Below are 72,089 nucleotides of genomic sequence, written 5' to 3'. Positions count from 1 at the left end.
GGCCTGTAGATGGCCTGTAGATGGGAACACTTTTTAAAACATTTTTCCAGGGGCGCCTGGGTGGTTCAGCCACTTCAGTGTCTGACATCAGCTCAGGTCATGCACGATCTTGGGGTCCTGGCATTAAGCCCTGCATCAGGTTCCCTGATTAGCAGGGAGTCTGCATCTGCTTTGGCCTCCCACTTGTGCTCTCTCTCTCTCTCTTTCTCTCAATCTTTCAAATAAATACATAAATAAATCTTTAAAAATATTTTTCTTGCTTTACTGATATGTAATTGACATATAATATTGCAGAAGTTTAAAGTGTATAACATGGTGATTTGATATATGTATACAATGTGAAATAATTACCACAAAAAGGTTGGTTAACACCTCCGTTAGCTTGTGTAATTACCTATGGCATGTGGTAAGGACACACAGCAACTTCAAGAATATAACATAATATTAATTATAACTATAGTCACCATGCTGTACCTAGAACTTATTCATTTTATAACTGGAAGTTTGTATCCTTTGATCAACTGACTCTTGAACTATATGTGTACAGAACTGACTTAGAGCAGTTCAGCTGAAGATGAAAGATGAAAGATCTGACCTAAGATCAGACTAGCAAAGAGTTTGCTGTTGAAGCTCACCCAAGAAAAATATTTGCTAAAACAAACAAAACAATATTTGTCACAGAAAAGACACAGAATCCAGAATGTCTATAACCTGACTTTCATAGAGTTCAGGATGCAATAAAAAATTTAGCCAATAAACCAAGAACCAAGAAAATGGATTACACTTTCAAGAGAAAAGAAAATCAATTGAGTTTGATCAAGAGATAAATCAGATGTTGAAACTGATTTTTAAAATGTTAAAGTGGATATTATATCTGTCCTCAAAAAGTAAAATGAAATGTGTTTCCTATGCATAAAACTTTAGCAGAGTGATTGGGAAGTGTCACCAGAAATAAAAACAATAAAAGAAGAACCAAATAGAAATTCTAAGATTGAAAAAACAATGTTAAAAAAAACCCACAAAACCTGAATGGATTTAACAGCTTGATGGACATGACTGAGGCAAGATTAAGTAAAGTTGAAGTCAGAAGAAGAGAAATTATTTTGTGTAAACAATGAACAGAGCCCCAGGCTCTGTTAAATAATATTGAATGAGAGAGGAAAAGACATTTTAAGAACACTGGGGAATGCCATATATGAGATGATATATGAACATCAAGCAGAATAAACACAAAGACACTCATGCTGAGGCACATCAGAATCAACACAAAGACACTCATGCTGAGGCACATCAGAATCAAACCAAGATCTAAGATAAGAAGATAAGAAAATATTGGAAGCTGAAAGAGAAAAATGACACATTACACATAAAGAAACAAGGTTATGATCAGAGACTGGCCTTTCATCAGATACCGAAGAAGTCAGATGAGGGTGGAACATTTTAAAAATGATAGAGACAAACAAACAACAAGGGAGAAAAGGTTAACTCAGATTCTATCTCCAGCAAAAATATAATTCAAGATGAAAGATGAAAAATAGTATTTTTAGGAAACAGAAAGTAGGAGAATTTGCAGCAAGCAGACCTGTATTATACAAAATGCTAAATAAATTATTTCAGGCTAAAGGGAAATTATATCAAATAGAAATGCAGATATCCTCAGAAAAAAATACAAAAGCATTGGAAATAGTATCTGGGGAAAAAAACCCAAAAGATTACATATTTTGTCCTTGTCCCTCTAATTCATTTGTAAAACTGTTTCAAATCATGACATTGTCTTATGGGATCTGTGATATATTTAGATATAATGCATTTAATTATAACCTAAGGGATGCATGAGTATATAGAACTATACATTTATTAGATGTCTATACTTTACATGAAGTATGACTTTATTTCTTTTGAGTGTGGAAATCTATAAACATTTGAGTTTTAATTCCTATGGCAAAATTTATAGCACCAAAAGAAAAATCAAAATGGAGTTCTAAAGCTCTCAAATGAAGTGTAAAGACAAAAATAGGAGGGACAAAAAAAAAAGATGCACAAAAGTAAAGCTTCAAAATCTATAAAACAATAATTGACAGAATTAAAAAGAAAGAGAAATAGACAATACCATAACCTTCATTCAGATGAAAACACTTTCATCAGCAATTGATAAAACAACAGGACAAAAAAATGAGCAAGGACACAGATCTTAAGGACAGTAAGAACTACCTTGATTTAACTGATATTTATAGAACACTACCTCAAAAATAACAGAATACATTATTTTTATATGCATATATAAAAATTCATATCCTCTGAGATCCTAATTAATGAAATTTACAACTTTATTTTTCCACTAACAATTCTGACCACTGAAAGTGACCACTGTTCATTGTTAAATTTCCAAATATTTGTGTATGTATTGATTATCTTATTTGAAGATTTCCACTGTTCACCCAACTTACATGTACATCCTAATCCTCTCAAAGCAGTAATGAGTGCACAGTAAAATGGGACAATTAGTGAAAAGTCTAATATTTTCTCAAGTTGAGAGAGAATCTAATTATAATGATATCCATGAAATAGAAAAACTATTTCATAGCTTCTGAATAAGCTGCATCATTGTAATGGACATGCAAAATGGCCCCCACATTTTCCACAGGAAGTTGAGACTTCCTGTGGCCAAGGATGTCTTGGTTCCAAGTACACTCTATTGCAAGCTCAGTTTGCACAGTTTTGGAGTGGATAGAACTGTGTATGACAACTGTTGCAAACCCACACATTCACTGCTGGTCCGTTAGAATTCTTTTCTATATTATATTGTGTTTACTTTCCAAGATCTAAAACACACACAGAGCCATTGGATGCACTGGTATCCACTCTGCCCCCTCGGACATTCCAGCACATCTTGAAGATGCTGCCAGTACCATGGTAGCTGTGGACAAGACTTCCACTCTATTTGGATATGCCCACACTTGTCAAAGGAGCCACTGGACAAATATCTCCAGTCAGGGCTAAAAGCTACACTGTAGACAAGTTCCTGGTGTTGGTTAGCAGGCGGATACAAATGCCTCCCTCCACAACTCACAATTGAACCATAGAATCAAACAACACACTTGCTAGCATGATATTGGAATTTGGGTTGCTGGTGGCTGGCCCGGTGGGACTCCACTTTATGATATATGCCTCTTTGCTGAGAGCCTGAAGGTCAAGCATACAGTAATATCAAAGGGGAAAAGAATGGTTTCCATCCAGAACATTCAGACTGGGAAGCTAGAAACTACTGGGTAGATGGTGCATGGTTTGGTTTCATTCCAGAACAGGCTCTGATGGCTGAGAAGAGAAAAGAAGGAAAATTAAAAAAAAAAAAGGGGGGGGGGGAGCTGTGTCAAAAAAGAAAAAAAAAATGCTGAGATAAACCAAAAGAGAGGAGAGGACTCTTCTCCAGGTGGTGGGTTTGTCTTTACCCTTAACACTGTGGACACTAGAGTTGCTCTCACAAAGGATGTTCAAAGAAAAAAAAAAAATCAGTAAAAAAAGTACAAGACACGTGTAACAGTTAAGATTTTTTTTAATGTCTCCAAAGATATACAAGGCAAATTTGAATGGATTAAACCAAAAAAGAATTCATTGACATTCAGAATGAAAATTCAGATGCAGGATCATCATTAGACACAGCTTTATCTGGTAGTTTAAATAATACCATCAGGAGCCAAGGACTTCTTTTTCTCTTATCTCTGCTTTCCTAGGATAGACTTACTTTTTGTAATACATATGGTACCTACCTACCTACCTACCCCCCCTCCACTACACACTAGCATATCCAAACTAAAAGGTGACTTCAAGGTGTTGCCTTATTGTAGAAAAATCATCACAAACTGATGGTTACCAGAGAGGAAGTGGGTGGGGGTAATGGATGAAAGAGATGATGGGGATTAAAGAGTACACTTATGATGAGCACTGAGTAGTGTATAGAATTGTTGAGTCACTATATTTTACACTTGAAACTAATATAATACTATATGTTAACTATATTGGAATTAAAATTTTAAAAGACCCTAAATGAATGATTGCAGCTCTCAAACGATCATAGCATGATACTGAGAGTAAGAGACTCAGATCCTCTTTCATAGACATAGGAGTAAATGTCACCTAGCTTGTTTTTTACCCTGAATGGCCTACTTCACTTCTGGGGACATTTATTATGGCTAGGGAAATGGGCTGGACTGATTGATTAGAGTAAGTAGGCACTGCTCTGGACCTAACATTGGGATAAATCTCACACAAAATTTAGTAAATTCATTAATTCATTTCTTTTATTTCCATTACTCTTTTGAAAGCGCTCTCGTCAAGGTTACCAAGTACTCCTATATACTCCTATATAACTCCTTGCAGAAGAAAAAGGTTACTGTAAGTATTGTTTAAAATAACATTTAAATTAATCTGGAATATAGTAAAAAATATCATATATTCAATTGAGAAATGTGATTTGATGCCTATTATGTGGCATCACATAAATACATATAAGATAGAGAAGATAGAGAATTACACAAAAGAGACAAAGTTCCTTCCCTCTTGTCCTGAGTTTTACTCAACGAGTCTATAATCAAAAGAACAATACCTCTGCAAATATAAGGACAGGCAATGAAAGGTGTGGTGGAGCATAATAAAACAGGATACCATTTAAAACTATTAGGGGGGCACCTGGGTGGCTCAGTGGTTGAGCGTCCACCTTTGCCTCAGTTCTTGATCCCGGGGTCCTGGGATCAAGTCCTGCATCGGGCTCCCTGCATGCAGCCTGCTTCTCCCTCTGCCTATGTCTCTGCCTCTCTCTGTCTGTCTCTCATGAATAAATAAATAAAATCTGAAAAAAAAAAACTATTAGGGAAGGTGTTTCTGAGGTGGTACAGAAATTGGAACTGGAGGGTATTATGCTGAGTGAAGTAAATCAATCGGAGAAGGACAAACAGTGTATGTTCTCATTCATTTGGGGAATATAAACAATAGTGAAAGGGAATATAAGGGAAGGGAGAAGAAATGTGTAGGAAATATCAGAAAGGGAGACAGAACATAAAGACTCCTAACTCTGGGAAACGAACTAGGGGTGGTGGAAGGGGAGGAGGGCGGGGAGTGGGGGGGAATGGGTGACGGGCACAGAGGGGATAGCACTGGGTGTTATTCTGTATGTTGGTAAATTGAACACCAATAGAAAATAAATTTATTTAAAAAAAAAACCTTTTAATTCTGGGGTGCACAAATTTTTTAAGGAAAAAAGAATAGTAATTGCAGAGCCTTATGGTAGGAGTAAGTTGGGTATTTTAAAGAAACGGCAAAGGAGGTCAGTATGATTAGAGCACAGGAAATAAGGGATAATACTAGAAAAGGGTGCAGATCATTTAATTGCATGGAGGTGATAGTAATTACTTTGGATTTATTCTAAAATTGATTAGGAAGCCACTGGAAATTTGGAACAGAAAAATGACATCATGTGACACACAATTTTTAATTGTTAGTCCAGCTACTCTCTGTAGAATATGCTCTACAAAGTTGTTCAGGAGGGATCAGTTGACATCATCCAAGTAAATGATGATGACCAAACAGAGTGAATTCTGGGCAAGCAATGACTTTCAGTAGGTCTTCGAATATATTTTGATTATACAGTCAATAGGATTTACAAATTAGAATTTCGGTTCTTCCCATAAGCAAATGAGTGAATGTTGATGACATTTATTGAATGAAGTACAACTGAAGATGGAAGCCTATTTTAGATGGTAAAAACAAAGAATTAAATTTTTTGTTCTATTGAGCTTAAAACATGATTATTTTCCAAGTGAATTCATCATGCCATTTATTGGCTATATAAATCTGCAGTTCAAGAGTGAGGTCAGGGATGGTTATGTGCAATTGGGATTCATTAGTGCTGAGATAGTATTTCATGATATCTCATGAAGGCACCTGTAGAATAAGCATAAATGGATGGCAGAGAGGATCACAGACCTAACCTTTATGCTCTCCAAACAATCATCATTTAGAAAAATGTGCAAAAGTTGTCATTGTGACATCTTTTTCTGAAAAACAAAACAAAACAAAACAAAACAAAAAACACCTTTCTTTGAGTATGAGGAGAAGCATCCAGTATGATAGGGAGAAAACTAGGAGAGTGTTTTGTCTTGAAAATTTAATGAAAAAGTATTTGTAGAAGGAGGGAGTAATAAATTTTGAAGAATTATGCTGACTATTCAAATCAAATGAGGACTATCAATTGACAACAAGGTAACTGGTTATATAGGAGTACTTGGTAACCTTGACGAGAGCGCTTTCAAAAGAGTAATGGAAATAAAAGAAATGAATTAATGAATTTACTAAATTTTGTGTGAGATTTATCCCAATGTTAGTTCCAGAGCAGTACCTACTTGCTTTAATCAATCAGTCCAGCCCATTTCCCTAGCCATAATAAATGTCCCCAGAAGTGAAGTAGGCCATTCAGGGTAAAAAATAAGCTAGGTGACATTTACTCCTATGTCTATGAAAGAGGATCTGAGTCTCCTACTCTCAGTATCATGCTATGATCGTTTGAGAGCTGCAATCATTCATTTAGGGTCTTTTAAAATTTTAATTCCAATATAGTTAACATACAGTATTATATTAGTTTCAAGTGTAAAATATAGTGACTCAACAATTCTATACACTACTCAGTGCTCATCATAAGTGTACTCTTTAATCCCCATCATCTCTTTCATCCATTACCCCCACCCACTTCCTCTCTGGTAACCATCAGTTTGTGATGATTTTTCTACAATAAGGCAACACCTTGAAGTCACCTTTTAGTTTGGATATGCTAGTGTGTAGTGGAGGGGGGGTAGGTAGGTAGGTAGGTACCATATGTATTACAAAAAGTTAAGTCTATCCTAGGAAAGCAGAGATAAGAGAAAAAGAAGTCCTTGGCTCCTGATGGTATTATTTAAACTACCAGATAAAGCTGTGTCTAATGATGATCCTGCATCTGAATTTTCATTCTGAATGTCAATGAATTCTTTTTTGGTTTAATCCATTCAAATTTGCCTTGTATATCTTTGGAGACATTAAAAAAAATCTTAACTGTTACACGTGTCTTGTACTTTTTTATTGATTTTTTTTAAGTGTTTTGACACATGATGCTATATTACTTTCAGGTGTACAACATAGTGATTCAACTTCTCTATATGTTATACTGTGCTCACCACAGGTGAGCTACCGTCTGTCCCACAAAACACAAATACAATATCATTGACTATATTCCCTTATGTTGTGCCTTTTGTACCTATGACTTATTCATCTCATAACTGGAAGCTTGTATGTCCCACTCCCCTTTATCCATTTTGCCCATTTTCTCACTGTCCTCCCCTGGAAACCATCAGTTTCTGTATTTACAAGTCTGATTCTATCTTGTTCTGTGTTTTATTGAATCAAACCTATATTAATTTGTTTTTTAAATATTTTGTTAGAGGATAATAATATATTTTTCCATAAAAATAAATGAGAAATGCGAGTTGGCTAGCAGACACCTTAAACATCACACCATGTAAAATTAATCCTAATTCCTGAGGTCTTAAAATGTAAAAAATGTATGTCCTAAAGTCAATCAAATATGTTATATAGTCAACACTTGTCATATACTGTATACTTAAATCATAACATCATTTAAAGAGATCTATTTTTATCCTCATTTAATACATAAGAATACTTCCCTAAGCTTATATAGCTCATACGCAGTAAAGATAATCAAGGATTCCATGAGTTGTGGAGAACATTTTGTGCCTCTTTCTTGTTAGCAAACTAGGTAGGGAATTGGAGAAGGGAAATTGAAAAGGCAGCAAGGAGAACCAAGAGACTGCTTAAATTAATTTAGGCAAATGTGCTCCTTTTGAAATCTATAACTACTTAATGAGATAGGTAAGCTTCAATTATACCTTACTATAAAATGCACTAGTATAAACTGGGGCAGATATTATCAGAGAACAAAAATTTGAAAGAGCATAGTTCAGATGTGGAAGTTTTATTAGCAGAAAATGTGTAGAAAAATCAGGAGCGAAAGGAGGATATAGCAAATTTAGAAAGTTAAAGTGTGAAAAGAAAGGACTGCTGAGATAGTTAAAGTTAGGAACTTTTGATATTCAAAGATGTTTTGTTTGACTAGCTTTTAACCAAATCAATGGTTAGAAACTAGATGACGTTTGCTTCCATTGGGATGAGAAAGATGTTAAAGGACCTTCACACTTGTAATAACTAGAAAAAGTTGATGAGGTAAAATTTATATGGGAAAGGAGAATATTCAAGCATTTTAAGGATTTTGAACACAAGATCTGAGTTGACATTGATACGCGGGTACCTGAAACATCATAGCTCTTCAGTTTATAGTGGGAACAGATGGAGAGAGAGGTAAATGTGAATTTAGTAAAATTATTTTTATAGTGAGTTTCAGTGACTCCACAGAACTACCAACTTATCATTCCCTGTTGTATACATATACAGTTGGGAGTGACATAATTGGCTGTTGGAGGAACCCCTATGTAGAGACATTGGCCAAGAGTGTCATCCACCTCCTCATGTTTCATCATCCCCAAAAGTTCTCTGTGTCTTTTGGAGTCAACGTTCTTACTGCTGCACAAGGCAAATAGTAATAAGCTATGCTTTTAAAAATGTTCCAAATGTTGATATCATTTTAGAATCATATAATGTAATCATAATACTGAGTTTTTGCATATTCTCTCATCCACCTTCCCCTAATGTTAACATATTAAATAGTGATAGGAAATGACCAAAACTAGGAGATTGGCCTTGGTATAATACTACTAAGTAAACAACGAAATTAATTGGAACTTCAACAATTTTCCACTAGTGTCCCCCTTTTATTCCAGGATTGAATTTCCAATCTTACTTTGCATTTAGTCATCTTGCCTCATGGGAACAATCTTTGAGGCACAGATCTTTAAGACAAGCATCCGGCTTCTGCTCAAACTTCTTCACACTAATTTTAGCAACCAACAGTAAATCGAGTTCATGGCAATATCACCTGTGTATTCTGATGATGATTTTCTGTTTTCCTTATTCTTTCCCTGCCCTCAGAGTTTCAGTGAGAATAATATATATTTCAATTTCATTAGCTTTACCAAACTAAGAAATACCTCATTTTGTATACTTACATAATTTCTCATTTAACTTTATAATGCATGCAGGTGATCAGAGTATAAAACTCCAATAAATTCAAAGCTCTAAATTCAGAACAGCTCAACCTTTTGCAAATAGGTGAGCAGAATAATCTGCCATGTTGTTGTCAATACTGTCAATCTTCCATGCTTCCAAAGGAGGTGGGGATTGATGTCTTGCAAGCTCTAATTTTTGCTAATCACTTATAAAAATAAAAATGTTTCCCACTCACTGAATGTATATTAAATACCAAACATTGAATGTGGCATAAGGACATTTTTCCATTTTATTCTCATAAGTAACAACTGTGAGTAAAAAAATATAAGGCTTATACAAAATATAAGGATTATAGCATATCTTCCAAGTAAAATTTATAATTAAAATAATGGCTCACAGACTGTAATACTACAATGCCATTCTAATATCAATCACCTAGATTTAATACAGAGTATACAAATTAAGTGAGTCCCCAACCGTTTGCCCTCTCTTCAGATGCAAGCCACAAATTTGAGAGTTCCCAGGTGACCCACAAGTGACTAATTGGCTATAATAATTAGTTCCCACAATCTACTCAGGTTTAATAATTGCTAGAGTATCTCATAGAACTAAAAAAAGTGCTATATGTACAATTAGTTATATTTTTAAGGATATAAATCAGGACTAGCCAAATGAAGAGATGCATGGGCAAGGTCTGGGATGGTCCAGAAGTCAGAACTTCTGTGTTCTTGCCCCATCAAATCAGTATTAGTCACCCTCTCAGCCATTGTCATGTTTACTAACCAAGAAGTTCACCCAAACTCCAGTGTCCAGAGCTTTGACTGGAGTCTTATTATGTTTGTATGATTGTTTGAATCACTGACCATGTGACTGAACTGAATTTCCAATCTTCCTCCTCTCCTTGAAGAGTTTAGCTCGATATCACCTGGTTCATACCTGATTGGTCTTTCTGGCCTGTTACCATCCTGAGTGAACTCATTAGCCTACACTCAGATGTGTTAGGCCAGTCTTCCAGATGTCTTCCTGATGACATAAGAGTCAGAAATTTCCAAGGCTCTACAGGTTATCTCCAAAGAACTTGAGAAAATGATGAGACAACCTCTTTAATATACAACAAGATTAACAGACATTAGTATCTGAGACAGGATCTGAGAAGCAGGCTTAAGAAATAACATTGCATGAATTACTATGAAGATCAGGAGCTACTACCCAACGGGTAATTTACCACCATACATTGTGGGTAGAGGGGGAAGAGAGTAGGGGAACCATAAAAATTACAGATCATCTTTAGATGAAGGAATTACAAGACTGAGCTAGTCTCCTAGAGTATAAATGCCATAATTTTCTCTTACCTTAAAATTACATAGACCAGATATAAAATCTAAGTCTTTCTGATGAAATAAAAGAAAGGTATCTCTAACTCACCAACACTGAGAGGTTTTAACAAAATTTTAAGTAGCTTTAGAAAAAATGAAAAATTGATAAATTAATTCAAGTTTTTAAAAAAGAAGAAAAAATTATATAGAGTGTGGTGTCTCTCACGATTGGACAGGGGCCCCCAAATGTGGGGCTATGATCAAGTGGAAGCCAGTGACACAGATGGCGATAGGATCCACCCAAGGCAGAATAAAGGAGATAGAAGTTGATTGAATGCACCACAAGGGAGCAGCTGCAGGACAACAAAGCAAATACGGTTGGCCTCAAGGCAGTGGGTATTGAATACACACCAGGGGAGAGGTGGGCAGGACAGCAGAGGAGAGGCTGTCTGCCAGGAGGCAGTAGGGGGAGGCTGTTTGTAAAATGGAGAGGGGAGGAAGTATAGCGATGTGTAGAATTTTCCCTTTTTTGGTAACTGTGTCTGGTTGTAAGTAGCCCATTGGTTAGTTAGGGCTTGTGGATATTTTGAGGTGGTTCGCCTGCCTAGCCTGTCTCTATTCAGCCTGGTGGTCTTGCTCTGGGCCCTTTCTGCATTCCATTGCTCAAGGCTGTTTGTCTCAAAGTGACCTCTACAAAGAGGACTCAGACTAGAGTTTGATGTTGAAAGTGTATGAAGCTGGAAAATAAAAAGTGATTTGTAATATGATACCAGAATGAGAACCTTATCTTGGTTATAAACATTCTACCTTTTGAAAAAACAGCAGTCATTAATAAGCATCAAGAAAATACTTGGTATCAGCAAATTAGTCAGCCTCTAAGAAAGAAAATATATATTATGCTGTTCAACCTTTCCGTGCAAAGATTGAGGAGAACCAGAAAAAGTCTGTGAACTTGAATTTAGATCAATAAAAATGATCCAATTTGAAGAAGAAAGAAAAAAATAGATTTTAAAAAACCCCAAAAACAGCTTCAGAGGCCTGTGGGACAATAAGAAAATGTCATATGAGTAATCCATAAATACATGTTTGTTGTGAAAAATTCAAGCCTCCTGAAATACACGTAATAAAATGTTATGATCTCTTCTCACATTACCTTCCCAAAGGTTACCGGTGTTTGCATTGGATAATATATATCCTTTTATGCTTTTTGTCTGTGCATTTACCCAAGTGTGAATATGTAAAAGGTTTGTTTTGTACATAAATGGGATTATACTAAAATAAGTAGTGCTTATTTTTAAGGATAGGTTAACTTTGTGGATGATTACTCCAAGTATATTGAATAAAATAAGACAAAAGCTGAAGAAAAAAATAACAGAAGTTTTTGCGGGAAAGAAAAAAAAATTTCCTTCTATCCATCTAGGTTTTTTTTTTTTTTTTTTTTGAGACCTCCCTATAATAAAAAGATTAATAGGAGAAAAACACAAATTCAACAACTGTGTAACTCCTGTATACATGAGAAATATCCAGGAAAACTGAATAACTCCTTGAAATGGCCTGAACCATCACCTTATATACCATCTCCGGCTAAAGACAAAAGAAGGCAGGGTTGGGGGACAGTTGTGGGAGGTTACTAAGAAAAGCAGTGTAAAAAAGGATAAGTGTGGGTTTTTTTTTTAAAGCATTTATTTGTATATTTCAGAGAGAGAAAGAGAGAACACGAGAGCAAGGGGGTGCAGAGGGAGAGAGAGAGAGAATCTCCAGTAGACTCCCCACTTGGTGTGATCCCAGGACCCTGAGGTGATGACCTGAACAGAAACTAGGAGTCAGACAATAAATGGACTGAGCCACCCAGGCTGTGCAGCTGTAAGCTTGTCCATTGGTAAGGCTATCTAGAGATTTTAAAGACATCCTTTCCTATCTGGGACAAGGGGGGAGACACCCTTACAAATGGAGATTTCCCTATAAATGTATGTGTCTTTAAAACTTCTACTCACTTTCCAGAGCTTTTTCTCTATCTGTTGTTTCTTAAAAATAAACATCCTAAAAGAATTCTTTTTTCTCAGCTATGGAGGTCTCATAGATTTGAGACCTAAGAAGTGGCCAAGGCAGGCTGTCTTCATACTTTTTAGAAAAAGTAGAGTAAATCTGTGAGGAATTGACAAGACGAAGAAAATTAATGTTTGGGAGCTTCAATTTGTAAGATATTCTAAGCACAATTTGACCTGGGGTAGTAAATTAACAAAAACAACAAAGTTTGTTTATATAGGCTACTTTGGTCCTGAATTCCCATATTTGGTGATAAGGATGGCTTCTCTAGTGTCCAGATGAAGGGGAAGCACCCTTCACATGAGAAATTTATTACCTGAATGGAGGGAGATGAGGGATCAAGATGCCCTTCTTGCACTGGCTGCTTTTTGTGTAACTGTAAATCAAAATAATCTATATACCAGTGTGGCATATCTTGGGAGCAGGCTGTCCTGAGCCTCAAGAGATATCACAAATGATATCTGGGTTTTGTTTCTGTAATACTATTTTTAAAACTGTGTATTTAACCTATCTTGTGGTCATGATAACATAGTAACAATACAGGTTTTAATAGCAAAGAGTTTTAAGTATATTGTATCAAGTGACAAAAATAACATAATTTAGTAACGAGTTTGATGTCCTTTATTTAGGGAAAAACAATCCATGGATTGGAGAAGTACAGTGCCTCACAAGCACTGAAACACTCTGGAGAGATTTGGGGCAAGATCAGGGGTCTATTAAGCATTAGATGTGCAGATGATTGGCTAAGATGTTGAGGTTTCCTGGTAAGGCTAGCAGGTCCTGGTTTTTGTTTTTGTTTTTCTCTTACTTTCATTTATTTGAGAAAGAGAGTGAGAGAGCACATGGGTGGGTAGGAGGGGCAGAGGGAAAGGGAGAAGCAGGCTCCCTGCTGAGCAGGGAGCCCAACATGGGCTCAATCCCAGGAAACTGGGGTGGACTCGAGCCAAAGGCAGACGGTTAACCCACTTAGCCACCAAGGACCCCCTAGAAGGCCTTTTTTATAGGGTAAGGTAAGCTAACTAAAGCTGAGTTGGAGGATTGTAATTGGGTTCTATGTTAGGTTTCCTAGATTGTGAGGTGTTTACCATTAAGTACAGGATGACTTGGGTTCAGATTTGTGATATAGGCCCTACCACTGGAGCACTCTCCATTTTGTAGGTCCTGATATACAAATTTCCTTTATCAATTGAAAAAGATGCTTCAATATACTAGGAGAGCTTCTAATGTCTATAAATACCAGGCATTTTTAAGGCTCCTCACATTCTCATCATTAAATTATTAATCATTAAAGCAGAAAGCTGCGATCTGAAAACACCATACCTAAATGATTTCGGAATCTAGCATTCATGGTAGCCATCAAATTCTTGCCGGTGTTAATTGCTTTTTTAAAATGCATTTGACATTCATGTCATTGTTAAAGAAACTTTTAGTTCTAAATTTTCCTGTTTTTATTTCAAAGCTTTGAAAAATTGAATTCCTATTACAGAAATTGACTGAATAAACTTGCAGAATAGCAAGCTAAAAGGCCTTCCATCAGAATAAAAGAGGCTTGTCACACACGGTCATCAAAACTTTGACCCCTGAAACCATGTGTCTTGATTCGCTAGTATTCTCAAAGGAAATGTAAAGATTAAAGAATCAGTCCATTAAACCAATTGACACAATTCAATTATTTTTCTGGAGTGTGATTGAATTTGCGGTGGTATTTTCTTAAAAAAACACCTGAGTAATTTCCCTGTTACATTGACAGTTAGACTCCTTTATGCTTCAAAAACAAAACAAATGAAAGTCTTTGTTATTTCTGAGGATAAACAAATTCCAAAGAAATAAAAGATCTTATATCTGTGCCAGTAGTTTATATCATCTACATGTGAAAAATCCTTTCCCAGCAAATATAACGTAAGGCAGGAGTGTAAATGCAGCTGGGCTTGACTCGTGTAATTAACATGAGAAGCGCAGTAAGATCAGTATTCATAGAGAACACCTGCTTTTTTCACTCTCCATAAAAATTAGCATTTTGTGAATTGTGGCTAGTTAAAGTAGTGGTAGGAGACACTACCATACGAAATGTAAAAAGAAATCTTTGGAAATGCATGCCTCATTTATTTAGTGCCTATCCTTTAAAATTCACTTTTCTTACTGAGTTATAGAACATTTGGTTCCTTTTGCACAACATTCCATCATGTGGTGCTCCCATTGTACCATTTCCAGTGAATGAATACTGAATGGCAGTTGCAAAGCTATTTTGAGGAAGTTCCAGTTTTGAACAGACAATAGAATCCCTAGAAAAAATGTGCTATTACCATCTCAGAGTGAATTGAAATGGCAATATCTTCCACATTTATATGTATTTAGACAATCTTTATAACATCATGTTACTTGTGGGGAGCTTAGGTGGTGTGAGAAATGATTATAAAGCAAAAAAGTTAGGAGGCCTGATTAAAAAAATCTTAAGCGTATTAAAGAGAAGTCCATTGCTTTTGGAATAAATGTAGAAATTTCTTTAAAATGCCCTGTAGTGATTTCAAACTCGTATTATATTTGTATTCTATGAAGGTGAACAATTTTAAATTATTATTTCCAATGAGATTTATGAAATGATGTACAAACTCAATTCCTGTATATAAAAACATGGGCAGAAAAACAGGTCTGTTTTTTTGGGGGAAAAATCTATAGAAATATGATCATATGGATATATAAAAATGTAAAAATGTATCTTGGTTTTGCACTTTCATCTATGCTGTCAGGGAGCAAGAATGTCTTGTCTCCTTCTTGGGAGCAAGAACTCCTCTCCTCTTCTAGATCCTTCTAGCTGTACAAGGATCAAAATGACATGAGACAGATTAACAGGTAAAAATCATATTTAATAGGCATACCTATGGGCAATTCACATAGACATGGAAATTTCAGACACTCAGGCAAAATGAGGTATATATGTCTTTCTAAACCAAAGAGAGGGATAAGGGTCCAGTACTTCAGAGGAAAGGAATGCACTTCGCAGACGGTAAGTAGAGCAGATGTTTGGTAATTAGATGTTCACCCTGCCTGTTACTCAGATAAAATTAATCTCTGCTAATAAATCTTATTCTGGGAATTATCCCCAATTTAGATCCTTCTATGTAGTTAAGAGAGGGGCAAAAGTTTCTCTTGAACCCACATGTTCTCAAATACCTTCAACTCATAATAATCCACATGCCAAAGTAGAACATTCTGGGAACTGAATCCCTTCAATGCTATCTATTATTACTATTACTATAGGAAAATTTATAAAGCAATAAGTAAGATATATCATCCATTTTTAATAGCACCTGTAAAACTGTGGTTTTAATTGCCAATTTGCCAAATTTGGTTGTCAGTTTGTTGTGTGAATTTATGGAGGCTTATCTGGGGAAAAATCAGCATCAAAATATCGAAAGTAGCATGTCAGCAAGTAATGTTTATAAAACATATACTCAAGTTAATTAGATAAAATAATAGACCAAGAGCCTTAGGCTACACACAAGAAGAAATGACACCAATATTAATAGTGTAACTATTGTTCAAAGTAAGCCAAGATAACTGTGGGTTTAAAATTTTACAATGCATTAAATTGAAGTTCCTTGAGAGAAATTTGATAATTCAGAGAGCTAATGTGTATTTAGAGGTAGGAAGAGAATTCGAGGTACAGGAACCTGACTCTAAATAGAGAATTGGAAATCTTTGTCTAGTTGGAGGAAAAAGTAGAACTTTTTGGACTGTTGTGGAAAACTCACATAAAGTCATGTTGTGGGTAGTATATACCACTACAATTTCATTATTTCAGCCTTTCTGGGCATGCGGCTTCATAATTAGTATTAATTTGACAATAGAAAATATACTAGATAAAAAGTTGGAGAATGTGGTTGTACCCGCTAGTGCATACTGCTAACCAAATTTTAGTTTTTATTCTAGAACTGCTCCACCTTATTTCTTGTTGAACTGCTTAGTATTTTATTGATCTGTTACTTGTCTGAGTTCCCTTAATACCATCACCAATCTTATCATTTTTGCTGTTATTTCATGCCTATTCTTATTTTCAAAATTACATGGAAACTCATTGGTGTCGTGCACAGTTGTTGACTAAAGAGGGAGGGAGGGGAAATATGACGGAAAAGCATGGTGAAAAGAACAGAATAAAGAAGCCAAAATAACTAGATTTAGGTCCCAGGTTTGTCTTTTCCTATCAGCGGTGTCAGATAATGTTATTTGACATGTTTGAGCCTCCTTCTTCTTCTTTATAAAATGGATTTCTATCACTGATTTTCAAGCAGTTTCTCAATAATACTTACATTTAAAATCCTCAGGGAGATTGTGTAAGGAGATTTTGGACTCTGTTTCCTCCTTCACATTTTAAATTGCTCCAACTTAAGCAATATTTTAATATATCGAGGTTCTGCAAATACTGGTCAAGAAAAAGACAACTTAAAATGATTGGGATGCATTAATAACATTTTTGCTTACCCTTGCCACCACCCTCCTTGGTTACTGTAGTCTTGAAGAACAGCCCACATTTCCAGGCTGGACGCAGTTCCCGGTATCTGCAGGATGCACAGCAGGCCTTATTATCAGAGAATTGTATTGACATGCACATGAATGATTCAGGCAAGGCACTTGTCTTTGCTTTGCCTAACTGAGAACACACTCAGGGTGGAGAAGTGTCCTTGTTACTCTCTACTGGCCTTAAATTTTTTTTAATACATAATTTTTATTCAGTTTTTTTAGTTGTTCTTGATGGAATCATTCATCTGATACAAGGTACTCCATCATAGTCAGAAGCAGAAGGTTGCCATCTCCAAAATGTGGGATTTTAAAATGAAAACATAATGTCAGGATTTTTAAGATACTATACCACAATGTCCATTTTGTATTTGAGGGCTAATGAAATATCCTTTTTCTCTTATTTTTCACTAAGCATATATTTTTTAACATGTGAAAAGTAGACAGATCATGAAATCTTTTTTTTTTTTTGGAGGAAAAGGAAATAATTTTTTTTTAGATTTTTAATTTATTTGTTTATTTATGAGAGACACACAGAGAGAGAGAGAGAGAGAGAGAGAGAGAGGCAGAGACATAGGCAGAGGGAGAAGCAGGCCCCACGCAGGGAACCAAGGTGGGACTCGATCCCGGGTCTCCAGGATCATGCCCGGGCCGAAGGCAGGTGCTAAACTGCTGAGCCACCCAGGGATCCCCAGGAAATAATTTTTGAATGGATGTATCATACTGATCCTATGATAGATACCTTTGGTATTTTCACCAAAGACTACTCACATTGTGTATGTCTAATAAAGTCATACATGAGTAATTTTTTAGAAGTTCTGTGTATGCAGGTCACTGTTTTAATTAGCATAATTAACAAAGTTTTTCTGACCTGATAAAGTTAAAATTGTGATCATACATTTGACAAATTATTTTAATCAGAGCATAGGATTCATATTAGTGGGGTCATGGGAGTTGTTTAAAGTGGTTAAGCATATAAGAATAAAATAAAGAGAAAAATATAATAAAGGAGGAAGAGGGATCACAAAACATAGACAAAATTGTTTGCAGAAGAAATACTGTGTATTACAAGATAACCATCAGCATTAGCATCATTTAACATGTATTGACTTTCCCAGAAATTTAGAGCTTCACATTCATCACGTCATTTAATCTATATAACAAACCTACATGTTAATTATTAGTTGTATAGATTTAGAAATGAGGAAGCAATCTTAGAGATTGACAGATAATGCATGGCAGAGCTGATATCTAAACAAATCTGATTGTCTTGGCTTCAAGATGTAGCCAGAGCTCTGGGGGTTCCAAACAGACCAGATTAAGTCACTTGCCATTGACAAAATCCAAAAGCAGAAAAATGAGTGGTGGTGAAACAAGAATTTATTTCAGTGAAGTGCATATCAGGAAGACTTAGGACTAGCGTCCCAAAGTCTGTCTTCAAAATGCTGAAAAAGCTTCTAGATTTATATAAGGAAAATGTGGAACAAAGGTTAGTAGGTATGTGCAGCTGGGCAATAAAAGTCAGGTTCATCATTGTCTTGGGGTCAATCAAGTGGGGTCTTGCTGGTGCCAGAGGAGTCATTATTGCTGGAGGGGTAGCTTGGATTCCCCATCTCTGGATACTTTGCCTACTAGATCTTTTGCCTGAGTTAAAGAAAAGCTGGAAAGAACATAATCAGTTAGAAAGTAGAGATTGAGGTCAAATGGAGGCAGCTAAGGGAAAACCCAGGTCCTCTTTCAAAAGTATGTTTTTTATTTTTTTATTTTTTATTATTATATTTTTTTTAGTAGTAAAATGAACACTTTGTTGTTGATCTGCAACAACCCCTGCGGGAGCAGCTTAGGAGACTGGGTTTAAAAGAATTTTAAGGAGTTTGAGTAACATGTGAAATTCCAAAGATACGGGTGAGGGCAGCCCGGGTGGCTCAGCGGTTTAGCATTGCCTTCAGTCCAGGGCCTGACCCTGGAGACCTGGGATCGAGTCCCACATTGGGCTCCCTGCATGGAGCCTGCTTCTCCCTCTGCCTGTGTCTCTGCCCCTCTCTCTCTCTCCTCTCTGTGTCTTCTCATGAATAAATAAATAAAATCTTAAAAACAAACAAACAAAGATACTGGGTGAGATGTTGTCTCAGAAAGGTAAGGCTGGACTGTAATTGCAATTGAGAAATTTTAAACACCATCCATTTATTTATTCATTAGTGTTTATCAAGTGTTGTAAGGCAAATGCTCTTAATCATTAAACTAGACAGTCCAGGGAATGTTTCCTAAACTTGTAGTATAGACAGTAAAACTGGGGAGATGTTTGATCTTAATGATTCTTAATGAAAAATAATAGAATGGCATTATTATTAATGAAAATGATAGAATAGATCAAATAGCAAAGAATAGGTTATATACAAGCTTATTTCACTGAGTAAGGTCATTGTATGTGTTAGTGTGTGTGTGTATATAAACTTTTGTTTATGCATACACGTGTGTACTCATACATATGCTGCATCAAAATGGAAAATGTTTTTTTTTTTTTTTTTTTTTCCCCTGTGCTTCTCAGTCACAAAGATTGGAATACCATTTTCTGAGGAACATCAGAAGATTATTTACTCAGAAACAAAGGTCTACCAAATTTAACTCAAGGACTGGATGTTACATTATAGGATATTTGGAGAATTAGTACCGTAGAGAGTAACTGGTGATCAATCATTCTTGCTTTCAGCCTCCTTCCAAGAAGCTGGGGACAAGCTATTATAGATAGAAGGTTTAAAATAAATTTGATTGTTTGATCTCTTTATAAAAAAATCCTTACTTTGGCTTTTTTTTTTTTTTTTTTTTTAAGGAATCAATGAAAGAAAAATGTTCCTCTATTCTAAAGCTTCAAATTCACATTATTTATTTTTTTCATATCAGTGATTTGGGGTATTTGGGGTTTCAGCCATTTTTGATTAAAATTCTTCTAGTGATCAAGATTGACCTGAAAGCTTGATGGTTTGCATATTTGTTTACAAGCTGGTAGCATTCCTCTAATGAGCTGTGAGTCTTGGGACAATAATGTCTTTATTGGGACCATAGTTAGATCATGAAAAGTATTTATTACATGCTGTTTATGGTGCTGTATACTTTCTTTTTTTTTTTTAGCTTTGAAAGTAGGAAATAGTTGTCTGTAACAGAATTTTGAAGTCTATTGCTTTCATGTAGGACACACTGCCTCGATTAAGTACATTATTTCATTTGCATATAAAATATTCAACATTTAAAAAAATCTGTCCTGAATCACAAGAAACAGAATTCAAGATATTCAAAGGAATCCTTAGCAAAATAAATTATAATACAACATAGTCACGATACTAGACTCTTCAAAAAAGAGCTGGAAGTGAAACAATGTAATCTATCAGTCTAAACAGAAATTTTGTTTTTTTTTTAAAGATTCCATTTATTTATTTGGGAGAGAGAGTATAAGTGGGGTGAGGGGCAGAGGGAGAAGCAGATTCCCTGATGAGGAGGAAGCCCGACTTGGGGCTCCTTCCTAGGACTCCAAGATCATGGTCTGAACCAAAGGCAGATGCATAACAGACCGAGCCACCCAGGCATCCCAGAAACTGTTGAAAATACTTCACACAAAAAGATTTAGTAAAACATTTAATAATATAGATCTCTCATCAGAACATAGAAATTAAATAAGCCCGAAGTTTTTTTTGTTTATATGTTTTTAAATAAACAATTTCATGTATATGTGTGTATATATATATTTATATATAGTATATATATTATTATATGTTATATGTTATGTTATATATTATATATATATTATATATATTATATGTTATATGTTATAACATATATGTTATATGTTATTATTATATGTTATATAATATATTATATGTTATATGTTATATAGTATAACAATAACAATTTCATGTATATGTGTGTATATATATATTTATATATAGTATATATATAAATAGTATATATATATTAGTATATATATACTATTTAACATAACTGTCAACCTAGCAGTGGCTTAATCAGTATCACCTTAAAATAACTCTTGAGCCTAGATTCTCTTGTCTTTGGAGTGATTGTGAGATAGGGAAGCTGAAAGGATTCCATTTTAAAAAGGCTCCATTTCTGCCCTTTTCCGGCTGGGCCCTATTTACTCATGTTCTGTATTTCAACTTGCATCTGAGAGAAAAACAAAGAAGCTATGCTCCCACTTCAAGGGGGAAGTAAAACAGTTAATCATTCTCTGAGTTTTGTCTTAGGCCCCCAAACACCTGATAATATCTAAGAAGAGAGGGATCACAAACATGTTCCAGGACATTAGCTTCTAATGAATCTAGCATCGATACCCCCTACCTTTGTTGATTTATGCAACAACACCTATTGTTCGTCTGACACTCACTTTTTTTTTTTTTTTTCTGACACTCACTTTTGATCAGACCCTACCCTGGATTCCTGGAGAAACACATATTCTAGACCCTTTCCAATATAAATCCCTAAGCCTACATGGTGGGGAGACTCATAATCCTTTCCTTTCTGAGTCTCCCAGACACTCCGTCTGCTTTTCTCTGTATGTCACTCACACTATTCAAAAATCTCTGCTTTCAATGTCTTTGGCTTGTGTTTGATTTCTATCCTGTAAGAAGCCAAGGACCCTCTTGGTGGTCCTGAGGGACCTCACTCTGGGCCCTTAGAACCAGCCTGCCCACATCAACTGCATGTAGTCTTACAGACTACATATTTTACAAGGCACCTAGCTTCAGAGATGTTGGGGGGTGTTTTGAAGTTGGTGGGGATGAAACCATCATTCTTTATGAAAAAATTACCTGTAGGCTGACAGAGGCCTTGAACAACCTTTTATTGGTCTATATGTTCTTCTATTCCTGATCCAGAAACGAAAGATTTGAATGGGAAGGCATCACTCTTGGCATTACCACTTTTGCAGGAGGACTACAGAAAAGGGCTGAACGTAGAATTATTGTAATTCAAGTAAAACAAAAATCATAATTATACATATTATCAATATATTAAATTTTAAAAATTTTCCTTTAGGGTATATGAACATATTTTTAACAAATGATTTTAATTATTTATTTTCTTAAAGATTGTATTTATTTATTTGACACAGAGAGAGAGAGAGAGACAGAGCAAACATAAGAAAGTGGAGTGGCAGACAGAGGGAGAGGGAGAAGCAGGCCCCCCACTGAGCAGAGAGCCTGACTTGGGGCTTGATCCCAGGACCCTGGGATCATGACCTGAGCTGAAGGCAGACACAAGGAATTTTATTTAAAAAGTTATTTTTTAGGAGTGCCTGGGTGGCTCAATCTTATGTGTCCAACTCTTGATTTTGACCCAGGTCATGATCTCCGGGTCTCTGAGCCTGCTTGAGACTCTCTCTCCCTTTCCCTCCTCCCTTTCCCCTTAAAAAAAATTAAATAGAAGTGTTTTCATATGTCCCACAATGTATAGTAAAACCAATTTTCTATTCTAGAAATTGTTTCAAAAATATATTCCAAGTTTTATTCAGTGCTTCTTACCACTGTCAAATATATGTCTTATATGATTAAGACAATCATAGTCTAGATAATCACAAATAATTATAATTGTTTCATTGGGTTATAAATACTTATGAAATTTACATCTTATATTCACTCTCAAAATGTAGATCTTCCCCATCTGTAGCCTAGCAAACAAATTTCACATACAGTAGATTTTCCTTCTAACTTTTCTGTATTGAAACAATCTGATTTTTACCTGTATAATTTATTTATACAGACATTTCCCAAACCTTTTTTTTTCTTTTACCAATCAGACCTGCCATTCATACCATTTGCTATTATGCATTCCACCCTAGATAGGTCATTCCATCTATTGATTCACAGAACTTGCTTGCTTTTGTCTCCTGTGACTCTGCAACCTATAAAACCTGTACAAACAACTTTTAAAACATCCTTATACTATGCAGTAGGGACAACTACAGAAGGTATTGAGAGTGAGTGTGCACCCTTGGTTTACATGACTTGTTTTGATTTGTTTATTTTTGATGTTTCTTGGAGTGAAAAAAAAAAAAACATAGTGGAAAGGTAGAAAATACAACCAAGACTAATTTTTCTCCATCCAAAATTACAAATGCTAACTTTTACCATTTATACTTTTAACCTAATTTTTGAAAAACAAACAAAAAAAACATGGATATATTTAGTTCCATTTAATCAGGTCTCAAAGAAAATTGCCATTTTGAGTTTGTATTTTCTAGTTTTTTTATCCATTTATTGTTTTTCTCTTCATTGAAGACATTTATGTAAACCCATCAAAGAAATGGACAGCTTGGGTCTATAACAAAGTGTCATCTTTTAAAGCATCAGTCAGTAATTGTATATGAGAGCATAGACTGCTACACATAAATGAACTGATCAGAGCACAACTATTCGATGTTTAAAACAGAATAGGATTGCCTGTAAAAGCAGCACCCTTGTGACATTTTTAACTTTAGTATTCGTGTCCTTCTTCTTCACCCTCTCTTTTGACAGAATCCACACCAACCTCTTCATAATAACAAGGGCAGCTATGTCCTCAGGCCTCAGAAAACTCTTTCTTCCATGCCCTCACCCATATATCATTCAATATACATTACGTCAAACTTGTGGTTCAGGTGAGGCCAGACGTCAACAATGGCTGTGCTATTTCTCATCATGCACACAGATTGCTTTACTTTGGCCAGGTCTCCACCACATACTACAGCGGGATGCTGGTAATTAGTGCCAACTTCGAAGCCAGTGGGGCACCAATCCACAAACTGAATTGGTTTTGAAGGTGGCAAGGGCAACATTGACATCTTTGAGAAGTAGGTTACCACAGTACAACAGGCAGCAAGACGCATATTTATCATGGCAAGGATGACATTTCACCATCTGGTTGGCTGGCTCAAAGCATGCGTTGGTGATCTCTGCTACAGAAAGTTGTTCATGGTAGTTTTCTCAGAAGACATGACAGGGGCATATATGGCTAGAGGGAAGTGGATGCAGGGATAGGACATGCAGTTGGTCTGCAATTTTGTCAGATTAACATTCAGGGTTCCATCAAATCTGAGGGAAGCAATTATGGAGGACACAATGTGATCTATCAACTATTCAAGTTAGTTTAGGTTGAGGATTCAATATCAATTTTCTACCACAGATGTCGTAAATGGCCAAGTTGTCTACCATGAAGGCACAGAGTACTCCAGGGTGATGTGGGTGGTGAGGGTGGAACTCTAGGGTTGAACTAAAGCTAGGGAAGTTTGGAGGGCTGGGTGAATGGAGAACTCCAGTTTGCACTTCTTGCCCTAAATGATAGAGAGACATTCTATCAGCAGGGAGGTGAACCTGGACCCAGATCCCCATCCAAAGCTGTGAAAGTCAAGTAGCCCTGAAGACTTTGTGCACTGGTCAGCTAGTCTCCAGATTTGGTTGAAGACAAGGTCAACGATCTCCTTGTCAATGTTATAGTGCCCTCCGGCATAGTTATTGACAGCATCTTCCCTGCCTGTGATGAGCTGCTCAGGGTGGAAGAGCTGGCAGTAGGTGCCAGTGTGAACATCATCAATGACTATGGGTTCCAGGACTATAAACACAGCCTTGCAAGCACCTGTCTCAATGAAGAAAGTATTGAAAGAGTCATTTCCTCTCCCAATGCTCTTGTCACTTGGCATCTGGCCATCGGGCTGGATGCCATGTTCCAGGCAATGGGACTCCCAGCAGGCATTGCCAATCTGGACACCAGTCTGGCCAACAGGATGGAGATGCATTCACACATGGTTGCTGCTTTGCAACTGCCCAGCAGATGGCAGAGAGGAAGAGGAGAGGTTGCTGCTTCATAAAGCATGACTCTTAGGTGGTAGATGTAAGAGAACCTATCCATTTATGTTTTTAACTAGGATATATAACACATACATAGAAAAGAGTATAAAATAAAATAATGTGCACTTAAATGCATGATTACAAAATGAACACTGTATAAACATATCCTGGGTCAAAATATATAACATTGTTAGAATCTCAGAAATTATTCCCAGCACACCTGGGTCACTCAGTGGTTGAGCATCTGCATTTGGCTCAGGTCGTGATCCCAGGATTCTGGGGTAGAGCCCTGCACCAGGCATTCTGTGGGGAGCTGCTTCTCCCTCTGCCTATGTCTCTGCCTCTCTCTGTGTGTCTCTCATGAATAAATAAATAAAATCTTAAATAAGATTATTCTCAATTGTCCCTTTTCCATAGAATCTTACTCCCTATTAAATACTACTGTTCTGACTCCTGTGACAATGTTTCCCTTGTTTTGTCAAGTTTAGTTTCCATCTATGCATTACAAATAATATAGTCTAGTTTTGTCCATTTTTTTATTAAAGATTTTATTTTTAAGGCATCTCTACACCCAATGTGGAGCTCCGAACTCACAACCCTGAGATCAAAAGTCAGATGCTCCACTTACTGAGCCAGCCAGGGGCCCCTAATTTGTCCATTTTTGAAATTCATGTATTTATATATAAATATATATAATTTATATATCAATGGATTCATACACCATATATTTTGTTTTTCACTTGACATGATACTAATTTAAACTCAAATACATAGTTTGCACTTTTCCTTGCTGTATTGAGTGCCATTTCATGAATATAATTTAATTCTTTATTATTGACAGAAATTTGGGCTGTTTTATTTTCTCAATATGACCAACAACATATGAGGGTAACTAAGGAGTGTATATTTGGAGTGGAATTGTATTTGATAGATTATGTGAATTTCTAACTTGGCCAGACAATTCCAAACTTATTCTTAAAGTCAGTATGCTAGTTTATACTCCTAATAGCAGTATATAAAAATTTCTTTGCTCTACACTCTTGGATAAATAGAATTATTTATGATTTTAATGTATTAAAATATATGTAATAGATACTCATCACAGTGAATGTGAAATGGTATCTATTACACTGTTACTTTACATTTACTTGATTGTTAACGAGATCAACTGCATTTTCATGTTCCCCCTATAAAATAGGGCTTTTTTTGAAAATTATGTAAGGTTTTTACTCATTTTTCTATTGGATTATTTCTCCTTTATCATTTATTTGTAGGATTTCTTTATCTACCCTAGATATTAATTCTATATTTGTATTACATACTACAAATATATTCTGCTACTTTGCATCTTTACTTTTAACAATGTTTGCAGATTATTTTTTAGACATTTATATACCTTGGTTTTTCCATTGATGGCAGATAGCCCTGATTCCCAAACTGTCCGGAGACACTCCAGGATACCTCATTGAATTCACAAGGGTGCTCTAGGACATTCTATATTTTCAAAGGGAATTCGGCAACACAGAACACTTATTGAACAATGTGTAAAATACTTTCCAGAGGAAGTTTACAGTTTTACTATTAGATTGTGCTATATTCTTTTGAATGATAACATGTTTGCTAAGCTAGTTTTCTGTTGTTTCTTATGGTCAAAAGAAATTACCAATCTAGACACAGACCATACAACCCTTCCCAAAATTAACTCAAAATCAATTATAGCAGTAAATGTAAAACTCAAAAAAATTTTTTTTTATTATTTTTATTTATTTATGATAGTCATACAGAGAGAGAGAGGCAGAGACATAGGCAGAAGGAGAGGGAGAAGCAGGCTCCATGCACCGGGAGCCCGACGTGGGATTCGATCCCGGGTCTCCAGGATCGCGCCCTGGGCCAAAGGCAGGCGCCAAACCGCTGCGCCACCCAGGGTTCCCTAAAACTCAAAAATTTAAAACTCCTAGAAGATATCATAGGAGAAAGCCTAGATGACCTTGGTATGGTGATGACTTTTTGGATATAAAAAAAAAGACATGACCTAGGAAAGAAAGAATTGATACGTTAGACTTCATTAAAAAAAAAAAAAAAAAAAAAAAAAAAAACTTCTGCTCTACAAAAACAAAACAAAACAAAACCAAAGAAAAAAAAAACAGTATCAAGAAAATTAGAAAAGTTTTAATTCTGCAATTTTTCTGAGAGAAAGTTTTGTCAAAGACACATTTGATAAGGGACTGTTATTCAAAATATACAAAGAACTCTTAAACTCAGCAATAAGGAAATAAAACATCTCAGTTAAAAACATGGTCCAAAATCCTTAACAGACATATCTCACCAAAGAAGATATACAGATGGCAAATAAGCATATGAAAAGATGTTCCACATCATATGTCATTAGAGAAATGCAAATTAAAACAACAAGGAAATACCACTGCACACCCATTATTCTGAACAAAATCCAGGACACTAACAAAACTAAATGCTGGTGAGGATGTGGAGCAACAAGAACACTTATTCATGTTTGGTGGGAATATAAAATGATATAGCCGTTTGGAAGACAATTTGATGTTTTCTTACAAAACTACTCTTACTCTTGCCATATAGTTCAGCACTCAACATTCCTTAGTATTTAACCAGAGGAGTTAAAACTATCTGTCCATATAAGAACCTGCAAATAGATGTGGATAGCAGTTTTACCTGTAATTGACAAAACTTGGAAGCAACCGAGATGTCCTTCAGTAGGTGAATAGTAAATAAGCTGTGGTACATCTAGACATTGGAATTGTATTCAGATATAAAAAGAAATGAGCTATTGGGGCACCTGGGTGGCTCAGTCAATTAAGCATCTGATTCTTGGTTTTGGCTCAGGTCATGATCTCAAGTTTGTGAGATGGAGCCTCAGCTGAGCTCCATGCTCAGCACAGAGTCTACTTAAGATTCTCTCCCTTTCCCTCCCCCCTTCTCCTGTTTGATCTCTCCTAAATAAATAAATAAACAAACAAACAAACAAATAAATAATAAATAAATAAATAAATAGAAATGAGGTATGAAGTCATGAAAAAATATAGAAGAAATGTGCATGTATATTACTAAGTGGAGAATGCAATTTAAAATGGCTACTGACTGTTATTTCAATTATATGAAATTTTTGAATAGATAAATTACAAAGACAAAAAGATTAGTGGTTGGCGGAATTGGAGGAGGGGAGAGGGGTGAATAAATAGAGTACAGATGCTTTTGGGGGCAGTAAAAACATGCTGTATGGTACCATAATGATGCAAAGATGTTATTATACATTGGTCCAAACCAATAAAATGTAAACCATCAAGAGTAAGACTTAACATAAATACGGACTTTGGGTGATTATAGAGTGTTGACAAAGGTTTGTCAATTGTAATTAATGTACTACTCTGGCAGGGGATGTTGCTAACAGGGCAGGCTGTGCATGTGTGGGGCAAAAGAGATATGGGAAATCTCTATATCTTGCTCTCAAATTTGCTGTGAATTTGAAACAGCTCTAAAAATAGCCATAATAAAAAAAAAACATTTTAAAAAGCAATTACTACTCAAAAATAAATTTGAAAGAGAAAATGAGAGTGGCAACATCCAATCTAATTGAAAGGTTAACAAGTAGTGCAGCACTCAACAGGCACACGCATCCCATTAATAAGTTAATGAGATTATTTAAGAATGAAATAAAAATATTTTTTTTCAATTTATGCACATTTATTTTTCAAATGTCTACTACACTTTTAGGACATAAACATGAAGTTTTCAGAATCTAATTATTAAATAAACAGAATGATTGAATATTTCTTTTGGCTTATGAACATCACAAAAAAAATTGAGGCCCTAAGGACATAATGAACAGAAAACTTTAAGAACTGGAATAGTGTTGCAGTAAAGAAAGGCTGTAATTTACTGGTTTGGAAAAATGTACAGGAATATCCTAGAGATGCTGTGGGCTCAGTTCCAGACCATGGCAACAAAGCAAATATTGCAATAAAGTAAGTCAAATCATTTTTGGGGTTTCCCAATGCATATGAAAGTTATGTTTCAGGGATCCCTGGGTGGCTCAGTGGTTTAGCACCTGTCTTCGGCCCACGGCATGATCCTGGAGTCCTGGGATCGAGTCCCACATCAGGCTCCCTGCGTGGAGCCTGCTCCTCCCTCTGCCTGTGCCTCTGCCTCTCTCTCTGTGTGTCTCTCATGAATAATTAAATAAAATATTAAAAAAAAAGAAAGTTGTTTCCACTATACTATTGTCTGTTAAGTGGAATAGTATCATGTCTAATAAAATACATAACTTAATTAAAGCAATACTCTATTGCTAAAGAACACTAATCATTGGGTGCCTGGGTGGCTCAGTGGGTTAAGCATTCAGCTCTGATTTCAGCTTAGGTCATGATCTCAGGCTTGTGAGACTGAGCTCCTCATCAGGCTCCTTGCAGACCAGGGAGTCTTCTTGAGATTTTCTTTCTCCCTCTTCCTCTGCTCCTCCTCATCGTGCTCTCTCTTTGTCTAAAATAAATAAATCTTAGAAAAATGCTAACCATCATCTTAGCTTTCTGTGAGTCAGCATCATTTTGCTGGGGGAGGGTCTTGCCTCAACGCTGACGGCTTCTGACTGATGGGGTGGTGGTTACTGAACGGTGCAGGGGCTGTGGCAATTTTGTAGAATAAGGCAACTGTGAAGTTTGCTGCATCAATTGACTCTTCTTCCATGAACGATTTCTCTGTAGCATGTGATGCTGTTTAATAGCATTTTACCCACAGTAGAACTTCTTTCAAAATTGGAGTCAATCCTCTCAAATTCTGCTGCTGCTTTTTCAGCTAGGTTGGTATAATATTCTAAATTCCCTGTTGTCATTTCAAAAATCTTTACAGCATCTTCACCAAGAGCAGATTCCATCTCAAGAAATCACTTTCTTTGCTCATCCATGAAAAACAACTCTTCAGCTGTTGAGGTTTTATCATGAGATTGCTGCCATTCAGTCACATCTTCAGGCTCCACGGCTTTTCTCTTGCTGTTCCCACCACATCTATAGCTATTTCCTCCACTGAAGTCTTGAGCCCCTCAAAGTCATTCATGGGGATTGTAATCAACTTTCTTTTTTGTTTAAGTTTTGAATTAGATCCCAGTTAGTTAACGTACAATGTAATATTAGTTTCAGGTGTACAAGATAGTGATTCAACAGTTCCCGTACAACACCTGGTGCTCATCACAAGTATGCTTCATACTACTTTCCAGAAAAACCCCACCAGTTTGTATTTCCAACAGTGCAAGAGGGTTCCTTTTTCTCCACATCCTTACCAACATCTGATGTTTCTTGTGTTGTTGATTTTAGTGATTCTGACAGATGTGAGATTATAGCTCTTTGTAGTTTTGATTTGTATTTCTCTGGTGATCAATGATGTTGATTATCTTTTCATATGTCTCTTGGCAGATTATTTGGTTTTGGATGTTGAGTTTTATAAGTTCTTTATGTATTTTGGATACTAAGACTTAATCAGACACGTCATTTGCAAATATCTTCCATGGATTGCCTTTTAGTTTTGTTGATTGTTTCCTTCACTGTGCAGAAGTTGTTTTTTTTTTTTTTTTTTTTTGATGTAGTCTCAGTAGTTTATTTTTGCTTTTCTTTCCTTTGCTTCAGGAGGCATATCTAGAAAAAGTTGCTATACTGATGTCAAAGAGGTTACTGTCTATGTTCTTCTCTAGGATTTTTATGGTTTCAGGTCTCACATTTAGTTCTTCAATCCATTTTGAATTTACTTTTGTGTATGGTGAAATAAAGTGATCCAGTTTCATTCTTGTGCATGTTGCTGTCCTGTTCTCCCAGCACCACTTGTTGAAGAGATTGTCTTTTTCACATTGGATGTTTTTTTCTGCTCTGTTGGAAATTAATTGACTATATAGTTATGGGTTCATTTCTGCATTTTCTATTCTGTTCTATTGATCTATGTATCTATTTTTGTGCTAGTACCATACTGTTTTGATTATACCTCCAGATCTGCTTGTCTTTTTCAAGGTTTCTTTGGCCATTCGGGGACTTTTGTGATTCCATGCAAATCTTAGGATTGTAGTTCTAGTTCTATAAAAAATTGGTATTTTGATAGAGATTGCATTTAATCTGTAGATTGCTGTGGGTAGTATAGACATTTTAACCGTATATGTTCTACCAATCCAATTTCTTTGTGTCATCTTCAATTTCTTTAATCAATGTTCTATAATTTTCAGAGTACAATGTTTCACCTTTTTTTAAAAACAGATTTTTACTTATTTACTCATGAGAGACAGAGAAAGAGAGAGAGAGAGAGAGGCAGAAACATAGGCAGAGGGAGAGGCAGGCTCCCTACAGGGAGCCCGACTTGGGACCCGATCCCTGAACCCAGGATCATGCCCTTAGCTGAAGGCCGACTCTCAACCACTGAGCCACCCAGGCATCCCTCTTTCACTTTTTTTTTTTTAAAGATTATTTATTTATTTATTCAGAGAGAGAGAGAGAGAGGCAGAGACATAGGCAGAGACACAGGCAGAGGGAGAAGCAGGCTCCATGCAGGGAGCCCGATGTGGGACTCGATCCCAGGTCTCTAGGATCACACCCCAGGTTGCAGGCCACACTAAACTGCTGGGCCACCGGGGCAGCCCCCTTTCACTTTTTTGATTAGGTTTATTCCTAGGTTATCTTATGGCTTTTGGTGCAATTGTAAATGGAATTGATTCCTTAATTTAGCTCTCTGTTACTTCATTATTGCTGTTTAGAAATACAACAGATTTCTTTACATTGATTTTGTATCCTGTGACTATTGAATTTGTGTATCATTTCTAGCAGTTTTGGGTGGAGTCATTTGGGTTTTCTATATAGGGTATCATGTTATGTGTAAATATGGAGCAGACTTCTTACAAGCTCCTGTTAATGTTGACATTTTGACCACTTCCTATGAATCACAAATGTTCTTAATGGCATCTAGAATAGTGAATCTGTACCAGAAAGTTTCAATTTACTTTGCCCAAATCTATCAGAGGAATCACTATCTCTGGCAGCAATAGCTTTATGAAATATATTTCTTAAAAGATAACACTTGAAAGTCAAAATGACTCCTTGATCCATGGGCTGTAGAATGGATGTCTCATTAGCATGAAAACAACATGAATCTTGTTGTACATCTCCATCAGAACTCTTGGGTGACCAGATGTTTTGTCAATGAGCAATAGTATTCTGAAAGGAATCTTTTTTTCTGAACAGTAGGTCTGTCTCAACAGTGGGCTTAAAATATTCAGTAAACCTTGTGAACAGATGTGCTGTCATCCAGGCTTTTTTGTTCCATTGAGAGAGCACGTGCAGATTTAACATAATTCTTAAAGGCCCTATGATTTTCAGAATGGTAAGTGAGCACTGGCTTCAACTTAATGTTATCAGCTGCATTAGCCCCTAAGAAGAGTCAACTTGTCCTTTGAAGCTTTGAGCCAGGCATTGACTTCTCTAGAACTATGAAAGTCCTAGGTGGCATTTTATTTTAGCATAAGGCTATCTCCTATCTCCTCTACACTGAAAATATATTGTTTAATATAGCCACTTTCATTAATGATCTTAGATAGATCTTCTGGATAAGTTGCACTTTTGTTACGGAGATGGTTTCTTTTCTTAAATCTCATGAACCTTCCTCTGCTAGCTTCAATCTTTTCTTCTGCAGCTTCCTCACCTCTCTGTTGGGGCCAGGCGGGAAGGGAAACTCCTCAATATGGCGGATACGCCAAAATGGCTGAGGTTCCTGTCACCACCTCCACTTGGGATGACAGCTTGAGCAGACCCTTACACCTCTCCTTTGGACTTCCTCAACCGAACCCAATGCCCTTCAAACCCCAGAGGAGGAAGTCACCTTTGACTGGTCGAATTGCAATCCTTCCTTTGCATAGTGAGGGTCACTCTGACTGGTTGGATTGCAATCCTTCCTTTGCATATGAGCCAACCAATAGGAAACCGTTCTGCCTTACAACGTTATGTAAACCCCCTACCACCTTGTCTTGGCGCAACTTCCTCGACTCACTCTCTTTCCCCCGTGAGTCGTGGAACCTCACCCGAGGGTGCCTGCAATAAAATCTGTTCTTGGACCCTCGCTTGCCTTGGAGATCTCATTTCCGTCTAGTTACTAAAAAACTTAACATTTGGTGCCGAAACCCGGGAGGAGATCGAGCCCCTGCAACAGCACGGAGGCTCTCTCCTCTTCCGTCGGACTGGGACTCTGCTCTTTCTCTGCTGGGGTCACCGGACTCCTTGCGGTGTTCCCTGGTTTCCGACCCTCTCCCGGGGCGCCCTGTCCTAATCGCGGCCGCGTCAGGGCAAACCCTCCTCCGCCACCTGGTGGCTCCGCGGTTCCGGGGAGTAAAGGAGACGTCCTCACTCCACGGTGACCACTTCTGTAAGCAGCAGCTCAATTCACAGTCGAGGGGACGCCCTCCTCCAAGTCTTGAGCTGATACGGGAAGGAGCCATGGGTACCTCCCAGTCCAAATTCGATTCCAAAACGCCTTTAGGATGCCTACTGGCTAATCTCCGAACTCTGGAGTTAGACCAGGACTTACGAAGGAGACGCCTTATCCATTACTGTACCGTCGCTTGGCCTCAATATCGGCTGAATAACCAATCGCAATGGCCACCTGAAGGCACTTTTGATTATCAGATACTTACGGACCTTGATAATCTCTGTAGACGCCAAGGCAAATGGTCTGAGGTGCCCTATGTCCAGGCTTTCTGGACCCTGCGCTCCAGACCAGAACTCTGCTCTAGCTGCTCAACCTTTCAGGTACTCCTCGCCCGCTCTCCCCCGCCGACTCTTCCCCACTCCACCTCTAGAGACTCCAACTTGGCCCCTCCATCCCCCCTCGTGGAGCCTCCTGAAGATCTCTCCAGGCCCCCTGTAAGGGCCCCACACCTGTCTCCTCCTCCCTACCAACCCGCTCCCCAACAACCTGTGTCCCCGACTCCTTCCTCAATCTCTGAAACTCCAGGCCCAGGCCCAGGCCCAGCCTCGAGCATACCCTCTCCAACCGTTCCTCTCCTCCCAGCCCCAGAACCTCAACCACCTTCCAGCCCCCTCCCTTCTCCTCCTATCTCTGCCCGTACCAGATCCAAAAACTCTTCCCCGGACCTGGTCTGCCCCTTGAGGGAGGTTGCAGGGGCTGAAGGGGTTGTCCGAGTCCATGCGCCCTTTTCTCTACAAGACCTATCCCAAATAGAAAAACGCTTAGGTTCCTTTTCGGCCAATCCCGACAACTACATCAAGGAATTCCAATACTTGGCGCAGGCCTATGACCTAACCTGGCATGACTTGCATGTCCTCCAGACCACCACCCTCACCACTGAGGAGAGGGAACGTATCCAGGCTGCTGCCCGGGGACACGCTGATCAGGTCCACCTTACCGACGCCACAATGGCGGTCGGTGCTCAGGCGGTCCCCGCCGTAGAGCCAGGCCGGGATTACCAAGACGGCCAAGATGGCCGCCGGCGCCGCGACCACGTGGTCCGATGTCTCATCGCTGGCATGCGGGCGGCCTCTAATAAGGCCGTAAATTATGACAAGATCAGAGAAATCATACAGGCCCCTGACGAAAACCCGGCTATATTCCTTAACCGGCTGACCGAGGCATTAATTCAGTACACTCGCTTGGACCCGGCCTGTCCCGCGGGGGCCACGGTTCTAGCCACACATTTTATCTCTCAGTCAGCCCCAGATATCCGCAAAAAATTAAAGAAAGTCGAGGAAGGCCCTCAGACCCCCATTTCTGACCTAGTGAGACGGCATTTAAGGTCTTTAACTCCCGTGAGGAAGCCGCAGAGCTGAAGCGACAGGCCAGACTCCAGCAGAAGGTTCAGCTACAAACCCAGGCCTTGGTAGCAGCCCTGCGGCCGCGGCTCCAGGAGCCAGCAGAGAGGGGGACCCACCCGCACCCCTCCGGGGCCTGCTTCAAAGGCGGGGCTGAAGGCCATTGGGCCCGGCAGTGCCCCACCCCGAGGGCACCAACCTCGACCATGCCCTCTCTGCCATTTGATGGGCCACTGGAAATCCGACTGCCCTAGCCTCAGGGAATCCTCGGCGCCTCAGCGCGGGGGAAGACCCGAGACGGTGAGTCCAGCCTTCCAACTGCTCGGGCTGGAGGAGACTGACGGAGCCCAGCCTCGGCCACCCCTCTCACCCAGGCCGAGCCCAGGGTCATGCTCCAGGTAGCGGGTAAGTCCATCTCCTTTCTGCTGGATACGGGGGCTGCCTATTCTGTTCTGCCTTCCTACGCGGGACCTACTCTACCCTCACCAGTCGCTGTTATGGGGATCGACGGGAACCCCTCCACTCCTAGGGCCACACCTCCCCTTACTTGTAGCCTGGATGGGTTCCCCTTCTCTCACTCATTCCTGGTGATTCCCTCATGCCCAGTGCCCCTGCTGGGTAGGGACATCCTCCAAAAGCTAGGGGCAACTATTCATTTGTCCCCCTCTCCTCCCTCCTCACCCTCAGCTCGTCTCATCCTATATCTCTCCACTCCATCTACTCCTACCCCGGATCAATTACCCTTCGTGAACCCCCAAGTATGGGATACCTCGGAACCTGTAGTGGCCTCCCACCACCCTCCCGTCAAAATAAAACTCAAGGACGGTTCCAAGTTCCCCTCTAGACCCCAGTTCCCTATCTCCCTCCTCCATCGCCTCGGCCTCAAACCGATCATAGAACGACTAAAGCATCAGGGACTTCTGATTCCCATAAGCTCTCCCTGTAACTCCCCCATCCTGCTGGTCCGTAAACCCTCCGGAGCTTATCGATTGGTTCAGGACCTCCGACTCATTAATGAGGCAATAGTCCCTCTCCATCCAGTGGTTCCTAACCCTTATACCATGCTATCCCATATCCCTCCAAGCACCACTCACTTTACGGTGTTGGACCTGAAGGATGCCTTTTTTACTATTCCCCTACACCCCGATTCCTACTTTCTTTTCGCCTTCACCTGGGAAGACCCAGACACACATACCTCTGGACAATTAACCTGGACTGTCCTACCCCAGGGGTTCCGGGACAGCCCCCATATTTTTGGTCAGGCCTTGGCTGCGGATTTACAACAATGCCTCCTTAAGGCTAGTACCTTACTACAATATGTAGACAACCTCCTCCTCTGCAGCCCTGCCCTCACCATCTCCCAGGATGACACCACCTCCCTACTTAACTTCCTAGGGAGCAAAGGGTATCGGGTCACACCTCTAAGGCACAACTCTGCACCCCTTCGGTCACTTATCTGGGAATCCACCTGACCCCCACCTCTATATCTCTTACCGGAGACCGTATCCGCCTCCTACGAGAGCTCCAACCCCCTCAGACGGCAGATGAAATACTTTCCTTCCTCGGGTTGGCTGGCTTCTTTAGACACTGGATTCCAAACTTTTCTATTTTGGCCCGCCCCTTATACCAAGCGGCAAAGGACACTCCCCAGGGTCCTCTCACTGATCCCTCTTCGGTCCGCCGCCTGTTTTCCAAGTTAAGAGACTGTCTCACCGCTGGGCCGATACTAACTTTGCCTGACCCTTCAAAACCATTCCACCTTTACACTGATGAGCGGTCGGGTTCAGCTACTGGCCTTTTGGCCCAACCGGTTGGACCTACTTACCGGATTATAGCCTATCTATCTAAGCAGCTAGACAGCACCGCCCGCGGATGGCAGCCCTGCCTTAGGGCGCTCGCAGCTGCTGCCTCCTTAACTAAGGAGGCTCTCAAATTGACTTTGGGACAACCCCTCGTGGTTTACTCCCCCCATCGACTTGGGGATCTTCTTAGCCACCGATCCCTGGCCCACCTAACCCCCTCTCGTCTCCAACTCTTCCATCTGCTATTCATCGAAAACCCTCAAATCTCCCTCTCTACCTCTCCCCGCTTAAATCCTGCAACTCTGTTGCCTACACCTTCGCCTACCTCTGAACCCACTCACTCCTGCCCGCAGCTCATAGAGGATCTCACCCCTCCCCACCCTGGACTCTCTGATCAGCCATTATCCAACCCTGACCGTATACTCTTTGTAGATGGCAGCTCCTTCCTGGCTGCGGATGGTCGGAGACACGCCGCCTATGCTGTAGTCACCCTAGAGACGGTAGTGGAGACAGTCCCCCTCCCAATTGGGACTACTTCCCAAAAGGCTGAACTTATAGCTCTCACCAGGGCTCTACATCTATCTAAGGGACAACAAGTCACCATCTACACCGACTCAAAATATGCCTATCTCATCGTTCATACTCATTCTGTCCTCTGGCAGGAGCGGGGATTTTTAACCACCAAGGGGACGCCTATAGTAAACGGACCTCTCATTGCCAAATTGCTTGAGGCCCTTAGTCTGCCCACTGAGGTTGCAATCGTTCACTGTAGGGGCCATCAGACTTCTAAAGACATGGTCTCCATAGGAAATAATAAGGCCGACTCAGTGGCCAGGGAAACGGCCTTAAGTAACCCAATATCTCCCATCCTCTTCCTTAATACCCCTCATCGACCTTTCTACTCTATAAAGGAAACTCAAGCCCTCCAGGCCCTGGGAGGAAAGGCAGAAAGTAAAGGATGGATTTACATCCGAGGGAAGATTGCCCTCCCAGAAAACCTGGCCCATACCCTAATTACTGATATCCACCAATCTCTCCATATTGGCCCAAGGGCACTGAACCAGTTTCTCCAGCCCCTGTTTTACTATCCATCCCTACCTAAGGTGATTGAGGCTGTCCATAGGGCTTGTAAAACCTGCTCAGCTGTAAATGCACAGGGAGGAATCCGCAGGCCGGGGCCTAACCATCAGCTCCGAGGCCATCAGCCCGGTGAAGACTGGCAGCTGGACTTCACTCACATGCCCCGCCATAAAGCCTTTTGTTATCTACTGACTTTGGTTGATACTTTTACAGGATGGATTGAGGCATACCCCACAGCCAGAGAGACTGCAGATGTGGTGGCCACAATCCTCATCGAGCACATCATCCCGAGGTTTGGGTTACCCCGGACCCTACAGTCAGACAACGGGCCGGCATTTATCTCCAGTGTGACCCAACAGGTGGCCGAGAGCCTCAACATTACCTGGAAGCTGCACATCCCCTACCACCCTCAGTCTTCGGGTAAGGTGGAAAGGGCCAACGGGCTACTTAAGGCTCAACTCACTAAACTTACCCTGGAGACTCACCTGTCGTGGCCCACTGTTACCTATAGCTCTCACCAGACTCCGGGCGTCCCCCCGAGGACCATCAGGTTTGAGTCCCTTTGAGTTACTGTACGGTCGGCCCTTCCTTATCAACCACAACCTCCCGGCCATTCCTCCACCTCTTTTATCCTATCTGCCTTACCTTACCCTCCTCCGGGCCCTCTTGAGAGCCCATGCCGATGCTGTCATTCCGGCCCCGACCGACAATGCCTCCGAGGAAGCCTCTCCACGAGACTTATCCCCAGGGGACCAGGTCCTTCTCAGAAATCTGCAGCCAGGCTCCCTGCAGACCTGATGGACCGGACCTCACACGGTCATCCTCACCACCCCAACCGCAGCAAAATTGCTGGGACCTACGGCATGGGTGCACATCAACAACCTTAAACGGGCACCCACAGGTATCGAATGGACCTCCCAGATGGTGGGACCCACCAAACTCCGCCTGGCTAGGGATCCTTCTCATACTTCTCCTGAGCCCCAAGATCCAAGCGGTAGAATGTGATTGCATGAAAGGCAGCGGTACCTCGTGCTACTTTTCATCTTATACCCACATGCCCAGAACTTGTTACTCAGGGAAGACACCCATCACCTGTACTTCAAGACATGCCGAAGGAACCTTTTGGATGTCTGAACTTTCTCAAACCAGCTGATCCCCTTGCAGCCGGTACCCCAAGACTGGTAAAGTATGCTGGACTTATCTAAGCCATGTGGGCCTCTCTGATGGGGGGGGAGTCCAAGACCAGGCTGGCCAGGAGCAGACCCGACAAAGGGTCATCCACCAACTCCAGACCTCAAACCAGTTGACCTATAAGAGTATTTCCCTTGATGACATCAAGAAAGTTCCCACCACCGAGCAGCTAACGACAGCCCTCCTAAATTCCAGCTATAACTTATGGCGAAATTTCTCCAAAACCGGGGACAGCAACTGCTGGATCTGTTTTCCCTTCTCTACACTCTCTAATATCATAGGAATCCCTCTCCCAACTAATTGGACGCTCCCCAACTCCACTATCACCAATCAGACAGTCCATATTGGACCTATTGGGGGGAATATACCGATCATTAATTCCTCTAACTCTCTCACCCCTGCAGCTGCCAACATCACTAATTCCTCTCTTCCATACTGCGCCCCCTCGGGAATATTTCTCTCGTGCCCCCAGGGCACTTACCGTTGTTTAACTGCTAATGATTCCCTAGACTGCACGTTCATCCTCCTGTCTCCCTCAACCAACATTTACTCCGATTCCCAGCTCCAGTCCACATTATTTCTCCAATACCGGAGAAAAAGGGCTGCCTTTCTCCCCTTTCTGATAGGAGCAGGAATAACTACTGGGGTCACTACAGGAGTGGCGGGAATGGGAACTTCCATAGACTTTTATTATAAACTTTCCCAAGCTCTGAACGATGACATGGAACGGATCGCTGACTGCCTCACGGCCCTACAGACTCAGGTCACTAGTTTGGCAGCTGTTACCCTGCAAAATCGACGGGCTCTCGACCTTTTGACCGCCGAAAATGGTGGAACCTGTCTGTACTTAAATGAGGAATGTTGCTATTTTGTTAATCAATCAGGTATAGTTACTTCCAAAGTTAAAGAACTCAGAGACCGAATCCAGACCAGGCGCCAGGGCTTGTCTTTCTGGGGCCTAGACACCCACACTTGGGTAACATGGCTACTCCCTTTGGCGGGACCCCTATGCCTAATCCTTCTTCTCATCTCTGTCGCCCCTTGCTTGTTTCGATGTTTACAGGAACGCCTGCAAGAACTCACCCGGGTATCTGTCAACCAACTTTTACTTCACCCATACTCTCGCCTGCCCACATCCGACTACCCCTACAACGACGCCCCACCGTCAGCAGGAAGTAGCCAGAGCAGAGTCGACGCCCCCGACACCATTATATAAAACAAAAGGTCGGAATGTTGGGGCCAGGCGGGAAGGGAAACTCCTCAAGATGGCGGATACGCCAAAATGGCTGAGGTTCCTGTCACTACCTCCACTTGGGATGACAGCTTGAGCAGACCCTTACACCTCTCCTTTTCCTCAACCGAACCCAATGCCCTTCAAACCCCAGAGGAGGAAGTCACCTTTGACTGGTCGAATTGCAATCCTTCCTTTGCATAGTGAGGGTCACTCTGACTGGTTGGATTGCAATCCTTCCTTTGCATATGAGCCAACCAATAGGAAACCGTTCTGCCTTACAACGTTATGTAAACCCCCTACCACCTTGTCTTGGCACGACTTCCTCGACTCACTCTCTTTTCCCCGTGAGTCGTGGAACCTCGCCCGAGGGTGCCTGCAATAAAATCTGTTCTTGGACCCTCGCTTGCCTTGGAGATCTCATTTCCATCTAGTTACTAAAAAACTTAACACTCTCTCAGCTTCCTAGAGTCGAAGTGTTACAGGCGTGTTCTGAATTAGGCTTTGGCTTAAGGGAATGTTGTGGCTGGTTTGGTTTTCTATCCAGGCCACTACAACTTTCTCCATATAAGCAACAAGGATGTTTCACTTTCTTTATCTATCACTTGTGTGTTCACTGGAGTTGCAATTTTAATCTCCTTCAAGAACTTCTCTTTTGCATTCACAATTTGGCTAACTGGTGTCAGAGGTCTCACTTTCAGTTTATCTTGGCTTTCAACATGACTTCCTCACTAAATTTAATCATTTCTATATTTTAAAGTGAGAGATGTGCAACTCTTCATTTCACTTACAGACTTAGGAACCTTTGTAGGGTTTTTATTGGCATAACTACAGTATTGTTGTGTCTCAGGAAATAGGAAGCCTGAGGAGATGGAGAGGGTTAAGGGATGGTGGGTTGGTCGGGCATTCAGAACACACATATTTATTGATTTATTGTCTTGAATAGGCATGGTTTATGAGATCCCAAAACGGTTACAATAGTAATATCAAAGATCACTAATCACAGATCACCATAACAATTATAATAATAATGCAAAAGTTCAAAATATTTTGAGAATTACCAAAATGTGACACAGAGACACAGTGAACAAACGCTATTGGAAAAATGGTGCCCATAGACTTGGTCGATGCAGGGTTGCCACAAACATTCAACTTGTTAAAAATACAGTATCTACAAAGCACAGTAAAACAAAATACAATAAAATGAGGTATGCTTTATAATTTCTTTAATTAAACATGTAACTAATAAGCTCAGAGACTGAGTTGGAACCTGAATGTCTCTTGATATTGTGCCTGGATAAGCTTTGGTCTCATTAACTGAATAGCAGTTTCAATATGGCTGTTTCTTTACTTAAATTGACTCAAATTTGTCATCATGAGATTTTTATTCCTCATAATTAAATAATTATTAATAGATCATTTAAAGGGTTCTTTAAATAAAATAATAAGCCCTATATACCTGTTACCTCTTAATTTCCCACTTTAATTATTATAATTAGCAGTTCTTTATTCTGTTTAATTCTACACAGCTATAACAAGTAACCTTTAGCTATTTTTATTATCTCTATAAAATTTTAAAGTTTAAACTTTGTTTTGATAGTTTGTCAGATTTCTGAGCATTCTGATTTTGTAGCATAATAATTCCTGTAGCATTTTTTAACCTATATGGAGTTATAACTATTGAAATTGGAGATAGAAAAAATAAGAAAATCTTGTTATGTGTACAATTGCCCTACTTTTCTCTGATATTTCTTTTTCTCTTCTTTATGTAGGAATGAACAGAAGTTCTGTGTGGGACAAATACCAATTATTTCATAGGTTAAGCTGTTTTTCCATTCATTTTAGCTCATGATGGACAGAGACATTCTTAAGACCAATTCTACTCTTTTTGAACTTTTATTTATTATACTTTTACATCATTTTTTAAAATTGTCTATTGATTTTCACTGATGTATTTCCCCCCAAATAAGTAAACTATATAAAGTACTAAAAATGTCTTTGGAACTTTATAAATAAAATTTCTTTCATAAAAGCTACTGTACTCTACAAAATATATTTACATTATTATCTCATTTGAAGCTCACAACTACTCTGTATTTATGAAGAAAAAAGAAGAAAAAATAAACTTGAGTAGATAACATGATGTTTCAACACTCACCTAATGTCAGTAGATAGAAATATTTTAAAATTAGATATTTTAATTCAATATCAAATATCCATTCCAATGTACTACATTAAACCACTTTTCCACGGATATTAAAAAGTAAAAGTAAAACATTGTTGACAGGTTCTTCTGTATTTTGTTCTTCTTAGAAAAAAAAAAAAAAGCTTTGAAAAAAATCCTAAGATTCTTAAATAATATTGTCTCTTCTTTCATTGTAATTATGCTTTCTCCACCTATTCCTTTAATTTATGTGAGTTCACATAAATGAGTTCACATTAGAATGTCTTTTTCAACACATATGGAATTATTCTATAGCTGTGGAATATTACAGTCATAGTCTATAAGCCTTACCTGGCTTGCTATCTGTTTTGATAACCAGAGATTTTTTTTAATTATCACTAGACCCATTTATTTATGTGTTATCAAAGTCTGCCTTAATGGCCCAAGGACAAAGTTGAATGAGGTGACAGACAGTATTGGCCTGAAAATCAGAAAACATTTAGTATCTGGCCCTTTAAACAAGATGTGGTCAACCACTATTCTCTACTAACTAATGTGAACCAGAAAACTTTGCTATTCTAATTATTAAACTCAGATCAAATAAACAAGTTAAGAGAAAACATTCAAAATGAAGCTATGGCTTGCAGAGACCATAATATATTTTGTATGTTAGGAAGAATAAATATTGATTTGTAGGTCTAATATTAGACTTTAACTTTTATGCTTTTTATTCCTGTTATATTCTTGTTTGCTTTCTCTTAAATTTTATAACTTCATTAATAGATACAATAGTATTTACTATTAAACCCAGGTCTTTAAGGATGAATTAGGTCAAAAAGGAGGGAGAAAGAGAAAAGTGTTCTAGGATGAGGAAATAGCTTATGGAAACACACGTGGAAATGAATGAATATAGAACTGATACTGTCAGAGTAAAGAGTATGTAGGGAAATACTTAAGATTATAGCATATACATTAGTGTATAACTTCTCTGTATGTTGTGGATTAAAGATGATGAAAGGTGTGAGGTTTATCTTTCCTCTTATAATATGGACAGGCTATTGATGTCTGTGACTGAAAGAATATAGGACAAATGACACTATTTAAGTTTCTGGACCTATCTTTAAGAGACTGTCAGCTTCCACTTCCTGTCTTTTGGAATTGTCACTCTTAGAATCAGTTGCCATGCTGTGAGAAGCCCAAGCTACATGGAAAGACACATGGGATTACTCTAGTAAATAGCCTCAGTTGAACTTCTGGCCAATGACCTCAGTATCAACTTCTAGTCCTGTGAGTTTTAGGACTCACATGCAGTTCAGTTGAATCTAGTCTTTAGTAAATGACTTCCACATAAGCTGGTACTTGACTGTGGTCACATGAGGATCCTGAGCGAGAATTATTCCACTGACTCACAACTAATTTTGACAAAGCAGGAAAGGATAGCGGAAGGGAAAAAAGCCTCTTCAACAAATAGTGTTGGGAAAACTGGACAGTGACATGCAGAATAATGAAACTGGACTTTTTTTTTTTTTAGATTTTATTTATTTATTCATGAGAGACACAGAGAGAGAGGCAGAGACATAGGCAGAGGGAGAAGCAGGCTCCCTGTGGGGAGCCCAATAGGGGAATTGATCTCCAGGATCATGCCCTGACCCAAACACAGATGCTCAACCACTGATCACCCAGGTGTCCTGAAACTGGACCACTTTTGACACCATATACATAAATAAATTCAAAATGGTTGAAGGACCTAAATGTAAGACAAGAGATCATCAAAATCCTAGGGGAAAAAAAAACAGGCAGCAAACTCTTTAACCTTAGCCACAGCAACTTCTTACTAGACATGTCTCTAGAGGCAAGGGAAACAAAAGCAAAAGTGAAATACTGGGAACTCTTCAAGATAAAAAGCTTCTGCACAGTGAAAGAAACAATAAACAAAACAATAAAGGCAACCTATGGAATGAGGGATGAATTTTGCAAATGACATATCAGACAAGGGGCTAGCATCCAGAATATATAAAGAACTCATCAAAATCATCATCAACAACAACAAAACAAATAATCCAGTTAAGAAAAGGCAGAAGACATAAACAAATTTCTCCCAGAAGATATACAAATGGCTGACAGATGTAAAGATGCTCAATATTACTCATCAGAAAAATACAAATCAAAAAGACAATTAGATATCGCCTCCTATCTGTCAGAAAAGCAAAAATTAACAACAGGAAACAACAGATGTTGGCGAGACAGTGGAGAAAGGGAAACTCTTATGCTCTGTTGATGGGAATTCAAAATGGTACAGCCCTTCTGTATAATAGTATGAAGGGTCCTCAAAAGGTTAAAAATAGAGCTATCCTCTGACCCAGCAATTACATTACTAGCATTCAAAAATGCTGATTTGAAGCACATGAACTCCAATGTTTAATATATATGTATATATATATATACATATATATATATAAAAAATCAAAATAATGGTATCAGCCATCAAAAATAATGAAATCTTGCCATTTGCAACAATATGGATGGAACTAGAGTGCATTATGCTAAGTGAAATATGTCAGTCAGAGAAAGACAAATATATGATATTCATATATGGAATTTAAGAAACAAAATAGACGAACATAGAGGATGGGAAGGAAAAATAAAATAAGATAAAAACAGAGATGGAGGCAAACCAAAAGAGACTCTTAGCTATAGTGAAGAAACTAAGGGTTGCTGGAGGTGCAACAGATGAGGGGTTGGGCTAAATGGGTGAAGAGCATTAAAGAGTGCATTTGTTATATGTAAGTGATGAATCACTGAATTCTACTCCTGAAATCAATACTATACTATATGTTAACTAAATTGAATTTAAATTAAAAAAAAAAGAGAACTATTCCATTGAGCCCAGTCAATCCATGGAATTGTAAACAACAACAATTGACCGTGGTTTTAGATTTGATGTAATTTATTGTGCAGCAATAGTGATCTGATAGGTTATCAGATAATTGCTTCTCAAAATATTCACAAGCAGCATGTCTGTGGATCTAATATTTTAGTTTATTAAAGATGTGACCCAAAGAGATACTGTTAAATTTGGCATGATGAGTATTATTTAAGCTGTGCTGATTCACAAGCTCCAAAATCTTGTAATAGGAGAAAGAAATAACATTTACTTGATTTTATCTTTGATTTTCTTTGTGATGGCTACTCGTCTTTTTTGTTTTTTAATGAAGTATAGCTGACATACAATGTTACACTAATTACAGGTGTAAACATAATGATCTGACAATTCTGCACATTACACAATGCTCACTACAATAAATGTAGTTATCATCAGTCACCATACAATGTTATTACAATATTATTGACCATATTCCCTATGCTGTGATTTTTCATCCCTGGGACTTATTTATTTTATACCTGAAAGTTTGTACTCACTACTACATGATTTTAAAATACACACATTACAAATTGAATCATACTTTTTTTCCTATCATGAGACTCGGTTTAACAAGCGTAAAGAAAAAATTGAAAAAAAAAAAAAAACCCTCTAGACAGTAAATATAATTGTATTCATTGTATTATTCTTTTAATTTTTAAAATATGATTAGTGTTGTTATGGATTTTAAAAACTAAGAAATAAGCTTTTCAGCAAAGTCCAAACAGAAGCTTACTTATTTTGGTGCAAAATCACTTGCCTTATTTTTTTTCAAGAGGACTACTTTTTTTTTAAAGACTTCACTAGAGGTAGTGTTTTCCTCTCAAGCCGATAACACTCACAGCAGCAGTACTGAAGGACAACTGCTCAGCATTTGCATTCATAGCATCTCAGTGGGAACAGCTAGACACAAAATGATTTAATTACATCGGTAGTTCCTTGCCAGACCATACATTTCAAACTGGTAGGAAAAAAATTTTTGTTTTCTGTGATATGTATGTTAAATTTCTGACACTTAGTAGGTCCTAAATAAAGGTTTGTTGAGTAGACAAAGAAAAAAAAAAAAAAAAACCACAGTCTCTCCCAAACAGAGGTTTTTAGCCCTTATTCCTGGTTGAACTGCCTGATGCTTCATTCAGATCCCACTTTAAGCCCAATCTCCCTGATATGGAGAACTGTGTTCACACAGGTTCTTGCTTCTTGTGAGGGCTTATCACTTTAGATGAAAGTGATAGCTCCTTGCAATTCATTTTAATTCCATGCCTTTTATCCAGGTGAGTAGTAAGTGTCAGCCCAAAGATAACTGAATAGAAGAATGTCATTCCCTGTGATTGCATCATTATCTGAATTATAGGCTACTTGTTCTATTAATTCTAAATCTGTACTCTTCCCATTCTATGAAGTGAGATGATTTGGATGGTTAATTAACAGAGGATTTTCTCTAATGATTCAGAGGGCATGGATTCCTGAGCATGCCTGTTTACTTCTTTGAGGCTCATTTTTATCAACCACATGAAATCCTATCCTGCCATATTTTTATGAGGATTGCTGTCTATAGTATCCATTACATTAAAATGTATTAAAATTACAAAGTTTTGGATATATATGATAAATATATGTTCAGATACTTAGATAAGTGCATATTATTAATTTGTCTGCTAACATTTGGGGGTCTTTCCTACATTATTTTATCCATATGGCATGATAATTCTTCTAAAGGTTGATACAGCTTTCTGGAATTATGCTCAAAAGATAGGTTATACTATATATATTAAATGTTTAGTTGTCTTTAATCCAATAGAATTTTTAAATTTAATAATGTCTAAATATATTTATTTTATATGCCCAATATTTAAAGTAACTAAGTTCTGAAATTGGCATTAGGCCTATTTTGTCTATAAGATGTGTGGATTAAGATTTATTTCCTGTGATCCATTTCCCTAGGATCAAATAGGACAGCTTCTTTAAAACTCATTTCTCATTATATCCTTATAATGTTAAATATCATCCCATTGTGTAGGCAGAGGATACATCTCATCTACCATCTCTAACAACACTATTAACTTTTAATAAGCAGTTATTCTTCAATTGGCTATACTAAACAAGATGGGAAATGATGGTTTTCATTCTCAGTGAAATTTTTATTCTTTACATAACCGTCCTTCCGACCCATTATAAAATCATACAAGCTAAATAGCTATGCCATATGTAGCAGCAACTGTGTGCTAGATCTTGTTCTGAGTCCTTCATATTATTAGGTCATTTATTTCATGCGATATAGAAGATGTGTACTATCATTATTCCCATTCTCTGGAGAAAAGAGATATCAAGTAATCTGTTCAAAGTCATATAGCTAAGAAGTAATAAAGACACAGTTTGAATCCAGGCAGGTTTTCTCTAAAGTTTGTGGTTGTATCACTGTGGTACGCTGTCTTTTGAGATCCCAAACATCTGAAATGCAGAACTAGTAAAATGACTAAATTAGGTATGGGAATAGATTTTGCTGGCATCTCTATAGGAGTAGGAAATTCATGGCCTACTCATCACATTGCATCTGGTAGAAGATCCCACTTGACAGGTATTGTTTTTTTAAGGCTGCTGCAATGAAATACCACAAATTTCGTAACTTAACATAACAGAAATTTATTATCTTATAATTCTGGGGGCCAGAAGGCTCTAGGGGAGATTTCTTCTTTGCCTCTTATACCTTCCTGTGTTCATAGGCATTCCTTGGCTTATGGAAGCATGATAGTAATCTCTGCCTTTACGTTCTAATGGCCTTCTTTCCTGTATCTCTTCTGTGACTGTGACATTGTCCTTTTGCTTCTCCTCTAGAAACACAGGATGACCGCATTTCCTGATTCTTACTTAATTACAAGTACAAAGTACTTTTTTCTAAATACTATCATTTTTATAGTTTCCAAGGGTTGGGACTTAGACTTACTATTATTATTTTTAAAGATTTTATTTATTTATTCATGAGAGACACAGAGAGAGAGAGCGAGAGAGAGCGAGAGAGACAGAGAGACAGAGACACAGGCAGAGGGAGAAGCAGGCCCCATGCAGGGAGCCTGACGTGGGACTCCATCCCGGGTCTCCAGGATCATGCCCTGGGTTGAAGGCAGTGCTAAACCGCTGAGCCACCCGGTTGCCCTATTTATTATTATTATTATTATTATTATTATTATTATTATTATTATTATTTTGAGGCCACAATTTAATCCACCACAGTACTTATCTCTAGATCAATGATAAATAAAAACCTTAAATTTAAAGAAGATAAGCTCTTTCTCCTCAGCACTAGATAAAGAAGATGGGTTGACAAAACCCAGAAACATCTCCCTAATGCCCATGAGACTGTCCCTGAAAAATATCTTATTGTCAATACTAAGCTATCTCAACAGAGGCAGAAAGAACTATAACTGCTCAAAACTTTATCTTTCCTGTCTGGGCAAGCAGAGAGAAAATGCAGTTATCATAACCACAGAGTGCTAATTCTTTCCACAAAAAATAATAATTGAAAAGTACTCTGGACAAGAGAAAATAAAAAAACTGGGATCCCCAGAGAGAATAGGAGTATGAAACAAGGAGACACATTGAGAGCTCCAGGTGAAATTCTCCCTTCCTGCAATGTACTAATAAAAACGGTGTCCAAACCGATATTATGAGATGCCCTAAGCTTTTCACTCTTTGAACTTGTAATGATGGGTGAGAGAAATGTGGTACTGAATAATGATGACAAACTAAGGTAAGCATTGGCTATAAAGCTTCATGCCAGATTAGGAAATTCTCTGAGGCTTACAAGTATCAATCTATTGTGCTAGAATAGCCCAAAATAAATGAAATGACACCTAGTATATAACACAGAGAAAACATCTCAAAGGAGAGATCAAGTCAGGTCCTCAAGAAGTGCTACAGGTTCCTGGACTCTAAAAAGGTCAATTTAACGCAATTTCCTAATGTCATACTCTATTGAGAACATGGGAATAAAATAATCTACAGCTGTTTTACAGAGGACTAACTGGGAAGATTGAATAAGGCATGCCACTAAACAAAAACAAAATTAAGAAGAACAGCATGAAAATCATTCAAATATACAAAAGTAACAAAGTGGCAAAAACTGATGTTGCGAAGATAAATGGAAAATTCAGGCTATAGGAAAATGTAATCCAAAGGATAAGAAGCAGAGATAATAAAAACCTTAGTTTCTACAACAAGTTGTTATATGCTATAGAAATAAATTACTAAAATCATGAAATCAATAAAGTAAATGCTCAAAGATATAATACTTAAGCGAAGTAGAATTAGAGTTAAAAAGAGAAATTGACAAGCTAAGGAAACAATTTGAGGATGCAAACTAACATAACTACAGAATTATTATTTACTCATAAGTGTGGTAAATAAGGCTGAAAAATAGAATTCAATTGAAACATTAACAGTGAATGCAAAGGGAACAGGCCAAGAGGTTTAAGTAAGAGAAAATAATACAATGGAGGACAAAGGAAATACAACTTAAAAGCAATTGTTATCAAAATGGAAAATTCAAAAAATGCAAGAGAACGTTCTTCAAATTTCCAGCTTCTGCCTGGTTTGGTTTCTGCGAAGCAGCTATGCCATCTCACGATCCCTGATATTGAGACTTTGTTATCTTCTTGGACCAAGAGAACCAAGTAGGGACAAGGAGGAATCAATAGATGCTAGAGGTGTCATTGAAGTAGAACTTTCATTGTCTCCCAACACTATTTGCTGTAGAAGACCCACCACACCTGCTGCTTCTTTTATGCTTGCGTCTCCAGGAACATCAGCGCCCACTAGTTCAAGCCACAAACCTCAGACTAAACATCAGTGCTTTCTTTATCCTCCCCCAGCTTTATTGAGAGACAAATGACATACAGCATTGACACATGCATCAATTACCACATCATTACCATAACAGGATTAGGGAGGGTAGTTAACACTGCCATCACCTCACATAATTACTTTATGTATGCATATGTGTGTGTGGTAAGAATTAAAGATTTAGGGACACCTGGGTGGCTCAGCAGTTGAGTGTCTGCCTTTGGCTCAGGTCGTGATCCTGGAGACTCAGTTGAGTCCCACGTCGGGCTCCCTGCATGGAGCCTGCTTCTCCCTCTGCCTGTGTCTCTGCCTCACTCCCTCTGTCTCTCATGAATAAATAAATAATTTTTTAAAAAGAATTAAAGGTTTACTCTTTTAGCAACTCTCAAGTATATAATGCAGTTTAGACAGCTTGCTGAATATTAGATCCCCAGAACTTATATGTATATGATAACTGGAAGTTTGCACATTTGACCAACATCCTCCCATTTTCATCACTCCTTGCCCTGAGAAACATCATTCTACTCTCTTCTGTTTCTATGAATTTGGATGTTTAAAAAAATATTTTATTTATGAGAGAAAGAGAGAAAGAGAGAGAGAGAGAGAGGCAGAGACACAGGCAGAGGGAGAAGCAGGCTCCATGCAGGGAGCCCTATGTGGGACTCGATCCCGGATCTCCAGGATCACATCCTGGGCTGAAGGTGGTGCTAAACTGCTGAGCCACCTGGGCTGCCCTGGATTTTTTTTTTTTTTTTTTTTTTTAAGATTCCATATGTAAGTGAATTCATGCAATATATATTTTTTTCTAAATTTTTACTTGAAAAAAAATTTTTATTTTTATTATTGAAGTATAGCTGATATAAGATGTTATGTTAGCTTCAGGTATAAAACATAGCGATTCAACAATTCTATGCATTACTCAATGCTCACCATGATAAGTAGATCATACAGTATTTTTCTTTCTCTATTTGACTGTTTCACTTAGCATAATGCCCCCAAGGCCTATCCACGTTGTTTTAAATGGCAGGATATCATTCTTTTTTATAGCTGAATTATGTTCCATTGTATGTATATATCACATTTTTGTTATCCATTCATCTGTTGATGGACACTTAAGATCTTTCCAGGTCTTGGCTTTATGAATAATGTTGCAATGAATATGGCAGTACATATATCTTTTTGAGATAATGATTTAATTTCCTTCAGACATATACAGCAAAATGGGGTTCCTGTATCAAATGTTACCTCTACTGTTAATTTTTTGAGGAACCATCATACTTCAGTTTTCCACAGGAGTTGTACCAAATTACACTTCCACCAGTGTACAAGTGTTTCCTTTTCTCCAGATCTTTGCCATTATGTTATATCTTGTCTCTTTGGTAATAGCCATTCTAACAGGCATGAGGTGATATCTTACTGCAGTTTTGACTTGCATTTCTCTGATGATTAGTGATGTTACATGTCTTTTCATGTACCTGTTGGACATTTCTATGTCATCTTTAGAAAAATGTCTATTCAGGTCATTTGCCCATTTTTAACTGGATTATTGGGATTTTTTTTTTCCTGGTATTGAGTTGTATGTGTTTCTTAAATATTTGGGATGTTAATTTCTTATCTGATCTATAATTTGCAAAGAACTTCCCCTAATTCATAGGTTTCTTCTTCATACTATTGATTGTTTTGTTGTGCAGAAGCTCTTTAGGATGGGATCCCTGGGTGGCGCAGTGGTTTGGCTCCTGCCTTTGGCCCAGGGCGTGATCCTGGAGACCCGGGATCGAATCCCACGTCGGGCTCCCTGTGCATGGAGCCTGCTTCTCCCTCTGCCTGTGTCTCTGCCTCTCTCTCTCTGTGTGACTATCATGAATAAATAAATAAAATCTTTAAAAAAAAAAAAAAAGAAGCTCTTTAGGATTCTTGGAGGCACACACATGAGAGAGTCTCTGATCTGGTACCTGTTCCAGCAGGCCTGCTTTTGACCTGTGGCTGAGAGAGAGCTATGCATTGTAAAGTGCCCTTTCAAGGTCTCAGGGGGCTCAGGCAGGAGTCTCTCCTCCTGGATCCCTGTGCCAGCAGGCCTCTTCATGGACTGTGGTCTTCACGGACTGTGGTTGAGAGTCTCCTGGAGTTGAGTACATGGCTCTTTCAGGATCTTTGGAAACACAGACAGGAATGTCTTCCACTGGAACTTGAACCCTCAGGAGTGGATTGTTGCTGACAGACTGGTGGATTGTGGCTGTGAGGAAGTTGGAGCCCCATATAAACCCCTTTCAGGATCTCCAGCAATATAGATGGTACTGTCTCCCTCAGGGACTCTGTACCAGCAAAACTATTTATGGACTTTAGCTGGGATAGGAGCCCACTTGCAGGGGCCTGTCAGGATTTACAGTGGAACTGTGAAGTTGGTGGGCTTACCTCTAGGCTCTCTCAGACTGGGGCTGAGAGGGGCTGGAGCCAGTTTACAGAACATTTCAGGGTAAGTAGCATGAATTCTGTATTATGCCTATCACCTGATGCATAGATAAACATGACTGCTCCCAGGTCCTTTGGCATAGGGTGCTGGTGACAAGACCAAGCCACCCCTGTAGCTGAGTCCTCAGGGCTATGGAGCTGTTTCAGGGGCTGTAGTAGAGACCACAGTTGGTGTGTTGGCTGCTTGGCCATGAGCCTGTGTTCCCAGAAAGGCTTCCCTTGGTCTTTGACTGTCCTGGGTTTTCATATAGTTTCCTATGTGGATCCCCAAAATCCCACAGTCACTTTTGTCCTTAGATGGATGCCAAGCTGTAGTTGAAGTGGGGATAAGAAACGACATCTTATTGAACCATATTACTGATGTCCTTTCCTTATGCCATCTGTCAGGTTGTACATCTTGTTGACACAAATAGCAAACCATCTTATCTCAGTTACCATTTCTATCATTACTTTCCTATCCCAGACTTATTTGGCCATTTTTTTAAGGAGTGAATCGTTCACCAACATCTCTCATGAATAATACATGCATGTTCAATAAAAGGCTGTGAAGTAGAATATTTAAGGCCCATCAATATGCTGGCCCTGGAAAAATTAGGCATACTATTGAGTTCATGCCAAGATTATTTTAAGGAACTTGAAGGTTAATTGATTTTTTTTTTCTAGCAAAAAAAAAAAAAAAAAGAAAAAAAAAGAAAAATTCCATTTAGTAAGATACTGCATTCTGGAATTTCAGCTAAACATGGGTACAAGTATGTGAGAAAAATCAGATCTATATATCTAAGGGGGCAGAAAGGTGTTTTTATTGGCCACTGTTTTTATTTTTTATTTTATTTTTTATTAGTTTTTTTAGATAATGAGAGACAGGGAGAGGGAAAGAGGGAGAAAGAATCTTAAGTTCTGGGTGTCAGAGCCTGACGTGGGACTTGATTTCACAATCCTGAGCTCATGACCCGAACCAAAATAAAAAATCCATTGCTTAATTGATTGAGCTGCCTAGGTGCCTCTGGTCATTGTTTTCAAATGAGAGTATCCCTATGTGAATCGATGTCACATAGATCTTTTTATTACAATATAAACTCCACAACACTGTTTTTATTTTTTTAAATCCAATTTAACAATACTACTTTCCTACTTTGAAAACATAAGTGATTACTCTTTGGATAAAAGAACATTTCTTCAACATATTTTCTCACATATATCAAACATTTAAATACCATTAATCAAATGAAACCCTTTTTCTTTTAATATGAGACATGAAACATAAAATTCTTGCCAATCAAAAACACAGATCTCCAGTATTTCAAATGTTTTTCAGAGAACTCAACCATTAATTTCACTGACCTAGCATTTGCCAAATGCTTATTTGACTTAACTTGATATTTGAGATAGAGATTATGATAAACATATATGTCATTGTCTGTTTGAGCTGCTATGTCAAAATACCACTAACTGAGTCGCTTATAAACAACAGGAAGTTTTTTCACACAGTTCTAGAGTCTGGGAAGTCTGAGAACAAGGCACCAGCCTGGTTACATTCTGGTGAGGGCCTTCTTCCTGGTTCACAGTCTTTGCCTTCTTGCTAAGTTCCCCCGTGGTAAAATGGGTCTCTGTGATACCTCTTTTATAATGGCACTAATTCTATTCATGATGACCCCAACCTCTTAGCCTATACACCTCCCAAAGGCTCTACCTCAAATACTATCACCTTGGACATTTGGATTTCAACATGTTACTTTTGGGAAAACACAGACATTCAGAACATTGCAACACGTTAACTATTATTCTAGATTATCCAAAATCTCTTTATTAAATTTTTTAATAAAGTACTTAGATTATCGTACTTTTACTTCTCATCAGAAATATTTTACTAAAATGAAAATGATTGTTGTCTACACCTTTTACAATGTCACTAAAAGAAATGTCATTTGAAGAATGTTGGAATGTGACAATATTGAACTTTATCCAAGCCCTGTGATCCTAGAAGACAGTAAAGGTTAAGAAAACCTCCTACCCTTTGTATTCTGGGAAATGGCTTATGGCCAAGACCTGTCCCTCCCCACAGGATTTAGATAAGAATCACAGATGATTCTTCCTGACTACTTATAACAGGCCAAAGACTCTTCAAATTCTTAATCTTTGTTTAATGAATGATTAGCTGAACTGATCAATGGGAAGAAAACATTGTTAACTGAATTATGTTTAGGCTTCTCTTCTTCCCACAAATTCCTGTATTTAAGCCAGCCTTCTAAGAAAAGGCTGGTCTGGGGGTAAAAATTCTCTAATGGACTATCCAGTCACTCCATTGTTTTATTCCTCACATCTGTTTCTTTCTAGCTTTGTTTAATCCTCTCTATTAAAACAAGAAAACAAAGCCAAAAAAAAAAAAAAAAAAAACCCAAAAACCTCTGTCTAGCTTTTCAGAGGCTTGCACACCATTCTCCCTATTGCAAGTGTCCCTTTTCTTCTTTGCGATTATCCTTTTGAATAAAGTTTCTATTAAGTCCAGATTTGTTTTTATTTGACAAATGTTTCTGGATAAGATTAGTTATAAAAATTAAAATATTTAAGGTTAACTTCTTTATGCCACAAAAATATCTATACTGAAGAATTTCAGAACAATGGCAATACAATGTAAACTAGATAAACCTATGGGTTCCTATTATCTGTCAGGAAATCACAGCAAAATGTAGTGCCTTCCATTACGTATACCTTTGCTTCTTTTCATTGCTTCTACATTTTGTCATTTTTTTCCTTTTTATAAACAATAAAGCTTTTCTTTGTAAAATTTTGTAGATGTGGAAATCTACAAACTGCAAGAAAGAAACCCTTAATATTAAGAATTTTATAGCAATGTAATTAATTTGTATAAATCTATATGTGCATGTAATGTATATTGCCAAAGAGTTGAGAAAAATTGCAGATCCATTTAAACCACAGTTAAACACTCTATGAGTGATTAGTAATTGATTTCATCATTTTAGTGGCAGCTTGGTATAGTAGTAATTGTTAGATGAGTGGCTGCTCTGTTCAAATGACTGGAACAAGTGCATTGATTTGGAAAGCAGTTGACTTTGTTGCTCCTTCTAAAACCAGACTCATTTCTTTCTTTCTTTTTTTTTAAACATTTTAAAGAAATATCTAGTTGGAAACTAGCAAGAATAGAAATTATATTTCAGTATGTTCTCAACTTTAGGCAACTCAAGAACTTTTCATGTGAAATTATATCATTTTGGGAATTCACTTTACATGTGCCTGATGCAATTCTTTCACAAATAATCAATCATTCAATCAGTAAGGATGGTTCTGATGGACTGTGAGATTCAGCAAGGGAGAGAGGAGCATCTGATTAGTCAGTGCTTAATTATGACCAAATATATTACCTGCATAATACCCTGCTATTGGAGAACCCAAAGAGCTCTCCTGTGTTCTGAACTCCACAGGTCTATCCATTCCAATGCCCAGGACTTGTTCCTAAAGTTTCAGCTCAAATACTGTGGATTACTGATTGATTATTTGGAAGCATAACTGAAACACAAAGCTAGAGGTTCTTTTAGTTCAGGTCACTAAAAAAAAAAAAAAAAAAAAAATAGCTACATACTCTAGACCATTGACTATAATAGTTTGAGGATCCCAATGATTCTTAAGTTTTTATTTAAATTCCAGTTAGTTAACATAATATTGGTTTCCGTGTACTATGTAATGATTCAGCAATTCTATACATTACTCAGTGCTCATCATGATAAGTGTACCCTTTAATCCTCTTCACTTATTTCACCCATCCCCACCAACACCAATCATTTTCCCTCTGGTAACTCAGAGGGAAACTGTTTGTTCGCTATAATTAAGAGTCTGTTTCTTGGTTTGTTTCTCTCTTCCCCCTTTTATCCTCCCTCTGCTTGTTTGTTTCATTTCTTAAATTCCATATATGAATGAAATCATCTGGTATTTTTCTTTTTCTAACTTCTTTTTTCTTCTTAGCATAATACCCCCTAGTTCTACCCATGTCATTGCAAATGACAAGATTTCATTCCTTTTATGGCATGCCATGTTTTCTTATCTGTTCAACAGTTGATGGACACTTGGGTTGTTTCCATAGCTTTGCTATTGTAGATGATGCTTATGCACAGTAAAGGAAACAAATCAACAAAACGAAAAGGCAACCTATGAAATGGGAGAAAATATTTGCAAATGATATATCTGATAAGAGATATTTTTAATATCCAAAATATATAAAGAACTTATAAAACTCAATACCCCCAAAACAAACAATCCAGTAAAAAAAAATTAGCAGATTTGAACAGACATTTTTCCAAAAAAGACATACAGGTGGCCAACAGACACATGAAAAGATGCTCAACATCGCTCATCACCAGGAAAATACAAATCAAAACTGCAATGAAATATCACTTCACACATGTCAGAATTGCTAAAATCAACAACACAAGAAACAACGGGTGTTGGTGTGGCTGTGCAGAAAGGGCAACCCTCTTATACTATTGGTGGGAATGCACACTGGTGCAGCCATTCTGGATAAAAGTTTGCAGGTTCCTCAAAAAGTTAAAAATAGAACTATCCTACTTTCCACCAATTGCAGTACTAGGCATTTCTCCAAAGGATACAAAAATACTAACCCATTGATTTTTGTTCACAGTAAATGTTCATTGTTTTCAAACAATTGAGATCTTTTGTTAATACTAGGATCCATCATTTTTAGAAAATTATACCTTTGTTCTACATTATGGTATGTTCAAATACTCTGCTCAATACTAGGTTACTACTTTTCTAAGACACATATTAAATACATTAAGAAGAGATTTTTGAGAATGTCACTACTACTTCCACATTATATGGTATTGATAGCCATTGACATAATTATAACACAGTCCATATCATCTCAAAAAGACACATATACTCAAAAGGATTTATTTTTATTTCCTTTTAAAAAGTGGCTGTAGGGACACCTGGGTGGCTCAATAGGTTACGTGATCAACTCTTGATTTCAGGTCAGGTCATGATCTCATGGTTATGAGATTGAACCCAGCATCTGGATCTGCACTGGGCATGGAGCCTGCTTATGATTCTCTCTCCTTCTTTCTCTGCCCCTCCCCCACCACTTGTGCACACTTTCTCTAAAACAAGAAAAGAAAAAAGAAGAGAAAAAAAAGTAGTTGTAATTTTTTTTATCATAGGTACCCCAAAGAGATTTTATAATTTTTCACTTTTTTAACCTAGGTATATGACAAGAACTTCTTGAAAAGTTAGGGCCTCAATGATTTAAATGGTATTATTAGCATTCACTTTGACAATCTAAATTAAGTGTCTAGCAGCTAAAAGTTATTTACCCTAGTATAAGTACAGTTGTATCGTTCACTGTGTTTACTTGTTGCCTTTATTCTTTGAGTCTCAGACACTACAGTTTGCTTATTTTTTTCTACCCTACCATAGTGATGTATAAGTCCATGTATATCCATGAAGCTGTAGCTTTTAGTAAGTGCATTTCAGGTATTTCCTACATTTAGAAAGAGCTACACATAATGCTTCACTGTAAAAGGTCTCTGCAGATGGTGAGGGTTTTGGGAAAAGAAAACTTTCAGCTTTTTATTTCTTTTATAGTTGTTTACAGCCCTTGAGGTAGGAACATTTTCTCTTTTAATGATGCAAACAGGCCCTAAGTATGAGAAACTCACTGTCCATTATAAAGCTCAAAATAATCAACAGGGATTGTATTCATAAAAGCCGAATTAGAGAGGAGGGTTTAAGAATATTATACTAATAGATCTAAGACTTGATTACTAATAATGTCAGTGAAATTTCTACAAAGTAGGTTTGTTACTTTCCTATCTTGCAAGGACAGGAAAATTTTCTTTCAAATGCTTTGTTTTTAATGCATGGACCGTTTTTACCTACTTCTTGAAATACATATATCTTAACCTTTTCTTTTTCATTATTTTTTTTAGGATTTTATTTTTTATTTATTAGAGAAAGAGGGAGAGCACAAAAGGAGAATGAGATGGAGAAGCAGATTCCCCGCTAAGCAGAGAGACTGATGTGGGACTCAAACCCAGGATCATGAGATCATAATGTGAGCCAAAGGCAGGTGCTTAAGTGACTGAGCCACCTAGGCATCCTCTTTTCTGTTATTTTAACATTTAAAACATTTTCCTTTGAAAATGAGCCCTTACTTTTTTTTTTTTTTTGCTCTTTATTATTTTATCTTTTTTTGTTTGTTTGTTTTTCAATTCTTACTTTTCTCAAGTCTCTCCTTTCCTTGGGCAAGGTAGTAAGCTTAGTAAAACAGAAATAATTCAGGAGCAAAACAGAACAAATTAGAAAAAAATTATTTTAGGGCATCACTTCTATGGCTTTCAGAATGATATACCTCTTACTCTTTTGTAAATTTGTATTCCTAAGCTACTGGGAAATAAGCAATTATTGATGGACCAAGGTAAATTAAAAATTATTTCAATAATAGTTTACCTTCCACCAGATATCTGAATTAGATTAAAAATTACCTAATTGACAAAAGAGAAGAGCAAATAGAAAAAAGAATTAAGTTTGTAATACAAGCTCTATCATTACATAGCTCTCAAGTCTTCAATACATTATTCAACCACAATAAAACTTGTTTTTAAAAATTCATACATCCAAAGATTGTATCATAATTTTGCAAACATCAAATAAATAGGAAAATTCTTTGCAAATTACTTGACATATATTCAATATTGACTGCAACTAACACTTTCTTCAATCTGTTATTTTACCCTACCTACTCCCATATTCTTTAAGTATTTGGTCTATCAGTTACATTTCTCTTTTTTATTTTTAACAATATGTCCTTACTGACATTGTTTTTAAATCAGTCTCTAAATATATCCATGACATTTCCATTTGAAAAATAAAAGTTATTACAATCCTATATTCCCTTCCAGCTTTCCTATTTCTTCTTTTCAGTCTACCTCTTGGAAACAAAGTAGTGCATACACACACACACACACACACACACACAGAGAATAAATATAAAAATAAGGAAAATGTAGAATTTGAGATTATTCAATATGAATCATAAATCACATATGTATATACAAACTTCTCAATTTTTAAATTTTCATTATTTTCACATTTTTCAATCTCCATTCCTTTTTTCCAATACATTCCCTAATCCAGCTCTACCATCTGATCCAAGCTTTCTCCTACCCCATCCACTGAAACATTTCTAGCAAGAACCAATACCATATCTTAACTGTCAAACCCTATTTTAATGAGTTTCTCTCTGCTATGATGCATCTTACCCATTTTCTCTCACCATTCAAATAGTTCTCTTTCAGTATGAGTGGTAAATTGTTTTTCTCTTCAACTGATGATATTAAAAATTAGGATGTTTCATTATCCCGACTTTCTTTCTGACCTAAAAAAGATGGCTCCTAAGTATTTTTTTTCTCTAGCTATGGCCTCTCTGTTAATTTTCAGGCTCATATACCCAAATATCTTTCAGAAAAATTGATTCTACACACCTAATAAACCCAAAGTAGGACCTAGATTCACAGATTCATGCCTTTCAAATCTATTTATTTTTCTATAGTTTTCTATGTTAGTTAATCCCAAAAGTCTTCACATGAACAAAAAATGCTATTAGGGCCATTCTCAAAATATATCCTGATCCTAATTAATTCTAATTTCATCTTTCCCCATATACCTTTCTTTAATGTGAAATGCTCTATTAAGAACCTACAGACACAGTGAATTCTGAGTAGGTTCTGAAATCAATCAAATTGACATTGACCTGATATTTGTGATCTTATTTCAAAAGTAATATTCTATTTATATTATATGTATTATATGTATTCTATTCTATTATACTAGCCAAAGTCTTTTGCATGGACTTCAGAGTTTCAAGGGGTAAGGGTGAATTGATACTGCCTCTTGATGTGAGGAACTAAACTATAAAATCACATTTCAACAGACATGGATGTAAGTAGACAAACAAGGCAAAATTTTTAACCAATTCACCAAAATCCTAGTGTCTCCAGGAAATTTAATGTTGATCTTTTGGAAGGATAAGCCTAATGGATGTAGTAGGCAAATCTAATGACTTTTGAAGTAAAATAAGGTAGTGAGCACTGGTATCAACTGTCTGGATTCTAGCACTGGTTTTACCACCTACTCAAATGTGCTCAGCATATTTATCTTTAGCCTGGGTTGTTCTGTCCTTCAAATGGAGCTAATTTTAGAACCTACCTCAGAACTTTGACTTAGTTCAAACAAGTAAACCACTTAGAATGGCACTGGGCACATAATACTCATATGTTTTAATAATTATAATTATGCAATAAACAGGACCACAAAATATTAGATTAATAGCAATTTGATTGATTCAAGAGAATACTTAGTATAAATTGTCTATAGAGCTCTTAATAGCCCAAATTAAAGGATTCTATCTAGACCCACCTTTTTTTCCTCTCTGTTATATACTATCCCTTAAGAATCTCAACCAGTGCCACAGATTTATACCGATTTATACCATAATCCCAGTCCTGTGATCCAATCACCCCCTGTATATATCTGAACATCATATTAAAGTCAATGGCTGCAAAATTAATTCTTTCACCCCTTTCCAACTCTTCCTGCTTCCTTTTCAGTCTTTTTCACAATAATAGAATTAGTTGCTTAAGTTAAAACCTCATGATTATCTTTGTTTTCTCTCTTTTTACTCTCAGTTTCTAGGTCCAATTCCTCAGCAAGTCATTTGCTGTGACACCAAAGTGTACTCCTGTGTTTTCTCTCTTCCTCTCTCTATCCTTACTGAAATAATCATAAAATAAACCAATAGTACCTGTCATCTGTACTCCTGCAATAGGATCTCTTGTCTCTCTGCATTCACTCTCCTCTATACCTCCTTCACCTACAGTTAATCTTTAATAATATAAATCAGATCATCTTACTACCTAATATGTAATCATTTAATGACTTCTAATAACACTTAGAATTAAATTCAAAATTTTTTACATGGCATAAAAACATGTGCATCTCCTGTCCTGGTCTCTACTCTCACCTCATGTTTCTCTCCATTTGCACACTGTGTTTCACAGTGTCCTCCTCTATGAACCCCAAATCTGCTGAGCTACTCCTAATTAAGAATGCTTTCAAATGTTCTTCCTTTTATCTGGAATGTTTTTTGCTGAGGTTTCTTAATGGATTGTTTCTTTCTATTATTCTGTTCTCTGGTCAATGTTATCTTATCAGAAGGACTTTTCTGGAACAGCCTATCTAAAGTAACCTCACCCCATCCTATGTTACTTTCTATCACATTGCCATGTTTTATTTGTGACTTTTATTTCTATCTGACTTTACTTGACATATTTACTTTCTTATTATCTGTCTACCCTCAATATTTTGGAGACACTTGGTTTCCACAACTGTATTCTCAGAACTTTGACAGTGCCTGGAACATAGGAGCTTTACAAGTGATCCTTGAGCTGGGTCAGTTAAAAAACAATGCAAATCATTTGAACATTAAATCCAAAATGTCTTCAAAATATTGGACCTATGGTTCCAATCAATATCTATAATACATATTTTAAAAATAAATATTCTAATGAATTGATCTATATACCAATTTTGTTAGGTAGTTATTTAAATGTGTCATCATAGCTGTAATATAATACAAGCAAGTAACAAGCAAGTGCAGCAAGTGATAATTCAAAATAAAAGTCACACAGAAAGCCATTCGTGTGTTAACTGGTTAGTAGTAAAAAATAAATTGTCTTATTCCTGAAAGAAATTGAACTATGAAATGTTAAAATTCATTCAGCAAAAATATTAATATAATTTCCAGATGGCAAAATCTTAAGTCTTAAAATACATAAAGAAGTTTATTAAATGACATGAATAAATTATACATCTTGAATGACAGTGCTAAAGTTACTTATGAAGATAGTATTATGTCTATATTTTCAGTACTTTATACTGTGCTTTATACAAAATTTATATAATAAATATTGGTGGAATTAGTTAATAAATTAAACTTCTATACTTCATAATCCTTAACAACAATTATCCTTGTCAGAAAACCACAATTCCTTCTCTTTACTCCTTTGAAAGCCATGTATTTATTTTCTGACTTTTCATAAATGTAAGTGAAAAGGACATGGCCATTCATCTTTTTTTTTTTAAATTTTTATTTATTTATGATAGTCACAGAGAGAGAGAGAGAGAGACAGGCAGAGACACAGGCAGAGGGAGAAGCAGGCTCCATGCACCGGGAGCCTGACGTGGGATTCGATCCCGGGTCTCCAGGATCGAGCCCTGGGCCAAAGGCAGGCGCCAAACCGCTGCGCCACCCAGGGATCCCATTCATCTTTATATTAGTATAAGATGCTGGTAGATCTTCAAACATCAAATCTAAGCAAAACAAAAAAACAAGGCAAACAATTATATTTTGAGGTTCTTATATGAACCTACACATGTGACTCCAGTTACTTCAAGCTAAATCTGGAGTAGATACTAAAGGATGACCAAATATGTCAGAAACTTTGAGAGATTCTTACTGAGTTCAAAAGGAACTTGGTGTGAAGTACTAACCAATCACTTGCTAAAAGAAAACTTGCCTGGGAATTGCGAAGATGAGATTTCTCCCAAAGAGAACAACCTCTCCACCAGTACCACTACCAAAACCATAGGCTTTGGGAAGCAGTGGTAAGAAAATGCTAAAATAAGTACATGTGATAGCAGGCAAAGCAAATGCCATCAGTATCTGTACCATTACTTGTACACTCTGCAGTAACCTGATGACACCATCCCATTCTCTCCATACTTCCTTCACATAGCATGAAGGGATAGCCAAAATGTGTCACTAAACATTTCAAACTTGAGTTATGGCTCTTTTTAAAGAAAGATCACCCACTCCATAAGGAAAGCAATTATAGTAAGTGATATTATATACATCAGATAGATATCATACAGAAGAAAGCAGTAATTTTTAAAGTGTTCAGTAATTGTTTAGTGGCAAAGCATGGATTAAAACGGCATGCAAAAATATAAAATATATGAGGAAAGTCAAGAAAAGTCAGCTACTTACACAAATACTTAAATAATAAGAAAATATAACAGCATAAAAGAAGCAGTTATTAAAGAAACTATAAAGAAAATTTCTCCAATATGAAAAAGCCCAAAAGCTGTCACAAATCATCAGTCAACATGTTTTAAACATGTTGGGTTTCTTTTTTCAGAATGAAAGAAAAACTCTTTAAGGATCTGAACAGAAAATAATATGCAATTCTCTCCCCCCACATACATTAAAAATAATATGTAACCCCCCTCCGTCCCACATATCTAAAATTTCTCCTTTGTAAACAAAAGTACCAGAATCAATAATCCATGACAATTACTTTTTTCTTTTTCAAATATCAAAGAGAAGACAAAGGTGAAACTTCCAGGAAATTTTACTAATCTCAAATTCCTCATGATATCTAATGAATTCTCCCATAGGTGGATAGTTAGCATTAGAAACCATTGCTGTTTTGTAACACTATTATCATTTCAGAGAAAGTAATATGCCTTTCAAGTGTTCAGGGGATCAAGGTGGTGAGTGGTGGTTAGAGAACACTACAAAACCATATATCTACAGCAGTTCTTCCCCAACCCCCTCAAATATGTAAAAAAATTTATATATTCAGCCAGGCTAATATGTACTTCTGAAAGAAGTTAATACAAGGAGCAAAAAGTATTACATTGCTGATCAATAAATATGTCAGATAAGTATTCTAGCATTTTGAGAAAGAAATCATATAAAGAAGTGAGAAATGTGAAGATTAAAAGAAATGGTAGGGAATAATCAAAAAACAGTAATACTTCAGAGTCAATATTTAAGTTATTCTCTGTAATGTGATCATAAATAGAACATATGTTAAGATGTATCACTTATTTAAGGTAAGGCACAACATTTTTAAAAACAAATTTATTATAATAATCTGCATTCAAGTCACAGTGTTTCCTAAGAAAAACAAAAAGGAAAATGAACTATTTTATACTAGTATTTTAAAATTAATCTATTTATTCTTAGTTTTAGTATTTTATTTTAGACATCAAAAAACATATATATGAATATACAATTACTAGTAGAATAAAAAGTATAAGAAATATCCAAATCATAAGAAAAAAACAGAAAATTAAAACAATATAGCAAAATATCTCTTAAGAAAACTAGTAAGAAAGTATCAAAAATCTCTATGATGTCATGCTGTGCAAATGTTCCTTAGGAATATAAATAGAAATTAAAAAAGTTGAAAACACACTTCAGTGTTTTGAAAAATGATTTGTAAGCATGTCATAAATTCGTTGAATAATTTGCAAGTAAATATGAAGTACCAGCACAAAACACATAAGAAAATAATCCCATTATTTCATGTCTGCAAGAAAAATCTTTGTCTGTATGTCTCTCTCTCACTCTCATCTATATATTAGGAAATGAATATAAATGTGAAAGTACTTTTATTTTTAGGCAGTTTGGAGTAGCCTAGAGCAGACTAATGTGTCCACTTAGAATAACTAGAAAAAGATGGGAAAATACTAATCTGTTTAAATGCATTAGAGAGATTCTAAAACATAAAGAAAGAATGGGCCAAGAGTGTGGAGAGGAAAGAACATGAAGATTAAGTTGTCACTGTGTAGACACGTTTCCCTAGGAAAATTTTCCATTTCTGCACACATGACAGAATGGTGAGAACCAAGGGTTCGTTCTCAAATCCAGAATATATACAAACAAAGGCCATTCCTGGAATGACAAGGAAATCGTTAGTGCTTTTAATATTGCGTAAGGGGTGCTGGACATACAGAGTTAGAAATTTGAAAGCCCTAAAATCTGTGTCTGCTTTTCCCATCAAAATGTATTTGAATTTTGAAGCCAAATGAAGCAAGTGTCTAAAACACAGCAGAAAGCATTTCGAAGCAGAAGAGAGTTCTCAGAAAGCATAGAAGATAATTATGCTAACGTCTTCATGGGGGAAAGATTCCTGGTGACTACAAGGATGGACCATGGTTCTTTCCAAAGCTATAGAGGGCTCCATCCTAGGAGCAGATTCTAACAGAAGGTAAGAGTGAATTTTCTGATACTTTAACTGAGGCTTGACTCAGATCAGCCCATGCTTAGGTTAAAGTAATCAGGTTCCCATCTCTCTACCTACTAGAAGAAATGCTGAACTGTTTCTTAAAGGATGACATCATCTGGATTCTCTATGATATTTTATTTGTTTTATAAACAATATTCTACATTTTTAAAAGGTTAACACACATTCCAAGGTATAGGATCATCTGACATAAAAGCCAAGAAAACAAATACAAAGACTAAGCAATCCAGATATGAGATTTATCCTAAAATAACTTTTAAATAATTGTGATTAACATGTTCAAGAAATAGAAAAACAAAAAATAAGAAAATAAGGGAGAATGGTAGCAATTCAGCTGGCATCTGGGCTGCAACGTCATCAGAGGCTCAACTGAGCAAAAATGTTTCCAAGCTCCCTAGTTGTTGACAGAATTCATTTCCTTATGGTTGCAGGACTAAGGGTCTCAGTTTTGTTCTGGAGATCACTGTCAAGACTTAGAGATTCCTTTAACTTTGATGCCACATGGGCATCTACATATAGGAGCTACTTCATGAAATCTTACTTTTTTAAAGCCAACAGAGGAAAAAAGGAGAGAATGTGAGTTGGCTAGGAAGATGGATTATATGTGTAGTAATATAATGATGGGATGACATTCCTTCATCTTTGCTATATTCTATAGTTGAATGCAACTCAAAGGTTCTCCACACAAAGGGAGGTGATTACACAGAATTGGGTGGTGAAAATTAATGTGGATCAACTTAGAGTCTGTTTTCCACATAGAGACAATAATAAAATTCTTCACATAGAGAATAATAAAATTGTATATAGTGTACTTTTAATTATATCTCTGTTTAAAAATAACTAATACACACACAGAGCTTATGGATGACTCAACTTTTTCTTTTTTTTTCAATTTGAAAACAGTGGCTTACATGAACAGTGCATTGCATGATAGATATAGTCATAATGGGATACTAAAAGTCTGGTAATGCAGGACTGCATTAACTATTCCAGCAGAAGTCTTGATATTTTACACTACTCAAATGAGCTTCTCAGCGTATTTCTATTTAATAACAATAGCCTCTCTCATCTGATGCCTCACTGCTAGGACCCTTGAAAGAAAAACTTCACAACTGGGAGCTACCATGTAGAAACATAAGAACGTTCTTAATTTTTCCTCCTGCTATTCACTCTAATTCAGGAAATTAGGTGTTAAAACACCAAATATATTGTTCTATTCACCGAGCCAACGGCTCACTGTCACGTCAAGATCAGAGAGGGTGGCTTATGAATTAGCATACTTATTCATACATCATTTTCTCTGATGCCAGCTTTGAATAGATGTCTTGCCACATAACATACTATGTTTGAATAAGAAGTACTTTGGAGTGTACTTGGAAAGATTCCAAAGAAGGGAGCTCATCATTTAGTTATTTACTTTATCTAAGCACAACTACTTCAAAAAAAAAAAAATTCCTAACATGAAAGAACAGTGTTCTGATTTTTCTCAATTTGCATCTGCATCTGGCCTTCAACAACTAAATGTTAATTTTCTGATATTCCAATGGTCATTATTTCTAGATTTACAGCAATTTTGAAATATTGATTTTAATGCCACAATTTTCCATTGGTTTAAGGTCATGTTCATCAGCTTCATTTGATTACTTTGTTTTACTAATTTATTTACAGCTGCAGAACAAAAATATACCTGAATTTTCTGTTTGTTCTGGCACCCAAATCACAGTGCTAACAAAAGTTCTGTTTTTAGTTAACCGTGAATAAATAAAGAATGCTCGAAGGGATTAACTGTGGGGTCACTTTTCATACCAAATAGCAAAGGCTTGATTACAACCAGCAGTTAATGGAGATTTGGCCTGGGATTTCTTAGGGTTTGAACTAGTCGTCCCAGGAGAAAGGGCCCAGAGTTCAGGGGGAGAAATGTCAATATTTGAAGATACTCTGGGAGTACACAGTTAGCCTTATTTTGACAAAGAGAACAACTCAGTTTCCCGAAAACTGACCAAAGTGGTATAAAAACAAAACAAAAACAAATTTTGTTTTACTTTTTCATCTCCACTAAGAAGAGGATTCTGGCAAACTGTCTTCATGGAACAAATGCACTTCCTTACTTTAAAATTTATCTGTCCTGAAAATTTATCTGAGTTGTATATTGTCCTTTCCCAATTTGAGAAATTGTACTAAAGCCAAGAAATTCATGCTTCCTTCATGGGGTGGGGTTGAGGAGTTCCAAGGTTCTATTACAAGGATCACTATTAGGTAAATTACCTTTCTGACATACATTGCTACTTCACACCTTCCCACACACAGGAAGTTCAATGACGTGAAGTAGCAATGCTTCCATTATTCCTTTTTAACTTTCTCTTATGTATCTGACTCTTAACATATGTTGTTCTATTCTGCTCCATTACTGCAAGGAGTAATGGAAATAATCATTCCTCAAATATCGTTCTGTAAGAGATGGGCTTTTGTGTTCTGCTTAACCTGAACTCACTTTAAAAGTTGATTCTGAATTCCAGTCAAAAAGGTGCATAGGCCTGTTTCTCTCTGAGCTTCCTTACTAATTACAAGTATAAACCAAGGAAATAACTCAAGGGAAAAGTAATAAAGAATCATGAAAAGCTGTAAAAAGAGAAACTGGTAAAGATGGATGTGGAAGACTGGAGAAGGGAATATGGCTAGTTAAAATTGCAAGAAGATATAAATTGACTGTTATAATTGAAAATTTCAGCAACCCTTGTCAATAATTGATAAAGCAGGTAGACAGGAAATCAATAGGTATACAGAGTTCTTTTAGACTCTACCAACCAGCTTGACCTAATTCCCATGTATAATACATTAATACTAACACCACCAGAATACACATAGTTATCAAATGTATATGGATTATTTACCAAGGAAATCATATTCTGGGATATCCACAGTTTCAATATACATAAAAGAATTTAAATTATATAAGCATGTTCTCTGATTACAATGTAATTGTATTGCTATAGATTAAAGAAGAAGATACAAATCACCAATATCAGAAATGAGAGAGAAGATATCACTAGATAATCACCAGTATTAAAAGAATAATAAGGTAATTCTATTAAAACCATTCTGTCAAACTTGACAATTTGGGTTTAGTGAATATGTTCTATAAAAGATACAAACTGTCCAGCTCATTCAGGAAATAACAGTAATGAATTATGAAACATTGTCACTAATGTGAATAAATAAATAGTATAATAGAATTTAGTTAGGAACCTTTCCACAAGGAAAAATTCATACTCAGGTGCTTTCCCTTGTGAATCCTAGCAAACTTTCGTGGAAGAAGTTATGCTACACGAACTCTTTCAGGAAATCGAAGAGGAGGGAATATTTTCCAATTCATTTTATGAAGTCTGCATTACTCTACTACTCAAACCAGAAAAAGTCATTAAAAGAAAACTGCAGAGCAATATGTCTCTTAAACATTGTTGCCAAACTATTTTTTTTAATTTAGTAAATTGAATCCAACGTATATTAAAAAAATCATTAATCATGACCACATTGGGTTTATGCCAAGAATCAAGGTTGCTTTAATATTTAAAACTCAAACAATGTAATCTTCCATACACAGAAAAAATGTAAATGCATAACCACTTCAACAGCTGTATAAAAGACATTTGACCCAAGAAAGTTATTCATGACAAAGCCTTTTGACTAAGTAGGAATAGAAAAAAGTTTCCTTCTATTAATTAAAGGCATTATGGAAACCTACAGCTAATGATCCAATTAAAGACAACTGAATACTTTCCAAATAATATTAATAAAAAGTCAAAGATATCAACTTTTACCACTTTTATTTCCCACTTAACTGGAGGTTTGAATGGGTATAAGTAGGAAGGAAAAAGAAATAAAAGATACTCACTTTGGAAATAAAGAATGAAAACTGTTGCTATTTCCAGATTGTATAATTTACTTACATAAAAATTATTTAATCTCCAAAAATGTACTAAAACTAGTGAGCTTAGCAAGTTTGAATGATACAAAAACTCAATTTTATTTTTATATCTAGCAAGGGCACAATCAGAAATTGAAAAAAATACTTAAGTAGTGCAAAAATATGAAACACAGGGCTAAATCTAATGAGTGACTTGAAAGACTCATACATTAATATTATAAAACATTTTAAGAGAAATTAAAGAATCTTTAAATAAATGGAAAAATATACTTATGGATCAAAAGTGCCAATATTGTCAAGATCTTAATTCTCCACAAACTGATCTATAATTGCAATCAAAATCAGGATTTTAGTTTTTTTGTAGAAACTGCCAAGCTAATCCTAAATTTCATATGAAAAGGAAAAAGTTGGGATCCCTGGGTGGCGCAGTGGTTTAGCGCCTGCCTTTGGCCCAGGGTGCAATCCTGGAGACCCGGGATCAAATCTCACGTCGGGCTCCCTGTATGGAGCCTGCTTCTCCCTCTGCCTGTGTCTTTGCCTCTCTCTCTCTCTCTCTCTCTCTCTTTCTGTGTGACTATCATGAATAAATAAATAAAATCTTTAAAAAAAAAAAAGAAAAGGAAAAAGTTATAATAGGCAGAACAACTTTGAAATAGAAAAATAAAGTTAGAAGACTTATATTATCTGCCTTCACATTTATTATAAGGATACGATAATCAAACAAATTTGTTATTGGCATCAAGATATACAAATATACCAACAAAACCAAATAGAAAGTCCAGACTCATACGCGCGCGCACACACACACACACACACACACACCGCTAGTTGATCTTCAACAATGGTGCACATATAATTCAATGAGTAAAGGATAGTATTTCCCAACAAAATATACTGCATCAATCAGTATTATTAGCAAAATGAAACTTCAGTCCAATTTTGTATACCAAAATTAAATCAAAATGAATCCTAGGCCTAAATGTAAAAAACTAAAATAGAACATCTAGAGAATACCTAGGAAAAGATCTTTGTGACCCTGCTTTAGACTAAGATTTCTTAAACAAAACACCACAACCATGAGGAAAAATATGAGGAAAAAATAATTAACAGCTTCAACAAAATTAAGAACTTCTGTTCTTTGAAAGACGTGGTTATGAACATAAGACAAATATTTGTTGAAAAAAATATTTGTAAATATCATATATGTTAAAGGGCTTGTCCCAATAATATGTAAGGAACTCTCACACCTAATAATAATTTTAAGAAATTCAACAAGGCATTGACAAAGATTCGAAAAAAAAATTCACTAGGGATGATACAATGATGGCAAATGAGCCTCTGGAAAGAAAATGGATATCATTCAATATATGGGGAATACAGGTAAAGGCACAGGGTGACACATCTATACAACCAGTAGATAATCTAAAATCTGAAGAAAAACACTCTACTTGGTTCTGGCAAGGATGTGGTGCAAACTAGAACTCTTCTATTCTGGTGGCAGAAGAGTAAAATACACCAACACTTTGAAAACCAGTTCAGCAGTATCTACCATTTTTTACTTATTCCACTAGAAGGTATTTGCTCAAAAGAAATGAAAGTTTTGTCCATAATGAATCTTCATCAATAAACGTGGCTTTATTTTTACTTTCCAGAAAAACAAGGATTAACCCAAAGGGTCATTTAAAAAGGAATAGGAAAACAGATTGTAGTCTACCTATGAAATGAAATATTACCCAGAAATCAGAAGGAAAAACAACTGAAACATGGAATATCTTGGATGAATCTTAAAATAATGATGGTTGGTGAAAGAAACAAAACAAAACATGAAGCTTATATACTATAATTCCATTTAGATATGATCTTAGAAAATTAAGCTATTCAAAGGTGATGTGAGGCAGTTTGGTATATTCCCAGAGTGAGGAGACTTAGGGAGGTGTAGGAGGGAGGAATCATCAAGGATAAATAAACTTTTGAGATTATATATATGTTCATTGTCTTGACAGTTTCACATTTGTATACGTAGGTCGTGGCTTTATCAAACTGTACAAGTCATGTGCTGTTTATTGTATGTCAACCATTTGTCAATAAATCTGTTAAAAAATGAAAAAAAAACTAATCTTAGGCAAAGAAGGGAGGGATTGATTACTCAGTGTTATTGAATTTTTTTAAGATTTAAAAAAAAATTATTTCAGAGAGAGAGAGAGAGAGAGCAAGAGTGCAAACATGAGCGTGGGGGAGGACCAGAGGGAGAAGCCATCTCCCTGCTAAGCAGGGGGACCAATTCAGGGCTCCATCCCAGGACCCCAGGATCATGACCTGAGCTGAAGGCAGATGCTTAACCAACTGAGCCACGCAGGTGCCTGCTTAGTGTCACTTAATTTCAGAAGATTATTTATACATTACTTAAGTGAATCATTTGTATATTCATGGTTCTGATTATTGTTAGAGCAAAAATCTGTGGTTGCCATTATTAAACTTGTCCTATTAGTCTAGAGCAGCATATATCATATAAATATATTTATTTGCCAAAAGCAATTTTCAAAGAAAAATACCACCAAAAAATACCACAGTAGCAGAGATGAAGGCTGTTATATTCTTGGGGATAAAATAAAATAAACAAATAAGAGTTCTCTCAATCAATGCCATTTCATCTAAGTC

The 72,089-nt window shown here is 37.1% G+C and overlaps 1 protein-coding gene and 1 long non-coding RNA gene across 6 annotated transcripts; one reads left to right on the top strand and one right to left on the bottom strand.

Annotated features, from left to right (window-relative positions):
* Positions 1-18,345: 18,345 nt before the first annotated feature.
* LOC125755303 (uncharacterized) lies at positions 18,346-34,322 on the bottom strand. Its single transcript, XR_007411402.1, has 3 exons — positions 34,185-34,322; positions 21,860-21,996; positions 18,346-18,702 (listed from the first exon to the last, which is right to left on the bottom strand). It is a non-coding gene; the product is annotated as an uncharacterized LOC125755303 (long non-coding RNA).
* Positions 34,323-34,617: 295 nt separating this feature from the next.
* LOC112679158 (protein NYNRIN-like) lies at positions 34,618-42,238 on the top strand. Of its 5 annotated transcripts, XM_049111620.1 has the most exons (4): positions 34,618-35,094; positions 36,924-37,991; positions 39,826-39,986; positions 41,766-42,238. In XM_049111620.1, exons 1-3 carry the CDS (start codon positions 35,079-35,081, stop codon positions 39,939-39,941), a joined length of 1,200 nt encoding a protein of 399 aa, XP_048967577.1. In that variant the 5' UTR covers positions 34,618-35,078; the 3' UTR covers positions 39,942-39,986; positions 41,766-42,238. The 5 variants fall into 5 exon arrangements, 3 of the variants coding, with proteins under 3 accessions (XP_048967577.1, XP_048967576.1, XP_048967575.1); XR_007411399.1 differs by lacking the exon at positions 41,766-42,238 and having other exon boundaries at positions 36,924-38,757; positions 39,826-41,756; XR_007411400.1 differs by lacking the exon at positions 41,766-42,238 and having other exon boundaries at positions 36,924-38,752; positions 39,826-39,949.
* Positions 42,239-72,089: the final 29,851 nt, after the last annotated feature.

This window comes from Canis lupus, chromosome 6 (genome assembly GCF_003254725.2).
Source record: "Canis lupus dingo isolate Sandy chromosome 6, ASM325472v2, whole genome shotgun sequence".
Taxonomy (NCBI): Eukaryota; Metazoa; Chordata; class Mammalia; order Carnivora; family Canidae; genus Canis; species Canis lupus.
Note: the sequence above shows the minus strand (reverse complement) of the source record. Positions and strands in the feature narration are given on the sequence as shown.